General features: G+C 47.5%; 2 protein-coding genes and 2 pseudogenes across 4 annotated transcripts; all 4 read left to right on the top strand.

The window, feature by feature from the left end:
- Positions 1-26040: 26040 nt before the first annotated feature.
- LOC136549031 (probable mixed-linked glucan synthase 9) lies at positions 26041-32953 on the top strand (annotated as a pseudogene).
- Positions 32954-34840: 1887 nt separating this feature from the next.
- Positions 34841-42101, top strand: LOC136550264 (universal stress protein PHOS34-like). Of its 3 annotated transcripts, XM_066541768.1 has the most exons (4): positions 34841-35804; positions 39124-39253; positions 39482-39530; positions 41877-42101. In XM_066541768.1, the coding sequence occupies exons 1-4, from the start codon at positions 35033-35035 to the stop codon at positions 41952-41954; spliced, it is 1029 nt and encodes a 342-aa protein (XP_066397865.1). In that variant the 5' UTR covers positions 34841-35032; the 3' UTR covers positions 41955-42101. The 3 variants fall into 3 exon arrangements, with proteins under 3 accessions (XP_066397865.1, XP_066397867.1, XP_066397868.1); XM_066541771.1 differs by lacking the exon at positions 39124-39253 and having other exon boundaries at positions 34865-35804; positions 41877-41964; XM_066541770.1 differs by lacking the exons at positions 39124-39253; positions 39482-39530 and having other exon boundaries at positions 34847-35804.
- Positions 42102-48669: 6568 nt separating this feature from the next.
- Positions 48670-54222, top strand: LOC136550263 (G-type lectin S-receptor-like serine/threonine-protein kinase B120; annotated as a pseudogene).
- Positions 54223-63108: 8886 nt separating this feature from the next.
- Positions 63109-66372, top strand: LOC136552497 (flap endonuclease 1-B-like; the record flags this gene model as incomplete). The annotated part of the gene is made up of 9 exons (XM_066544072.1): positions 63109-63176; positions 63263-63322; positions 63406-63459; positions 63539-63587; positions 63683-63730; positions 64083-64148; positions 65793-65843; positions 65914-66033; positions 66103-66372. Coding segments are annotated over 9 exons (585 nt in total), but the record flags the coding sequence as incomplete, so codon positions are not given.
- Positions 66373-71554: the final 5182 nt, after the last annotated feature.

Here is a 71554-nt window from a genome sequence, read left to right as displayed (position 1 = left end):
GATGATTGATCTATTCTGATATATTGTTTTCCTCCTCCACCATGTCTTTACGTAGGTCGGTAGCCGATGCGTCGTCCTCTAGCTGTGGCATAGAGCGACCAAGATGGTCCCACGCACCGTTGAGGAACGATGCTTGAGAGCCCTCCGCGGTCGAGGGCGCCATGGCTGGTGCTGATGACGAGATCGTCTGGCTGCTCACCGGCAATGACAATCTCATCACGGTAGGCCTGGCACCTGAGGACGACGACGACACCTAAGAGGACGCTGCTGCCTTGTTCGGTCTGGACGGCGACGGTGGTGAAGGGGCGACGGTGACTGGGACCCCGGTCTGCTCCAACGGCTCAACTCCATCCGTTACTGGTACTGGTACCTCTTCTGGACCTGGTGTTGGTAAGCGTAAATTTGTTGTGAGGGCTAATTTTGATGAGATCTATGAGACTGTGAATGATAGAAAAATTTACACTAAAGCTACCTGTAAAATGTGTAAGCATACTTTGTCTGCTAGATCTAATGCTGGCACTAGACACTTCCTCTGCCTTTGCCCCCACTTTATTTTCATATGCTTCTACTGCTAATGAGAAATTATGAGGATGATTTTAATTTACTTCTCTGATGACGTGACCACAAACTAACCTATCCAATCCTATCTATAATGGCTAGAGATATTATGTCTGTTTCTGTTTCTACTGTCTCTTTGTAATCATGTTTTAGCTTGACAGGAAGGATAATTGAAGAGTGGCGACGACGCCTATTGCCTGAAACTATGGAGATGCTGGCCTGCATAAAGGATTGGGAGTTGGAAGAAAGCAGATTACAACATGCTGTTGACAACCAAGAGCTGAAGGACTCCTTCAAGAATCTGTACCTCGATGATGATGCAGATGGGGCTGCTGGTTCATCTGGGGCTGGGACTGGTTCATCTGGGGCTGGTACATCTAGGGCTGCTAGTAATTAATCTATTATCTCTATTTTGTATCTGTAATTTGTGACTGTGACAGTGTGACTTGGGACCTTTGAACAATGATGGAAGACTTATTAAGAGCTGTGTTACACTCTTTTTCTCTTTCTAGGGTTTCTCACAAGGATGAGTTTTATTTAGAAAGGTTTTTAATGAGGCAGCATTGCACAAATAGCTCAATTATTTTAATTCCCTTGTCTCCTTTGGTGGCTTTTGTTAGAAACTTAGAATTGAGAATCTGTGACTGTGATCAGGTTATTACTTGTGAATATGAAATACTGAAATGTGAATGAATTGTGATTGTGAAAATGGAGAAGTGTTGGATGAGAGAAGCAGTTTGAGGTGCTTTAATGGCACCGGGCCATAGGCTGGCACGGCCCGCAAATTTGGCCATGCTTATCAGGCCAGCACGGCCCAGATTTCGGCCCGTAGGACCGTGCTTGGGCCGAAGGCTAGGCACGATACCCGAAGGGGCACGGCACGGGAGGCACGCGCGTGTCGTGCTGGCCCATTGGCCAACTATACCCTAAGGCAGTTGCAGCCATGGCGCCGAGGTGACGTCACCGTCAATGTCGTAGCAGTGCAGGTGTGGTGCAGTGATGGCGGTCGAAGGCGATGGCGCTTCCCATCGCTCACATCACCCCTTTATATCGGACTAGGGTTAGAAACTTCGGGGTGGGACTGACAGCTACCAGTGAACCTCATGTCCTGTGCCCTAGCCCCCACCATCCTTTTATGGCGCTGCATGATGGGGGCCCATCAGCCAGTAGAAAGGCTGAGCGCCCCCGATCAGGGCATGGATTAAGGGATCAATTGGCCGTTGGGTCAATTGGTGGAGATCAACCTAACATTCTCCCCCTTATCTCACCTTATGACTTAAACTTAACTTTCTTTTTTTTCATTCCATCACACATCAGTGCATAGAGCATGCCTCATCGTCATGGTCAGTTGCTATTAGATTTAACAGCTATAATGCACCTCTCTGTTTGGAAACAGATACTCAACTAGGCCCTTAGTATCTAAAAATCATAGGCTTTCTTGTAAACCCATGTCGTTCGTGTATTCTCTGAACGCACTGAGTGCTTAGCCTTTGGTAAGCGGATCCGCAAGTACTTGCTTGATACTTATATGCTCAATGCTTTCAAAATAATTCTGGATTTTCTCCTTTACAACATATAACTTAGTGTCAATGTGTTTGACAGCACACTTGACCTGTTGTCTTAGGAGTTAACTTACTTTAAATGGTTATTGCTATTGTCTACCATTATTAAATCCGGGTGCAAATTCCCTTAACACATTTTGCTTGTTCCTTAAGCATCATGTCAAGCTATACTATGGTATGCATCACTAGTGACACCACAACTGTTTCTTTGGAGTTTTTTCACAATAATACTTCAACTGCGAGTGTTAGCAACTACTGTGGATTTCACTACACATCTCGCCATGACTTAACATTTGTACCCTCAACTATTTGAGAGTACTTATTCTTTCTTAGTCAGCATGAGGCCTATGATACTTTGCAAAATTGCAAGACATTCTCAACTCTATTCTAGTGATCTATATCTAAACGGGACTTCTGCCAAAATATTCTGGATACATAAACTATGTCAGGGTAAGTTCTTACTTGTACTTGTGCACACATCAAGCTTCCAACAGCTGAAGCATATGGAACCATATTCATTTGATCGATCTCATATCGGTTTCTAAAACACTTAAAGTTCTTAAATCTATTACCCTTGACTATAGGAGCATGCGTAGGTTTACTCGCATGCATACTTTATTTCTCTAGAATCTTTTCTAAGTATGTCTTTGCGATTGTCCTAGTACCCTATTTTCTTCTATCTTAGTGAATTTTGATTCCTAGAACCAATGACGCTTCACCAAGATCATTCACATTGAAACTTGAGGACAAAACTTCTTCTTCTCTAATGACAGATTAACATCACTACTAGTGAGTAGAATGTCATTGTCGGTGTTTTGGACCGGCGGGCCCTCAACCGACTAGTGAAAGTGTACTGCGTGCCCCTAATCCCAGATGGTGATGCAAAGAGACACAAGATTTATACTAGTTCGGGCAATAGGTGCCCTACGTCCAGTCTGAGAGAGCAATCTTGTATTCCTTGCACCAAAGTGCTTGTAGTAGGGGTTTACAAGCTGGGCGAGAGAGGGAGCTTGTCCTAGGTCTCTGCGTGGAGCGGCGTGGGTTGCTTGAGATGTTGGTCTCTTGCCATGAGGGAGCGGGCGTATTAAAGAGTGTTGAGCGTCGCTGGAGCGTGTGTGTGTGTGTGAGTCTACGTGAGTCTATCTGTGCGTCTCTCTGCGCCTCTCCTAGAAATGGCCTTGGTCACTCCCTTTTATAGTTGAAGGGGGGACAGGGGCGATACATGTGTTCTCTATGTGGCGTTTTGTGAGAGGAGGCGGTATGCCAAGCCCTGTAGCTCGTCACTGTGGCGGCATGGTCGACGGAGCGGTCTTGTTCTCGATGCACTGGAGCAACGCGCCGGTCATGCCTGATCCTATGCGACGTGGGAGCTCCTGTGATGACTTGACACAGGGCATGGCGCGGACTGTGGACGACGTGCTAGTCATTGTATGTCGACAGCGTAGAGAGCCGAGGCCCCGTCGGTGCAGAGGCTGAACCATTGTGGGGGGCTCGGCGGGCGCGAGTCCTGAGGCTATAGGGGTGCGGAGGTGGGTAGCCGAGGCTCAAGGGGAGCAGTTGGTCTTTTATGCTGATTTCAAGGCTACAGGGACCCGGACATGACTCTCCACGCCACACTATCCTCGGAACAGGTGGGGTTAGGTAGCATAGTGTCGTATGGGTGTCAGTCGTGGGCATAGTGCTGAGCACAGCGACCGTTAACCCCTACCCCGTCCTGTCCTGGATGGTATGGCGTTGATGCGACTCTCATCTCATCGGTCACTCCGCTGTGCCAAGCCGTCGTTCGGTTGACATTACGGGAGTGGTTGGTCGCGTTAGTTGGACGTGACATCCCGGTCGAGGCGACGGTGACGGGGTAGCTGCCGAGCTGGCCTCGAGCGAGGCGGAGAATCGGTACCTCATCCGAGGCCTTACGTGCGGGGTCTCGAGCGAGGCGGAGAATCGGTACCTCATTCGAGGCCTTACGGGCGGGGCCTCGAGCGAGGCGAAGAATTGGTACCTCGTCTGAGGCCTTACGGGCGGGGCCTCGAGCGAGGCGGAGAATTGGTACCTCGTCCGAGGCCTTACGGGTGGGGCCTCGAGCGAGGCAGAGAATCAGTACCTCGTCCGAGGCCTTACAAGCAGGGCCTCGGGTGAGGCGGGATACTATCCGAGGTGGGTCGGACGATCCAACTGAGCCTCGGATAAGGTGGGGGTTTGTCGGTGGTTGTCTCTTGGCTTCGATTTTTATAAGGTCTAAGTGATTTTTTCGGTTCTTGCTTAGGGGACCCCTTTTTATGATACCCGACAGTAGCCCCCGAGCCTCGGGGGGAGCGTGAGCGCTCTCCCTAAGGTTTTGACGAGACTTGGCTCGCATCAGCTCCTGGTGAGATAGTGTTTCGTACTCGAGGCTTCGGTGGGTGCACACGAGCGCACCCGCCGGGTGTAGCCCCCGAGGCCCTGGAGGAGTGGGTTTACTCCTCTAGGGGCTTTTTCCCTATTGAGCGGGGGGGGGGGGTTTGTAGCGTTTGCTGAACCCATGAGTGCAAGTTCGGGTCGCTGGGTTTTGGTGTGTATGCAGGAAGAGACCTCGAGCCTCTGCTCGGTGCAAGAGGACGATCAGGACTTTCCCTGTCTTTTTTGTGCGGCCCTCACGCATCTTTTTTGTTTAGAAGGAGGGGTGGAGTATGCCAGGCTACCCTTGGTGGGCGCGAGCAGTGACACCTCCGGTGAGCTGTTATTGGGTAAGTCCAAGTGGAGGCCCGTGCCCCATTCGATAGGGGTCGGCTAGTAGTCCAGAGACACACTCCAAAAGTACCAGAGGGCTTCTCTAGTGGGTCCCAGGGCCGTTTGATTGGCCTCAGGGGCTCGGTGCCTCCCTACGGTGTGATCCCATTCAGAGACTTTCCTGCCGGTCTCAGACACGACTTAGGGCATCCCAAGCAGTCGCTTGCTTGGGCCTCGGCCATGTACGGGCTCACCCATAGTCATCCTTGACTCTGTTTTGTCCTAGGGCGGCTGTTGAGACCTTTGGGGGCCCAGCCTTCGATCCCCTGGGTAGTAATGGGTTCAGTGCCTTTTATCACGTTTGCCGAGCCCCCGAATGCGAGTTTGGGTTGCTGGGCCATGGCTTGTTTGCAGGAAGAGCCCTCAAGCCTCTAGGAGGAGCAAGAGGGCGATCAGGAGTTCCTCTATCTTTTTGGTGCGGCCCTCGCACATCCTTTTCGTTCGAAAGGAGGGGTTGTTTGCAGAGCCCCCGAGTGCGAGTTTGGGTCGCTGGGTCTCGGCTTGGTTACAGGAAGTGCCCCCGAGCCTCTGCGTGGAGCAAGAGGGTGATCAAGAGTTTCTCTATCTTTTTTGTGCGGCCCTCATGCATCCTTTTCGTTCAGAAGGAGGGGTTGTTTTACCGAGCCCCCGAGTGCAAGTTTAGGTCATTGGGTCTCGGCTTGCTTGCAGGAAGTGCCCCCGAGCCTCTGCGCGGAGCAAGAGGGCGATCAAGAGTTTTCCTGTCTTTTTGGTGTGGCCCTCACGCATCCTTTTTATTTGGAAGGAGGGGTTATTTGCCAAGCCCCCGAGTGCGAGTTTGGGTCGCTGGGTCTCGGCTTGGTTGCAGGAAGTGCCCTTGAGCCTCTGCGCGGAGCAAGAGGGCGATCAAGAGTTTCCCTATCTTTTTTGTGCGGCCCTCGCGCATCCTTTTTGTTCGAAAGGAGGGGTAGAGTATGCCAGGCTACCCTCGGTGGGTGTGAGCAGTGACATCTCTGGTGAGCTATTATCGGGTAAGTCCAAGTGGAGGCCCATGCCCCATTCGATAGGGGTCGGCTGGTGGTCTAGAGACACACTCCAAAAATACCAGAGGGCTTCTCTAGTGGGTCCCAGTGCCGTTCTATTGGCCCTGGGGGCTCGGTGCCTCCCTACGGTGGGATCTCATTCAGAGACCTCTCTACCGATCTCGGACATGACTTAGGGCATCCCAAGCAGTCGCTTGCTTGGGCCTCGGCCATGTATGGGCTCACCCATAGTCATCCCTGACTCTGTTTGTCATGGGGCGGCTGTCGAGACCCTCGGGGGCCTAACCTTCGAACCCCTGGACCGTAACGGGCTCGGTGCCTAGTTCCTTAGTCTGAAAGGAATCAGGTGGGGATATTCTCCTCCCATCGGCTGACAACGGTGGGTGCGCCTTTTGAGGTGGTTTCTTGGGGAGACAGAATGACACCTACCGTTGCTCTGGTCGGACGCGACGCGATGTCTATGGATGGGATGTTACTGTGCGTGTGCGGTTAATAAGGAGAAGGTGGACGCGTGGGCGGTTTAATCGGATCTGGATTAACTACGCTAGATCTGAGGATAACTTCCCCAGTTTCATCGCCCGTCCATTTTGCCCCCTTCCCTCATAAATACGTGACGAGCCTCGCCCCTCCCCTCCTTACCTTGTCTGCATACGTTCGACCTTTCTGCCCTCGAGCGGTTGCTAAGAACAGAGAGCGCCGGGGAGGAGAAGGGAGAAGGGGGAGGAAGAGAGCGAGCGAGAGAGAGGGATAGTGAGAGCTCGCCTTACCGCTGTAGCCGCGTTCTTCACCACATCCATGGCTAGCGGCGCTATTGTCATCCAAGCGGATCCTTGGGGTCCATCCGACGTGTCTGTAGCGACACTGCAGTCGCTCGTCGACGATGGCCTCCTCCGCCCGATTACTGACCCCACTAGACCAGAGTGGATTGCTCCGGGGGCCGAGCCGGAGCTGAGGCCACGTGATGGCTACATCGTGAGCTTCGTGGCCTTTCATGAGCGCGGTCTCGGCCTGCCGGCGGACCGGTTCATGTGGGCGCTCCCGCACTACTATGGCATGGAGCTCCACAACTTCAACCCCAACTCCATCGCGTAGGTGGCCATCTTCGTCGCCATCTATGAGGGGTACCTAGGCATTGCCCCCCACTGGGAGCTGTGGCTCCACCTCTTTCGGGCGGGGCTCACCACTAAGCCGGCGGGCACGACGGGCATGTAGAAGGCGATGAGGGCTGGTGGCTGCACTCTCCAAGTGTGCCAAGACCGGTAGCTCCTCTACATCCCGGCCCAGCTCGTATCGTCCAACCGTCGCTGGTACAACAGTTGGTTCTACCTCTACAATGACGACGGCGGACTTCCCCCCTATACCGGGCGGGTCATGGTGAGCTAGCCGAAGAAGTGGAGGTACGGTGTCCCGACGGTTGATCAGCCCAAGCTACGGATGCTTCTAGAGGCGCTGGAGAGGCTGTGCAGCAGCGGCCTTGCGGTGGCTGTGGTCGTGGCGGCCTTCCATCGCCAGAGGGTGCTACTGCTGATGGCTTGGTGGCAACGCCTATTTGAGATGACACCGAACGAGCCGATCGATGGCGTACGGATGTTCACCGTCGCCCTCACCGATGAGGAGATTCTATGTCAGGTGAGAGAGACGGTGGAGGGCAGCTGAGGAGCAGTGGTCTGTCCCCATTCCCGATGCGCCCATCGCGGGGGTACCTCTCTTTGGTAAGTCACGCGCCGTTGTGGCCCCCGTGGCCTCCTTGCTCCTTCCATTTTCCTGTTCCCTTATTTGCGTTCAACGTTCCTATAGGGGATGAGGGATGTGCGAGCCTCCCCGTCACCCGTTCCTGAGGACACAGAGCGGCGGGCGGTGAACAGGGCGCATGCCGAGGTGCAAAAGAAGCAGAAGGATGCCGAGGAGGCAAGGCACAAGAGGAAGAACCTTGAGCGCGACTAGCTAGAAAAACGCCGCCAGCAGTAGAGGCACGATGGTCTCCCGGTGGAGCTGTCTCCGTCACCATCATTGTCGGATTCCTCGAGCGATGACGACGAGAGTGAGGTGAGGTGGGGTACCCTGGACCATCTCCCTGACATCAAGGGGACGGCGCCCGGGGCATCAGCGAGCAGCCCAGCGTTTCCAGGAGGAGGAGAGGACGCCTCGGGGCCAGCGACCGCCCGCACTGGGGCCGAGGCTAACACGCTCGAGGCACGGGCATTAGGGAAGCACGCTGTCAGCCCGATAGGCTCGATGGTAGAGGTGGAGCAGGTGGTGGCGGGGGCGACACAACCACCTCCGTAGAGGGTCGAGGGGGCGCCGGAGTCCAACGAGGGCCGGTCGGCACCAGTGGACACGGGGGCCGTGCCACCGCCGCCGCCACCGCCGTTGTAGAGGATGAGGGACGCAGTACAGAAGCGGTTGTGTCCCCGTTCAAGGTGAGTGTTTTATCAGTGGAGTTGCAGCATCTTCCACTCGTTCTTTGGTCATATGCTAACCCCGTGAGTGCTTTGTCTTCAGCCGGAAGCGTTAGGCAGAAGCGCCTGCCTTGGCGCCATGTAAGGCGCTCAAGGTGAGCACTAGCTCCCCCGCCCAATGGGTGGTGGAGGCACAAGCCACCATAGAGCGTGGCACAGCGTCGGCGAGGGCCGACCCAAAGGAGCCAGTCACCCAAGGAGAGGCTACCGAGGCAGCCATGAAGCAAGCAGGGGAGGAGGAACCTACGCCCCGCGAGGCCGAGGCCCGCGCGTCAGATGAAGCCAAGGTGCCCCCAGTCGCTGAGGCCACTGAGGGCGAGGCCGAGGCCCCTAGGACCTCTGAGGCCGAAGCGATGGAGGCCGGGGCTCCCAGGACCACCAAGGCTGAGGTGGTGGAGGCTAGCGCGGGCATGGCGAAGCCAGCGGCCTAGGATATGGAGACAGAGGTGGGGCAAGCTTCAGTACCGCCCCTGGTCCAAGGCCCACCGTCGTCGCAGGGAAGCGCCCGGGAGGGGGAGGTCCATTCGATCTCCTCCGATGATACTTCTCAAGGAAAGGAGGTGGCAGACACCGAGGCGGCCAACACCGCGGAGCAGCCAGCTCTGACCTCTGGCGATTGGAGCTCGGCCCTCATCCGGGTACAACCCGAGCCCCATGGGTGGGATAGCCCGCGTGTCTTGTGGCGGAGCCAGGACGACCTTGAGGGGGAGCCTCTGTTCGCCCTCGAGGATGCGGCCGAGGAGAGGCGTTGGGACTCCTTTGAGCAATTCCGCCGTCTGGCAGAGTAGTCACTACGGACAGCGCTGTCCGTCATGGCTGACGATCTATCTGGCGTTGCCCAGGTGCGCGCTTTCTTTTTTCGTGCTATGTCGTCTTTTCCTGAGTTTTCTCGCAGTGCTTGATGTTTGTTCTGCCTATCCAGGAGCTCGAGGCCCGGTCCCTTAGGAAGTCATTGTTCCTCCGGTGGGAGAGGGGCATCTAGGACCAGCTCCGATAGGAGAAGGACTTGCTCGCTAATGCCAACGAGCTTCTGTCAGCGCGGAGCGCGGAGGTGGAGGACCTCTGCCTTTGCTATGCTGACATGAAGGCCGAGGTGGCCACAGCTTGGGAGCAAGCCGCCCCTTTGGTGGCACGGATCAAGGATCTAGAGGAGGAGTTGACCCGGGTGGCCGACGAGCGGGACACCTTCAGGTCTCGGGCCGAACAAGTAGAGGTCTCTGCCAAGGCCGTTGCCGGGCACCTAGGGGCGGAGCAGGGCGCGCACCTGCTGACGAAAGGCAATTTGGCAGAGGCCCTCAAGGTGGCTGAGGCCTCCTAGGTCGAGGCCTTAGCCTGGAAGGAAAAGGCCGAGGGTGAGTCCTGTTGAGCCGTGCCCCTTGTTTTATTTGTTTTTCTTACGTTCGACCCCTAACTCCCTGATGTGATGCAGAGCTAGAGAAGGAGGCTTCTAGGGTGGCCGAGGCCTCTCGGGTCGAGGTCCAAAGCTAGAAAGAGAAAGCCGAGGGTGAGTCCCATAGGCCTTCACCCCTGTTCGGCTTATTTCCTTTTGTGCTTAACCCCATCCCGCTTGTCTTGGCGCAGGGTTGGAGAAGGAGGTCTCCTGAGTAGCTGAGGCCTCCATTGAGGTGCAGGCGGTGCTTGAGGACAAGATCCGAGAGCACAACGCGCTGCAGAGCGCCGCTCGTACCGCCTACGAGGCCCTGGAGGTCGGGGGGTCGAGTCAGGCAGCTCCCTCAGGAGCCGCTTGATCGCGTTGAGCGGCCGAGTCCATGAGCGGCTCTAGGGGGCGCTGCATATGGGCATCAAGCATGCCCTGGCCGTCGTCTCCTCGCACTACGCCGGTGTCGACCTCGAGGCCGTCAGCGATGGTTACGTCATGGCTGAGGATGACGAGGAGGCCGACGAGGAGGTCATGAAGCTGATGGCCAAGCTATTCGAAGAGGAGGTGGTTCCTCCTGCGCCGACCGCCGACGCTGGCAACCCTGAGTTCTGACCTGGGCCAAAGGGGCCATGTAAATAGATTAGGATTACTATTGTACCGTAACGCTTGTGGCCGTCGAGGCCTTTTTTAAAGTACTTATGTGTTTACGCTTTTTAATCATTTTTTATTGTATTTTCGAGCCTCTGCCCTCTGTCTGGTCTCTGAACATATCACTTGCAAAAAACTTCCTCGGAGCCTAAGCTACCCCTCAGGCAAAAGGTGGTGAGGGAGTTGCCATAGCCCGGAGGCATAGGCCGTCTCGCGGCTTGGCCGGCCTTTTGGCCCTGAGACGGACTTTCGGTCCTTAGGCTTTTTACAATCGATTTGTCAGAGAGCGTGAGAGAGTTTGGCGTAGAATTTTTTTCAAAAACAACTAAAAATGGTGCCTAGGACTTAGGGGGGTCCCCCCTTCTAGCCCCCGAGGGAGGCTCGGTTCTATAGAGATAGAGCTGAGTCTTGTTCGAGCCCCATGGTGGGCACCTCTACAGAGGCAGAGCCGAGTCTCCCTTGTAACGTTATCGTAACGCTGATCCCCCATTGATAGGTTCGGGGGGTTTCTTGAAATATTAGAATAACTAAAGAATGCTTCTTTATTGTATTTCGAGAAACAATGTATACAATGCTTGGAAATTTAAGGGTAGAAGCGACGTAGCTATTCTATGTTCCAAGCGTTGGTGAGGATTTCGCCCTTCTCATTGGCTAGCTTGTAGGTCCCGGGCTTTAGCACTTGGGCGACGATGTACGGCCCTTCCCATGGTGGGGTCAGCTTGTGGTGGCCCTTATTGCTCTACCTCAGTCTCAGCACTAGGTCGCCCACCTTCAGGTCTCGGCTTCGAATGCGCCGAGCTTGATAGCGTCGTAGGGCTTGCTGGTACTTGGCCGAGTGTAGCAGCGCAACGTCTTGGGCTTCCTCCAGTTGGTCGAGGGCGTCCTCATGGGCAGTGCGGTTGCTTTGCTCATTGTATGCCTATAGCCTTGGGGAACCATACTCCAAGTCAGTGGGGAGGACGGCCTTGGCTCCATAGACTAGGAAGAACGGTGTGAACCCTATGGCTCGGCTCGGGGTGTTCCTCAGGCTCCAGATGACCGATAGGAGTTCGGCAAGCCATTTCTTGCCAAATTTCTTCAACTGGTTCTGTATTCTAGGCTCGAGGCCTTGTAGGATCATGCCATTGGCATGTTCTACTTGGCCGTTTGTCCTTGGGTGTCCTATGGCCGACCAGGCCACATGGATGTGGTGGTCGTCGTAGAACGTCAGGAACTTGTGACCGGTGAATTGTGTCCCATTGTCAGTGATGATGGTGTTTGGAACCCCGAACCTGTGGATGATATCAGTGAAGAACAGTACCGCTTGCTCGGATTTGATTCGATTGATTGGATGAGCCTCGATCCACTTGGAGAACTTATCGATCACTACTAGCAAATGGGTATAGCCCCCGGGGGCCTTCTACAGAGGCCCAACCATGTCGAGCCCCTACACGACGAATGGCCATGTAATGGGGATGCTTTGGAGGGCTTAGGCCGAGAGGTGCGTCTGCCGCGCGTAGTACTATCATCCCTCGTAGGAGCGTACTAGCTTGGTGGCGTCAGCAACTGCCGTTGGCCAGTAGAACCCTTGACGGAAGGCATTTCTGACGAGCGTCCGAGGCGCTACATGGTGCCCGCAGGCTCCCGCGTGCAAGTCCCAAAGTAGGGCTTGGCCTGCCTCGGTGGTGACGCATCGTTGGAGGACGCCAGATGGGCTTCACCTGTACAACTCGTCGTTGCTGAGGACGTAAGTTTTGGCTTGTCGCGCAAGTCATTGGGCTTTGGTCCTGTCTATAGGAAGCTCTCCTCGAACAAGGTAATCAAGGAATGGGACTCACCAGTCCATGCCTTGGTTGGCCTTGGGAGGCTCCGTGTTGATTTCCATGACCTCGGGCTCGGTCGAAGGGGTCTCGGTGATAGAGGGGGCCTCGGGCCCTACAGTGGGCTAGAACGGTGGGCCCTCTTCCGCTGCCGAGGCGTAGTCGATGGAAGGCTTGTGGATGTCTCTAGCGAAGATGTTCGGGGGGACCGGGGCCCATGCCAATGCCATCTTTGCCAGCTCATCCACGGCCTCATTGAATTTTTGCGCAATGTGATTGAGTTCGAGATCGTCGAACTTGTCTTCTAGGCGACGCACCAACTTGCAGTACGCCTCCATTTTGGGGTCATGGCAGTTTGACTCCTTCATCACTTGATCGACAATGAGCTATGAATTGCCTCGTATGTCGAGACACCGTACTTCAAGTTCGATGGCGATCTACAAGCCATTGACGAGGGCTTCGTACTCGGCTGCGTTGTTGGACGCGGCAAAGTAGAGCCAAATCATGTAGCGCATGTGTACTCCAAGGGGTGAGATGAAGAGCAGACCCGCGCCTGCCCCGGTCTTCATCAGAGACTCGTCAAAGTACATGGTCCAGCATTCCGCTTGGACTTGAGCTGGTGGCAGTTGGGTGTCGGTCCACTCAGCCACAAAATCGGCCAAGACCTGGGATTTAATTGCTTTTCAAGGTGCAAAAGACAGGGCTTCCCCCATGAGTTCCACAGCCCACTTGGCTATTCTACCCGAGGCCTCTCGGTTCTGGATTATCTCTCCCAGGGGGAAAGACGACACCACGTTCACCGGGTGGGACTCGAAGTAGTGACGCAGCTTGCGTCGAGCCAAGACTATGGCGTAGATCAACTTCTGAATGTGGGGGTAGCGTGTCTTAGTCTTGGAGAGCACCTCGCTGATGAAGTAAATAGGTCGTTGGACGAGTAAGGCATGCCCTTGGTCGGTGGCACCTGGACAGGAGGATTGGAGAGTAGTGCCTTGGGCTTGGTGAGGGCTTCTTCAGCCTCGGGAGTGCAGGAAAAGCATTCAGATTTTCTCAAGAGGCGGTACAGAGGCAAGCCTTTTTCACCAAGGCGTGAGATGAAGTGGCTTAGGGCTACAAGGCATCCCATAACCCTCTGCACTCCCTTGAGGTCTTGGATTGGTCCCATGTTGGTCACGGTCGAGACCTTCTCTGGGTTGGCCTCGATACCGCGCTCCGAGACTATGAATCCCAAGAGCATGCCTCGGGGGACCCCGAAGACACACTTCTCGGGGTTGGGCTTGATGCCCTTCTCTCTGAGGCATTTGAAGGCTATCTCTAGGTCATCGACGAGATCACTGGCCTTTTTGGACTTGACCACGATGTCGTCCACGTAGGCCTCGATAGTTCGCCCGATGTGCTCACCAAAGACCTGGGTCATGCACCGCTGGTATGTGGCCCCTGTGTTTCTGAGGCCGAATGGCATAGTCACATAGCAGTACATGCCGAATGGGGTGATAAAAGAAGTCACGAGCTGGTCGGATTCTTTCATCTTGATTTGATGGTAACCGGAATACGCATCAAGGAAAGATAGGGTTTCGCATCCCGTAGTGGAGTCAATGATTTGGTCAATTCGAGTTAATGGGAAAGGGACTTTTGGACATGCTTTATTCAAACCAGTGTAGTCTACACACATCCTCCACTTCCCATTTTTCTTCTTACCTAATACAGGATTAGCTAACCACTCCAGATGGGACACTTCCTTGATGAATCCGACCGCCAAAAGCTTCTGCACCTCCTCACCGATGGCCCTATGCTTTTCCTTGTCGAATCGGCATAGGCACTGCTTCACCGGTCTAGAGCCGGCCTAGATGTCCAAGGCATGCTCGGTGACCTCCCTCGGTATGCCCGGCATGTCCGAGGGACTCCACGCGAATACATCGGCATTCGCGTGGAGAAAGTCGACGAGCACGGCTTCCTATTTGATGTTGAGGGTGGCACTGATCCTCAGCGCCCGGTCGTCGGAGCCGATGGGGTCGACAGGGATGAGCTTGACGGCCTCCGCGGGCTCGAAAGTCCCGGCACGACGCTTGGAGTCAGGTGCCTCGCTACCAAGTTGGTCGAGGTTGACGATGAGGGTCTTGGCCTCCACGAGAGCCTCAGCGTACTCGATGCATTCGACGTCGCAATCGTATGCATGCTCGTACGTGGACTCAACAGCGATGACGCCGTTGGGGCTAGGCATCTTGAGCTTGAGGTAGGCATAGTTGGAGATCGCCATGAACTTGGCGTAGCACGAGCGCCCTAGGATGGCGTGATAGGTCCCCTTGAACCCAACCACCTCGAAGGTGAGGAACTCCTTGCGGTAGTTGGAGGGAGTGCTGAAGCAGACGGGCAAGTTGATGCGCCCGAGGGGTCACGTGCGTTTCCTCGGCATGATACCGTGGAAGGGCGCGGCATCGCCTCGGAGCTATGACTGGTCGATCCCTAGGAGTTCTAGGGTGTTGGCGTAGAGGATGTTGAGACTACTGCCTCCCTCCATCAACACCTTGGTGAGCCGGGTGTTGCCGATGATCGGGTCGACGACGAGTGGGTACTTTCCGGGGTTTGGGACGTAATCGAGGTGGTCATCCCGATCGAAGGTGATCGCCTCCTGAGACCAGTTGAGGTACCGGGGAGTGGCCACCTTAACCGAGAAGACCTCCCGGCGCTCCCTCTTTCGCTGACGTGCCATGAGGCACGCTGAAGGCCCGCCAAAGATCATGAAGGCATTGAACACCTTGGGGAACCCGTCGTCCTTGTTGTTGTCCCTATCGCCGGTGTCCCTCTTCTTGGCCTCATCGTTGGGGAGCCCGAGCTTGGCGTAGTAACGCCGAAGCATGGTGCACTCTTCAAGGGTGTGCTTCACCGGGCCCTGGTGGTAAGGGCAGGGCTTCTTAAGCATGTCGTCGAAGAGCCCGAGGCCTCTGGCAGGGCCTCGGGGATTCTTGCGTTCTGCAGCTGTGACTAGACCAGCCTCAAGGACCTCCTACTTTCCCTGACGACCCTTTTTCTTTTTTTTGGGGAGGTGGGAGGCCGAGGCCCCAGGGGCCTCGTCCCTCCGCTTTCCCTTGGTGTCGTTGTCGGGGAAGATGGCCCCGACAGCCTCTTCGCCCGAGGCGAAAATGGTGGCGATATCGAGGAGTGCGGTCGCCATGGTCGGTATGTTCCAGCCTAACTCCCAGACCAGGTCTCGGCAGGAGGTGCCGGAGAGGAATGCCTGGACAATTTCTGAGTCGTCGACACGGGGCAACTCAGTGCATTGCTTGGAGAAGCATCGGATGAAGTCTCGGAGAGACTCGTCCGGCATCTGGAGACAACTCTTGAGGTCCCAGGAGTTCCCGGGGTGCACGTATGAAATTCCCGACGAAGACTTTTACCAAGTCGCACCAGTCGTGGATCTGCAAGGGAGGAAGGTGTTCGAGCCAGGCTCGCGCCGAGTCTGACAGGAACAAGGGGAGGTTGCGGATGATGAGCAGGTCATCGTCCGTGCCGCCTAGCTGACAAGCCAGGCGATAATCGGCGAGCCACAGTTTGGGGTTGGTCTCGCCGCTGTACTTTGCGAGGTTGGCCGGCTACCAAAACCAGGCCGGGAAGTGAGCGCCGCGGATGGCCTTGCTAAAGACTTGAGGGCCAGGTGGCCCAGGAGAAGGACTACGATCATCCCCACTGTCGTAGCGACCGCCTCGGTGTGGGTGGTAGCCTCAGGCAGGCCCCTCATTGTCGTGGCGCCGTCGCCTGCTGACCACATCGTGGTCGCCTTGTGCCTCGCATCGGTCGCCAAGGCGATCGTGCACCGAGGGGGCCTTGTTGGCCATCGGTGCCCGAGCAGGCTTGGGACGAACCGAGGCCTCTCTATCCTACCAAGGCGATGCCGCGGGCAGTTCTGAGGCGCCCCGCGCCGTCGAGAGGCAGAGCTTTCGGCCTGTTGTCCAAGGTGGGCTGGGCGATCCAGCTGAGCCTCGGATAAGGTGGGGGTTTGCCGGTGGTTGTCTCTTGGCTTCGATTTTTACAAGGTCTATGCGATTTTTTCGGTTCTTACTTAGGGGACCCCTTTTTATGATACCCGACAGTCATCTATTCACAGGACGTGGAAAATGAATTTTCCATTCTTGATCTTCGCATAACGCTATTGTCCTTCTCATTTTCTTTAAAACCCAAACCTTTTTATTATTTCATCAACTTCAAATATTACTGACTAGAGACTTACACTTAATCCGTAATGGATTTTTACAGGCAAAAAATATGTTTCTGCATCAATTCTACATCATCGTTGGGCAAAAAATAGAATTAATGCATAAAACTCATAAATTAACTTGAAATCCATATAACTACTCTTCAAAATTAAATTCTCTCGTTGGTTCGAATTTAATTAGAAGATAATCAACTTTATTGCAGCGGAAGCATGTTAATAAAATACATTCTATTAGTTTAGGAGCATTTCTTGGTCCTTATCTACTCTCTGAAAAATTAACCATGTTGGTGTGAAATTTATTAGAGATTTAAACCTCAAACTTGAGCTCATTATAATATTGTCATCATCAACGTTGGTCAGAAAATAACAATACAATCATCTGACTTAAACAAATTGGACTACTCCTCTAATTTAAATTTTCCCATTGGTTCTAATTTAATTAGAGGATAAACATAATCATAATTTAATAAATATAACTGCTCCTCAAATTAAATTCTCCCATTGGTTCGAATTTAATTAGAAGATAATCAACATTAAACTTTGCAGCGAAAACTTAAAAAAAGTTGTTTATCTACTTTTTAGAAGCATCTCATTGTACTCATCTACTCTCTGAACAATTTATCACATTGGTTCAAAATTGAATAGAGATAAAAAACTAATCAAAATTCGCTTATGAAAATAAATAAAACAAAAGTCTGGGAAAAACCGGCCCGCGGCCCATCTCTCCAGCGCGCGCACGTGAGACATGGCCCAACCCAGCGGATCGTGGCCCAGCAGCGCCTGCGCACGCACGGGCGGTGCCTCCCCTGCGCCCAGACGCAACCTGAGCCTGGTCTGGGATTTTGCTTCCCCGCCTGGGCCTAAAGTAGCCCGTGCGATCTGAGCCATCCATCTCGATCCGACGGACGCCCGTCGTTCTCGCGCGAAATAAAACCGGCGACCGGCGCACCTAACCCTAACCCTAATCATTTCTTTCTTTTCTGTCTCTCTCTCTACGCCGAGACTCTAGGCGCGTGGCCTACGACGGCGGCGGCCGGCGGCCACCGCGTTTCTCACCAGCTAGTCACCACCGCGAGGCCTCTCGCCGACGTGGCTCCCTTCCTTCTCCCTTTCTCAGCGTAGCTAAGTGGCAGCAGTGACCGAAGGAAGCCCGTGGTGGAGGAATGGTGGCACACGCCGCGCGAGCCCAACGGGTGAGTGCGCCGCCGTCGAGCGGCCCTAGCGGCGACGTCCTAGCTCGGTCGTTCTTCATGGTGCGGTGGCCCTTTCCCGAAGTGCTCTGGTGAATGGAGGCCGGCGATGTAAGCCGCCTCCCTAGCCCTTTCCCTTTCCCCTTGATTCTCTCTGTTTGGATCTTCTTTTCTCTTCTTCCCAGAGCAAGTCCGATCTAGGGTTAGGGTTCGGGTTACTTCACTATTCTTCTTCCTCGACGGGTTAGGGTTCGATTGAACCCTCTGCATCTCTGTTTCTTCCCCTGATTAGGGTTAGGGTTTCAATCTGAATTGGATCGAACCCTCTGCTTCTCTATCTGTTCGGTTTCTTTTCAATTTTCTACCCCACACTTGATTTGCACACTAGCAACCATGGCTCTAATACCATTGACAGAACTGATAGAATTTCTTGGCATAGATCAGTGGGTAATACTTAGCTTAGATAGGAGACTTGGTGATGTACCTCGCCGTAGGGCAGTTTAGGCCATGGCGCCACGGTGACATCGTCGTCGGTGTCGTAGCAGTGCGGTCACGGTGCAGTGACGACGGTCGAAGGCGATGGCGCTTCCCATCACTCACAGCGCTCCTTTAGATTAGACTAGGGTTAGAAACTTTAGGGTGGGACTGGCGGCTACCGGTGAACCTCGTGTCCTATGCCCCAGCTCCCACCATCCTTTTATGGCGCTGCGCTACGGGAGCCCATCAGCCAGTAGAAAGGTTGAGCGCCCCCTATCTGGACGCGCGTCAAGGACCCAATTAACCGTTAGGGCAATTGGTGGAGATCAACACTAGAATCCACTCCCTCGGTGCAATGGCTAGAGAAGATCATTCTTTGTTCTCCGTTGATAAAATTTCGGCTGCCATCCACTAAAGTCCATGGTAGCCGTTATGTTTAGTTCAGCAGAACAATCAACTGGAGTTCAGTTTTCACTATATACAAGAAATGGCTGCTGTCGATGGCCTTCTTTTTTATTTACCACCTGTGAGTTGCGGTATATACTGTACCACACAACTACTTTGCCACCGGCGGGGACATGGCTTGTGGGCGCGCGCATCTTGCAAGTTGCGAGTAGGCCACAGGTCCGGTCAGCCGCCGTGCGTGTGAATATATACGCTTGCAGCGGAACAGAGCAGATGCCTACGGTGTCGTCGGCTCGTCGCCGGCGACAAATGGGAGGGACGGGAGTTATTTACAGACGCCGCGCAATACGTGTGCCACGCCGACGACGCCGATCGAGCGCACGGACCTAATTTTTTATAATTTGGTTTTTTTTTTAAGAAAATTTACGTTTTACCTCCTGGAAGAGGTAAGCTCATCTTTAGACCCTGGGGTCGGCGCCAGAACTCATGGCGCCAAGGTAACACGTCTCAGTGCCATAGATCTTGGCTTCGAGGTGTCTGGCCGTGCACAGCAGGGCATCATAGGTGGCGTTGACGTGGCCGGTACCTCGGCGCCAGAATACATGGCTCTGAACTCAGCACCACAGATCTTAGCGCCGACCTCGGAGCCATCAGATGATGTGCTGCGACGGAGGTGATGAGACGTGCAAGTGGTAGCAGGCCCACACACCATACACCGCTCTCCACTCCTGCCCTCTGACACGGACGGCAGGTGCCTGCCTGTCTGCCACCATGCGCGCGCTCGGTGCCTGCTGCTTTTGCCCCTGCAGGTGGAGAGCTGTAGCGTCAAATCATCTAGCCCCTACTCGTCACAATTTATCTCGCGCTTTAGATTTTCGTACCGCAAAATTAACAAAATACGTGCAATATTTGTATCTCCAAATAAATTTATTAAAAAAATAGATTCAAAGATTTTTCCAATGATACCAATTATGTACCATAAATATTAATATTTTTTAATATATATTTTGTCAAAGTTATTTCTCGGTAAGCGAAAACGATATATATTTTGAGACGGATGGAGTACCTGTTCATGGATATTCATTCCGCATCTAGCCCCTACTCATGTACGTATATGTATATTCATTTCTTTAGTAAGAGCAGGTTACATTTCATTGAACCATATTTTACTACTTCAGCTTAGGTGTAAGTTCTGTATTTAACTAGTGTAAATTTTTGATATTTTTGAATTTGTTCCAATTTGCTTGTTATAGAACTAATATGTTTTTTTCTATATTTTTTTAATTTTTATGTTTTATTTGATATTTTTGAATTTCTTACAATTTGCCATTCATAGAACTAATATGTTAAATTTGTATGTTTTATTTGTTTTCTATCTGGATTTCTTTCAATTTGCATTCCATAGAATTAAATCTGATATGTGATAATTTGTAGTTGTATGTTCTCTTTAATTTGGTTTGTTAGATGCTGAGTGTGTGGCTATGGAAATCTAGTGTGACTTGGTCTTAACACTCGAATTTTGCATGGTTCTTGGAACAGAGTGTTTTAGAGGACTGTGTCACTAGGGTGTCAGGAGAGTAAAATACTGGAGTTGAGAGTAGATAGACCCTTCGAATAAAACTACAGCGTGGTCTTTTTTAAAGCTCAACCAAACGTCAAATCAAATCATTTCAGATAATTAAATTAAAGTACGGTTGTTTGTTTTCTGGAGCTGGTGTGTGTCACGAAATAAGTTGCTTGAGATTGACGCGGTGCATCAATCATCTTATCTTATCTAAAGAGAAGAACAAAGACCCAATTAATGATTGCCCGGGCCTAGATATGGCCTGCGCATATGGCATGTTTGGTAGACGGCCATGCCTATTCATTCATCCGACTAGATGTTGCTGAGGTTCCCAGAACCCAGCCGAGATAGATTATGAGAGTAGCAATGGAAACAGCCTAGCCCAGCTTATGTATAGGTTTAATTTTGTGGGCAGCCTGTGATAACCCACGTAATTAAGCATAGTAATCCATTAACCCGTGCTCTCTCGTGGGCTAGAATATTAAAGGACACATATCAATAAAAATTACATTTTTTCTCTTATAATAAATCTACTGAATTATTGATCTATATGTATTTTCTTTTCCATATCCATATTTTCATTCCTTTGCATAGTGCCTCCTTGCTCATCTCCAGCGCTTCCATATATTTTATGGTACATAATTGATATCGTTGGAAAAATTTTTGAATCTAGTTTTTTAATAAATTTATATAGAGATATAAATATTACACGTATTTTGTTAAATTTGTGGCACGAAAACCTAAAGCGCGAGATAATTTGGGACGAGTAGGGGCTAGATGATTTGATGCTACAACTCTCCACCTGCAGGGGCAAAAGCAGCATCCACTGAGCGCGAGCATGGTGGCAGACTGGCAGGCACCTGCCGTCCATGTCAGAGGGGAGGAGAGGAGAGCGGTGTGTGGTGTGTGGGCCTGCTACCGCTTGCACGTCTCATCACCTCCGTCGCAGCACATCATCTAACGGCTCCGAAGTCGACGCCAAGATCTGTGGCGCCGAGCTTAGAGCCATGTATTCTGACGTCGAGGTACCGGCCACGTCAACGCCACCTAGGATGCCCTGCTGTGCACGGTCAGGTACCTCGGCGTCAAGATCTGTGGCGCTGAGACCTGTTACCTCGGCGCCATGAGTCCTTGCACTGACCCCCAGGGTCCAAAGATAAATTTATGTCTTCCAGGAGATCAAATGTAAATTTTATTAAAAAAGCCAAATTATAAAAAATTGGGGCGCACGGACTCGGGCGCGTCTGAACGAACCCAACAGGAGACCGTACATCGTCGTCACTGTGCCTGCGCGCGTACAAAAGTGGCATCGTGGACTCGTGGTCGCGGGGCAGTACGAGGAGATTTTTTTAATTTTAACATTTTTTTAAACTATTTTTAAATCTAACACTGTTTAATTTTTTTCAAATCTAATATTTTTGGCCGGATCTATTTTTCTCGCGCGGTGAAACGCCTGTACCGCACCATGCATAGTGGCGCGACGAGAGAGATGATATGACGATGACCGAAGCGCTCACCGGTAACATGGCAGCATCTGTCACGTCACTGATCTTCGTGCGGCCGGCAAGCCGCTGTTTATTTTCAAAAAGAAGTGGCAGGACAGACAGTGCCAGCGGCCTGTCAGCCACAGTGACAATCTGGGAAGTGGCGTGTCAAGAGCAGGCGTTGAGATGAGATAGACGGAGGCAGGCAAACAGACATCCAAAATGCGAAGTGTGATATAAAAAAGAGGAGACAGGTAGAGCTCCCCGATCGAGGAACACTGAGGCTGTGTTTAGTTTGCGAAATTTGGAAATTTGGTTACTGTAACATTTTTGTTTTTATTTGACAATTAGTGTTTAATTATAGATTAATTAGGCTCAAAACGTTCGTCTCGTGATTTCCAACCAAACTGTGTAATTAGTTTTTTTTCGTCTATATATCGTAAGATTCGATGTGATAGCTACTGTAGCACTTTTGAGAAATTTTTTAAGAACTAAACACAGCCTGACATGCTTTGGTCGTCAGTACGGAGTATGTGTGTGCCAGAGAGAGAGGAATTGAACAAAAGCACCATGCCACTTTCTACATTCTTTGATGGCAATTTTTAGTTTTGTCTAAGGTTGACATGTATCCATAGCAAGCAAGCATGCATGGTAGTATCTCATTTATTTTGTGCTTTTCTTTTCGATCATGAGCCTCATAGCCGCCCAAGCATTCTTGCGGGCATTTTCTTTGTCAATTGTCAGGTGAGGGCAATCATCCTTGTTCGTTTGAGTTTGTTTAACTGATAAGTCATGGCTGAAAGTACTGTTATTTAGTTTGGTGTAAGAAAAAAATATTATTCGTTGGCTGATAAGGCATGGCTTATAAGCCAAATACGACCAAGCGAACAGGCTGATGTGTGCTACTGCCTCCAGTACTAGTGGGTGTTTGGTTTCTCCTTCTAAATTTTAGTCGTTGTCCCATCGGATGTTTGACACATGCATGGAGTATTAAATATAGACTAATTACGAAACTAATTGTACAGTTTGCGACTAATTTACAAGATGAATCTTTTAAGCCTAAGTAGTCCATGATTTTACAACGTGTTGTTACAGTAAACATGTGCTAATGACGGAGTAATTAGGCTTAAAAATTCATCTCGTGGAGTACTGACGGATTATGTAATTTATTTTTTTATTAGTATCCAAACACCCCATACGACACCCTCATTTGATACCTTCTAAGTTTTAGTCACTGGATCCAAACACCCTCATAGACTAACATAGTGGTATGTATGTCATATCACTTTGTGTATGGCAGTACTCCTCCCTAAATGTTAGTCTTCACGATTTACGTGTCGATAACTTTGACTCGATTTATAGAAAATACGTGTAACATTTCTATCTCTAAATAAATTTATTAAAAAACTAGATTTAAATATCTATCCAATGATACTAATTATGTACCATAAATATTAATATTTTTAATATATATTTAGTCAAAGTTGTTTCTCGAGAAGCGAAAACAACAGCTATTTAGGGACGGAGGGAGTATACACTTGCAATGAGCAGTATGTAGTAGTAGTAGCAGGAAAAAACAAACAAAAAAAGAACCAAATCCGTCACAAGAACACTTGGTACTAGTCTTTATTTGGCATCTCCAATCCTGTAAAGATTGAAATGGCTTAGGTGAGATGTAGATTCAGGCTTTGTTAGTGTTTGTCTGTCCTTGCAGATGATGCATACATAGCTAGTAGTACTTGAGTACACGCACAACATACATACCTCCTACTTCAAGTAATCTCCATAATAATAATACATAAACTAACTGTACACTATAAGATGCCATTAGCCATTGTTTTCAGTCAATACCCAGAACATGGAAGGAAGGCTCAAAGTGATAGCTTCTCCCATGCAAGCAAGCAACTAGCAAGTGTAACAACAAAATGAACGAATGGGCCAGGATGGATCTTGAGAGAGGGAGAGGTCAATCAGTCTGTTCGCTTGTTAGTTTCAGTCAGGACCTATTAGTTAATCAACAGCGTTTTTCTCTCATAACAAATCAGTACCAGCCAACCTAAATTAGTCCAGAACAGACTGAATGTGCCAAGCTAAAAGCTCACATTGTCTCTCACTCTGCTTGCCTTGCCATGGCAATGGCATGATCACAGGGGCTCATGTCACTATTCATAGCAATTGCATGGTAAAAATCACACAAAAACAAATGGATTGGAGTGGCGCATGGCATGGAGCATGGTGCATCATCAGTCATGGGCCCTGGTTTTGTAGTGCAAGCAAAGCGTGTCAGTGTTCAGCTCTACACGTGGCACAGGCGTTTCGCCGCACGCTGAAAATTAGCCACGATCAAAAACGTTAAATTTAAAAAAATAAATAAATAATATTAGATTTAAAAATAGTTTTAAAATTTAAAAAAAATCTACCAGGACGATGGTTCGTGTCTCGGCCTGTGTGAATAACGTGTGCGTGCCACCTGCCACGGTCAGGCCTCACGTCACACGTCGTTGTCTGATGGAACAACCGTACCAGCTTTGGTACTCCACCACACATTGGCACACAGCGTTGCACGTTCACTGTCTAGTGCATGCACGCTGATCAGCCAAGCAACCCTGTCTGTCCCTGCTGGTAGATGTCGTGGAGAACGCGGGTGCTGTGCATCGTTCGTTCCTCATCTGCAAACCGGTGATTCTCCTTCCAAAAACACCATTCGGGGACCAAAGTGTGTATAGCCAGAAATGCTAAAGTTTTAGTTTAAAAAAATGCTAAAGTTTTCAGAGATGAAGACGTTATTGCCCTGTTCGTTTGGACTTATTTGGCTGATAAATCATGGCTGAAAGTACCGTTGGCTAATTTGATGTGAGAAAAAAATATTGTTCGTTGGTTGAAAAAGTACGATTTATAAGTGAAACAAGCCCAAACGAACAGAGCTAGCCCCAAAGGACACTGTCTGATGCTACGTCAAAAAATTATAATACACTGGGAGTATATATCCGGCACCCCACTACAAGTTGATCATCGATTATTTAATTATATTACACTCTTTCTTTATTTCTTAGGGTTTGTTAGGATCCACTAACTGCTATTAGCTGGATTTTGTCTAGCCAATGAGATATAGTTATTAGCTAGATATACAGCTAACAATTAGCTACTTTATTAGTTGTGCCCGTTTAAATCTAATATAGATAATTGTTATAGAAGCTAACTATAGCTACCTTTATAAAAAAATGTAATTCTAGGTGCATTCTTGGTTAAAGTGACTAAAGTTTAACTAAATATAAAGGTAAAATATTGATGTTGTTTATGATATCAAATAAATATATTATAAAAATATTTTTCACGACTACAGAGTACTCTATGATAAAGATTAATTTTTTTTAATAAATTTGGTCAAACTTGGCATATTTGAACATAGATATTATTCAAAAATTGCATTCTTTTTGGGACGTAGGGAGTAGCTTCATGGATCCAAACATGTCCTTACCTTCATCACCTTATGCAAACTTGCAAAAAGTAACCGAATTTTTGAACTCCTAGTTAACAAAAAGATGTTTAATTATTCTCGACTTATTTGGTAGTTGAATGTTTTTTTTTATTTATGGTTAGTCAAAATCAAGATACATGTGCCAAGTTAAAGTATATTGAGTTTGACTAACTATAAATAAAAATATCAATATTTATAATATCAAATAATTATCATTACGTCTATCGTGAGATAAATTTTTATACTATATTTATTTGGTGCCAACAATATTAAAATTTGGTCAAATTTAATTTAAACATGTTAATCAAGAATACAGAGTTAGTAGTACTTTCACATGTTGCAGGCAATACAGATTCCATGTAATGTAATGTATGTAACGCCCTACGTCGCAGGAGCAGCCAACAGAAACGAGATCGCTGCCAAGGTTGGGATCATTTGGCAGCAGAGCTGGCAGTCTAGCACTAGCGCTACCCGGTCTCGGAACAACCGAAGGACCACCCCCGCACCAAGGGAATCCGAATCGGAATCCTCTGAGCGAGCTACTAGATCCCTAGGGACGACTTGCCGTGTAACACGCGCCCAGGACCAGGATTCGTCGGAATCAACTGCAAACTCGGCGCCAAACCCACGGCAAGTCACGTGTTTCCCTCTGCGGCTCCGCGTACAAGAGCGAGGCTAATAATATAGCCGGCTTACTGGTTGTAAGGTTTTTTGCAGTCTTCTCTCAGCCCACTCATACAGTAGTTAGCTTTTTATAGTTAATACATGACCCACTTATCCCTTTCACAGACTTTCTTGGTTCTTGTGCCCAAACCGGCTGTAAGATTACAGTCCGCTTCTCCTTTCTCTCCTCCCCTCTCTCCTCCACCTCAGCATTTAGTCGGCTTACAGCCTGCTATTATACTAGCTCTAAAATGAGTGAGTGCCTCGTACTACTTGCTCGAAGCGCTAGCTCCTCCACGCAGCTCCAGCTACTGCGAGGTAGAGCTCAGGGTTGGGACTTAGGTAGCTTAGCTAGCGCGCTGGTAGCAGCAGCAGTACTCCACCAGGTCATGGAAGGCATGCTCTCGCCGGCAGCTGGAAATGGCGGTCTCGCCGACCCGCTGCTGGCCAACGGCGCCGGCACGGGGCGGGCCGGCGCCAGCAGCAAGGACAAGAAGAAGTACTGGGTGCCCGTCGACGACGACGAGGAGGTGGTGGCGGATGAGGAACACGGCGGCAAGGGCTGCCGCCGGCCGCTGCTGTACCGGACGTTCAAGGTTAAAGGCATCCTCCTGCTAACTTATAGGTACGTTATGGGCCTAATATTATGGGTAGTTTATTTGGTAATAAAGCTGTCAGGAGCTTCGTCAGATTCATTCACACTTGCAATATCGATGTTCTGGTTAATTTCAAAGGCAACGTGCATTTTACCATGTCGCTAGAGCTGTTGTGGAATGTGGATTGGTCCCTGCATGTGGTTAAGATGCCTACCTCCTGTCGTAACTAGACGACGTTCGACGTGTAGCTTTTGCCTGCACCTAGTATACATGCCAGCCTCCGGTCGGAATAAACGACATCTATTTCTGACCTCACTAAATGCATGAACTGAAGTACTAGTGATTCGATCAGAACTAACTATTGGTGGTGCCAACTTACATCCATAGCATGCACAAAGCTGCATGGGTGGTATTGTGGACTAATCCGTAGCCAGATGTATCAAAAACATTGGACGGCAGTGCCCGCAGTGATCCAAAGGCCTTACAAAACAGCACGACTAATATTATAGCATCTGTATCTGTATTATCTAATAATAAAGCATTAGCGCATGTGGGACATCGACAAAGTGCGTACGTGTGGAGCAAATCATGGTAAGCTAAAACTTAGACTTTGCCAAAATCATGGTAAGCCAAGGCCTTGTTTAGATTGTAAATTTTTGCAATCTGGACACTGTAGCACATTTCGTTTGTATTTGACAAACTTTATCCGATCATGGACTAACTAGGCTCAAAAGATTCGTCTCGTGATTTACAACCAAACTGTGCAATTAGTTATTTTTTTACCTACATTTAATGCTCCATGCATGCGTCCAAAAATTGATGTAATGGAGAGAGAGTGAAAAAACTTGGAATTTGGAGGTGATCTAAACAAGGCCCAAAGTGCATACGCGTGGGACATCTGCATCTGTATAATAATAAAACTGCATTGATGTTATTGTTTGGTTGACTTTCAATTCTTAACCAACCAAAAGCATAGTAAGCTAAAATTTAGACTTGCCAAAATCAAGATCTACCAAAGTTAAAGCAAAAAACATAAGTGTGTAATTGGTTGAGCGGAAGGGCTCGCGCCCGGACATCCGGACAAAAAGGCACGTCCATACGCAGCTCCCGAGCCTCCTCCGTCACGCGCGCGAACACAACTCCCACGCCTCCTCCGTCACGTGCGCTTGCAGGAAAAAGGCACTCCGCCAACGGCTCGCTAGCCCAGCATGCACGGGGACCACCCAAGCCGGCTTCGTTTCACGCGCCCACATGCACGCAGTAACACTAGCAGGTGGCGTAGCCACGTGTCTGCATGCACGCAGCGGCAGCACCACCAGCAGCAGGCGGCACGGTGACCCACGGCGGTGCCCTAGCAGCAGCAGGCGGCTGTGACTGACCACTGTCCGCTAGCCGCCAACGCCATTGCAACATGTGCTCCCTCGAGATTTACTTTTTGCAACATTCAAATAAAACACTTGCAACATACGTCTGAAACAGATGAAACATGCATGTATATCCATAGCAACATATGCAACATCCAGATCAACTTTTGCAATATTCAAATAAAACACTTGCAATATAAGTCTGAAACATCTAAAACACTTGAGACATATGTGTATAACCATAGCAACATACGCAACATCTAGATAAAACACTTGAAACATACGTCTAAAACACATGAAATACTTGAAACATAGGCTGACAACATGCGTATATTGTCATTAAAACATCACATATCTACATTTTGCAACATCTATACAAAACACTTGAAACATAAGTTTAAAACTCCTGAAACACTTCAACACGACGTTCCCTACGCCACAACCTACCTAGTGAGAAACCGCGGTAGCCAGCAAGCTCGAGTCAAGGGGATGTTGCTCGCGCGCGCTCGAGCGCGTCGGCGTGGCCCGTCGCTCCTCCGGCGATTCTCCTGCGCCCGCTCGCGGCCCAGGCTAGCACCCATTAGCTAGCCCGTCGTTTCTCAGGCTGTTGTTACTCTAGTGCAGCTGCTCGCTTGGTTGTAGTCATCCAGCATCATCCGCTCACTAGGGATGGGGGCGCGGCAGGGTGGAATCAGCCCGGCTAGCGTGAGATGCAAGTGCAGCGGCAGCCTCGGGAGTCGTTACTGCCTGCTGGTGGTGGACGAGGCATGTCGGTCACCGGAGCCGAACGGAGAAGAGAGGCTAGCAACAGTAGGCGGAGATCAGCCCAGTCGACGCCAATTTAAGTTATGTGGCGGTGGCGGAGTCGTTGCTTGGGACTTGGGAATGCCTTTTTTTGACTCGGGCATGTGCATTGTGAGGCGGAGTGGGGATTTTTTAGAGAGATGGAGGGCCGGTCAGCTGCGTAGGCCTTGGGAGCCGCGCTTAGACGGACGGGCATCTGTGTCCGAGCATTACCGTTGGTTGAGTGCCATAAGAGTATCTCCAACAGCCTTTCTAAATCCCACTCTCTAAATCATTATTTGAAGAGACATTTGTATAAAAATCGCTTCTATATCTTTGCACTCTCCAACAATTTTTCTATATCACATGCGTACTCTAGAGAGCCATTCTCGTCTTCTATTTTTGGCTAGCGAAAAATCTAGAAAAGAAGATGGCTATATTTGGATGACCATTTAGAAAAGTTGTTGGAGTGTAGTTTTTCACCAAAATATCTATTCCTATCATTTAGGAAGGATATGGAGAGTCTCTCGGAGGTGTTCTACCAACGGTAGAAAAATGTCATAACGGTAGAAAGCATTTTTCTCTCTCTTATGCAATTTAAGAAGTTCCTAGAAACTGGCCAAAACTAATGTGTTAATTCTTTGGGAATGAACCAATTGATCATTAATATTTTTGGCTTGCCATAATTTTTGTTGGACAAAAATTGGAAGCCAACCAAGTAGGCTCTAAATGAGTATCTGCCTCCAATAAAAATACATATTATATTATTGTTGGGCAGTTGTGTTTAACGATTCCATTTAAGATATAAATTATCTAAAATGCTTAATCTTTGAACCTGGCTTAAATAAATACTTTATCTCGCACACTTTCAGGTCGTATATTTATCCCGAAGGACTCCTGGTCAACGTTGATTTTTTAGGGAACGTTGGTTCACTAGTACCGTGAGTTTAAGCATTTTGTGGACCACGCCGACAAAAAGGCCCCATTTCTTTCGGACCTGAAAAATCAGTCTCGGACTCGCGGGGTAACTTTGTTGGGCCTGCGAAATCTGGCCCAATTTGAGTTGAGGCGTCCACCATTCTGTAGTGTATGTAAAATAAAAATGATTTTTATTGTTCTGGACCAAGCTTAGCCGGATCGATTTCCACAGGACTTCCAAGTTCAAAATCTGCGCCACAACCGGCTTTAAAAACTAGCGTTGAGAGTCATACCTGTTTTGCTAAAGCCTAAAAGTAGGGATGAAAATTAGTTGGCGGAGCGGATAATGCCTTTCTCATTCATAATCTATTTTTCTTTGTCGGATTCGGATAGGAGCAGATAATACTCGAATGCCAATGAAAAAATGGATTTTTTTTCGGATGTCAGAACTAGTACAGAAAACGGATCAGATATGAATTTTATACTTCTAGAAATAATTTGTAAAGAGTCAGTAACAAGTAGTAGACAAAATCATATATTGCATTTCCATGTTGTGGCTATCACACCAACACAATTATAACACTTAACAAGTTATCTTCGCTCACAGATGATAAGTATTCGCCAATAGTAATAACAGCAAGTAAGATCTTAATTCAAAATTTATAATGGCAAACAACGACATCACAAACCAAGAGTTCTCAACCAACAAACTTTTGTTACATCCAGAATTCCCCTAGGTTTTAGTCTAGTTAGAGAAATTATTAAATATCCTATTCTAAACATAGGATAATCCATATAGAATTTGTGGATGATCCATGTCCTCCGGATTTTGGTGATTCCATATCTTACTTCGCATCCGCACACAATCAGTTCGGGTGATCCATATATCCTCATGGATATTAATTTTTTTCTCTGTATCCTTAAAATTCAGATTTAGATCGGAGCGGAGCGGAGAACCATCCGCACCACTTTCACCCCTACCAAAGAGTATAGGAGATTTTCATCTAAAAAAAAGTATAGGAGGTTTTGCCACTATATCTCGGTACTTTAATCAACGAGAGTTGTTCAGTTTTATCTGACCCTTAGAAATTGACCAAAAACAACAAAAATTTAAATACACTTTCATCTTCTAATATTCTTTATTTTTTCCCATTCCCGTTAAACAGGTTGCTGGCCTTGGCCAGATTGGTTGTCGTCGTCCAGTTTTTCATCTGGCGTTTGAGGCACCGGGACTCGGACAGCATGGTCCTCTGGTGGGTCACGGTGGTCGGCGACTTCTGGTTCGCCGTCAGCTGGCTGCTGAACCAGGCCTCCAAGCTCAACCCCATCCGGCGCGTCCCCAACCTCGCGCTCCTCAACCAACACTTTGATCCTCCCACTCCCAGCGGCGGTGGCAGCTCCAGCCAGCTCCCGGGCGTCGACGTGTTCATCAACACCGTGGACCCCGTGGACGAGCCCGTGCTGTGCACCATGAACTCCGTCCTGTCCATCCTCGCCACGGACTACCCAGTGGACAGGCACGCGACGTACTTCTCCGACGACGGCGGGTCGCTCGTCCACTACGAGGCGCTGCTCGAGACCGCGAGGTTCGCCGCGCTCTGGACGCCGTTCTGCCGGAAGCACCGCGTCGAGCCGAGGGCACCCGAGAGCTACTTCGCGGCGAAGGCGGACGCGCCCTACGCTGGGGACGCGCCGGGCGAGTTCGTCGGCGACCGTCGGCGCATTCGCCAGGAGTACGAGGAGTTCAAGGCTCGGGTGCATGCGCTGTTCACCGTCATTCCCCAGAGGCCGGCGGAGGCGAACCACCGTGACGACGCGAAACGAGGTGGTGCCCAAGCGACGTACATGGCCGATGGGACGCATTGGCCTGGCACTTGGATTGAGCCGGCTGAAAACCACAAGAAAGGACAGCACGCCGCCATTGTTCAGGTAGCACATGGTAGTTTGCAGATGAGAATGAGGATCAAACTGCCATATTGGATTTGAGTACTTGGGAAATATTAGTAGTAACGAATTGTATGTGCTGCTCTGACACAGGTTATTTTGAACCATCCCGGCGACGAGCCTCAGCATGGCACGCCGGCGAGCTCATTTAGCCACCTCGACTTTAGCGCCGTCGACGTGCGCCTCCCGATGCTAGTGTACATCGCGCGGGAAAAGCGCCCGGGGTACGACCACCAGAAGAAGGCCGGCGCCATGAACGTGCAGCTGCGCGTCTCGGCGCTGCTCTCCAACGCGCCCTTCATCATCAACTTCGACTGCGACCACTACATCAACAACTCGGGTGCGTTCCGCGCCGCCTTGTGCTTCAAGCTCGACCGCCGCCACGGCGACGACACCGCCTTCGTGCAGTTCCCGCAGCGCTTCGACGACGTCGACCCCACGGACCGGTACTGCAACCACAACCGCGTCTTCTTCGAAGGGGCCTTCCTACGTCGGCACCGGCTGCATGTTCCGGCGCGTCGCGCTCTACGGCGCGGACCCACCCCGGTGGCAGCCCGACGGCGCCTCCAAGCTCGTGGACAGCGCCCGCAGGCAGTTCGGCAACTCCATGCCGTTCATCAACTCTGTGACACTGGCCGCGCACCAGGAACGGACCCTCACGCCGCCGGCGTCGCTCGACGAGGAGCGGCTCGTGGCGGAGCTGGCCGACGTAGCGACCTGCGCGTACGAGGACGGGACGGAGTGGGGCAACGGCGTCGGGTGGGTGTACAACATCGCGACGGAGGACGTGGTGACCGGCTTCCGGCTGCACCGGAAGGGGTGGCGGTCCATGTACTGCGCCATGGAGCCTGACGCGTTCCGCGGCACGGCGCCGATCAACCTCACGGAGCGCCTCCACCAGATCCTGCGCTGGTCGGGGGGCTCCCTGGACATGTTCTTCTCCCGCAACAGCCCGCTCCTAGCCGGCCGGCGGCTCTACCCGATGCAGCGCGTCGCCTACGCCAACATGACCGCCTACCCGATCTCGGCGGCCTTCATCTTCGTCTACGACCTCCTCCCGTTGATGTGGTTCTCCGGCCACGGCGAGTTCTACATACAAAAACCGTTCCAGACCTACGCGCTCTACCTGTTCGTCGGCATCGCCATGATGGAGGTGAGCGGCATGGTGGAGATCAAGTGGGCGGGGCTCACGCTGCTGGACTGGTGCCGCAACGAGCAGTTCTACATGATCGGCGCGACGGGCGTGTACCCGGCGGCGGTGCTGCACAGCCTGCTCAGGCTCGTCGGCCTCAAGGTCTTGCCGTTCAAGCTGACGTCAAAGCCGGTGTCCGCGAGCGGCGGCGCCGCCGCGAGGGAGAGGTTCGCGGAGTTGTACCAAGTGCAGTGGGCGGCCGCTGCTGATGCCGACCGTGGTGGTGATCGCCGTGAACGTTGCTGCCATCGGCGTGGCGGTTGGCAGGGCGGTCGCCTTCGGGTGGTCGTTGGCGCAGTTCGCCGGCGCGGCGAGCGGGCTGCTGTTCAACGTGTGGGTCCTGCTGCTGCTGTACCCGTTCGCGCTCGGGATAATGGGGCGTTGGAGCAAGAGGCCCTACCTGCTCTTCGTCCTGCTCGTGGCCGTGCTCATTATCATCGCGTCCGCCTACGTCGCGGTCCTGGCGGTAGTTGCTCCAGGTTCTGTGGCGGCGCTCTGGCTGGGAGGATGGTGAGACATCGGCGCCATATAACTGTATTTGTAAAGATACCGTATAACTGTATTTGTAGCTTTCGATAGCTGAGACATTCCTGTCTACTCGTGGAATCGGCCCATTACACACAAATAAAGGATGTGAATTTTTTTTGGTGGTTACGGCGCGTTTTTATTAAGAGAAACGCAAATTCAATTATGTGTTTGGTCACACAACTGCGCTACCCGACGACACGCGCACAACACGGGAGTCAGCCCCTCTCTTCTTCTCTATCTCCAGCAGGCTTAGAAAGGAGGTCGAGGGAGGGAGGCAGGCTAGGCGGGAGAGAGACGGCGGCGAGGCGGAGGCGGTGGCGGTGGTGACAGCCGCTGGAGCAGGGGGCGGAGGAGGCGGGCGAGTCAGGTTGGGGCAAGGGAAGAAGTAGGTCGTCGCGAGCGGTAGAGTCTCGTTCGGAGCTCCGCGATGAAGCGGTGGGACGTCCAAACCTACACACTAGTGGTGGATGCGCGAGGTAGAAGGGTAGCGGAGGAGGGGTGCCCGTGTAGCGGAAGGAAGAGGCGGGGGCAGTGCCGGCGAGGAGGAAGACGGGTGGTGTGGCTACCGAATCACACCACCCGTCACGCAATATCTTGGTTCTAAGAGAAATGGATGGGAAAAACAGGTTTACTTCTACTCTGAGCTGTTACCGGAGTCCAATTTTCTTCTCTTGGAACTTAAAAAAAGATTTGAATGCAACTGATCCATGAAAATAATAGTGAGACACAAGGCTGTAGCTGGATCCGGCTGTTCTGTTTCCACATTGTCTGGTGCAGCTCTCGCTCCGTTGGCTGTGTGCCTTATCTATGGTTCCCTTCTATTGTTGTTCTCGTTCAATCTTTTTCCGTGCAATAATCTACCAGATTATCATGTTAGTTTACTAGTCCATTTCAGGTTAATTAAGGCCCAAGGCAAACAGGATAAACTAATAAAATCGATAGCCATAGGTGATACTGATACGTCGTCAGTCAGAGGTAGCTAGACGATTCCGCTACCAGAATGTTCCTTGCAACTGAAACTAAGAGCAAGGCTCTGGCTGTATCGAATTCTTATGGCCTACTTCTTAGCTGACTCAGTAGTTATATCTTCATAATTAATACATGATTCACCTGTCGCTCACAGCTCGCTTATCCTTTCTCTCTTTCCCTCTCTTCTCTACCTCAATATTCAGCCTACTTACGGCCCATTACTCTACTTGCTCTGAGTGCAGCCCGATGAAGTCCGAATGAGATTGAGACCCTAGGCTGGACTGGAGCGAGCGATTCATTCCCAAATCGTGGTCCTCCTGCAACGTAATGATTGGTTGGGCCTATCTTAGCAGGAATAACAGCCTTGCGCTTTGCAACTGATCGATCACGTGGAGCGTAGAGGAGGAAACTGTATGCTGCAGCTGCAGGATAGGCTAACAATTTCTCTTGATGCCCCCTGTTTAGCACAAATGACAGACCAAGCAAGCGTCGTAAAAAGATCCTTGCGCTCCAGAAGGCGAGAGATCGCGGCAGCGAAAGCAGCAGTTGTTCTATCCCTGTTCATAGACCCAGAGAATTTGCTAGGAAGGGCTCAACGGGAGGGATCAACAAAACAGCGGCATTTTCTTCTCTATTTTTACTTCTTTTTTGATCAGTTCATGAGTGTACTCAAGCTAAGGTACAGGTACTTATCCGTAGTATAGGAAATGTCGAAACAGGGACAGCAAGCAAGCTGGGCAAGTTGGTCGGTCCAAAGCCGTTGGATCTGGGCGGCGTTGTCCTTGATCCTTATCCATCCTCCACGTGCACGTCGTGCGTGCAGCCGACCAGCCTCAAGGCAACTAGCAAGCAAGGCTCCTCGTGACCTGCCCTCGTCCAGAATCAGATCGTGACAAGTCTATCATCCACCCCCGGCCACCACCCCCAGCGCCTCGCTCGACTCCAACTCCAACTCCAACTCCAACCATTCCATTCCTTCCAGGTACCTTCTCCCCTTCCTCTCCCTCCCTAGTCCCCCTAGTCGGCAGTCCCCCCGACCCCGACCCCGCTAAGCAAACTCCGAAGTCCCAAACCGATCGCCGCAGGAGATCCCGCGATGCAGGCCCCGCCGGCGCCGCCCTCCTCCGTCGACCTGCCGCTGGCGGCGCCGCCGCCGCCGGTGAAGGCGCCGACGCCGCGGCCCCCGGCGACGGGCGTCTTCTTCTCCGCCGCCGCGCCCCTGGGCACCTCGCACCGCCGCATCGCCATCGCTGTCGACCTCTCCGACGAGTCCGCCTACGCCGTGCGCTGGGCCGTCGCCAACTACCTCCGCCCCGGGGACGCCGTCATCCTGCTCCACGTGCGCCCCACCTCCGTGCTCTACGGCGCCGACTGGGGCGCCGTCGACGTCTCCCTCTCCAACCCTAGCAACGTCGCCGAGGACGACGACGACGACTCCGAGGCCGCCGCCGCCGCCGCCGCGAGCAGGATGGACGACGACTACGACGCCTTCACGGCCTCCAAGGCCGACGACTTCGTCAGGCCGCTCAAGGACGCGGGAATCCCCTACAAGATTCACATCGTCAGGGACCACGACATGAAGGAGCGCCTCTGCCTCGAGGTCGAGCGCCTCGAGCTCAGCGCCGTTATCATGGGGAGCAAGGGCTTCGGCGCCGCGCGGAGGACCAGCAAGGGCAGGCTCGGCAGCGTCAGCGACTACTGCGTGCACCACTGTGTCTGCCCCGTTGTCGTGGTGCGTTTCCCTGATGACGGCTCCGCCGAGGCTGGGGAGGCCGGCGGTTTGTCTGCCACGGTTGGTGCTGAGGATGTGCTGCACCCCGTGCCGGAGGAGGAGGCCGAGTACCATGACGCCACTGAGGAGCACAAGGGTAACTGAATTTCTACTCCTATATTTGCTTGTTGTGCATGTCATAGGGGGCCTGCCTTCATTATTATCCATACGAAATGCACCAAAATTTAACTCGCAATAACGATAGGATAGGACAATGTGCGCAACAAATTTACTATCGATTAATTGGCAATGGCTAACTCTGGGTTATTCTGCTTCCAACTAAGTAATCATTCTTTCTTTTATCCATGACGGGAAGCCCGGAGTTTATTGCCTCACACTACACTCACAGCAACCAAGTGTTCAGAGTTTTTTTAACCATGAAAACTGAAACTTCCAAAAAATGCATCACCACATCTGAACACCCAGGGTTCAGCCTGCCGCATGCGCTGCACTCAGAACCATTGTCTCCAGAACCAAGCAACCACAAACATGGTAAAACCTTAAGTTTTAGCTACTACTGGTTACATGCCAAAATGGACACCGCTTGCAGCACATGTGCTGTACGAGATCTTACTAAGATCTACTTGCAACTCTTGCAACTAAGCAGTCATTCTAACTTGAATAGAAATACTTAGCATGGATTGCAGGTATACGTTTCCTTCATATGAACAGTATTTGGTTCAGGTTATCTTTTAGGGTGTCCGCTTCACATGGTATTACAATATACTTTGTGGAACTTGATTGTTTGGTGGAGCAACCTGTTGTATGAAAACTAGTTTTAGCGACCATAGGCCTTTTTTAGTAAAGAAGATTGCCCATGTAGGGTTGCAGTAACTATGTTTCAATTCTATGCCTGTTCTCCTTGCTTCAGTTTTTCCTACTGAAGATCTAGAATTTAGGCTGCAAGTATTCTACTATTCTACATGCTCTGTCAATAGTCCATTTGGTTCTATTAAGTTTTGAGATTGTGAAAGCAACTAATTCTGAATCCTTATTTTCACTCTTTACCATCAACTGATTAGTACTTTATGTTTGTTCTTTGCCTATTAGAACATTTGGCTGGGAGCACCTGAATTAAATTTTTAATTGTAGATTTACCCTTGTTTTCCCATAAAAGAAAGAGCCAAAGAGGTATTGATATGTGGTTATGCCACAACTTATCAATGCTAATTAAGGTGGGGATTTACTTGAACATGTAGTGAATAGATGGGGGCTTTTGACAATTTGACTTCACCACTGGGGTCTGCACATTGGTCTGCTTGTGAAGCTACAGTGCACTACCCCCACTTGCTTGAAGAGGCTCAGGTATAGATGGCAAAAGTCGGGCCAGCACGACCCTATTGCTAATCGTGCCTGGCGAGCCCAGGGCCTCATGTCGTCGCCACCAAGAGGAAGGGGCTGTAGCAGTACTGCAAGCGGCTGCCGAGGGGGCAAGGAAGAGGTTCCTGCCAAACTGCTGCTGGCCTGTTGCTGATGCCGAGAGAAAGAGAAGGGAGGAGGCGAGAGACAAACAAATTGAGGAAAAACAACCCAGAATGCCAACCAGAAGGCTGTTGGGCGACGCAGGCGACACAAGCTAATCAGCAAATGCAAGATTAAACAAACCAAAACAAGATACCAATGATTGACTCACTCTAGATTTAGGATGACATTTCACAAAAACAAAAGCAAAATCAAGCTGTCGTTCTGAACCCCACCAAGGCGAGACAAAAGCTGAGCCCCAGCCGGAGCAGGCAGGGTTGATCGTGCCGTGACCTGGAGCGTTGTAACAGAGCAGATCTGGGGACGAGGGTGAGGGCCAAAGTGCACTGTGGAGAGGGACAGCACAGCGAGAGGGGGAAGGAGAAAGGGAATCTGGGACGAGGAGACAGCGGGAGGCCTGGCAGTGTGACGGGCAACGACAGGCCAAGGTTATATGGTCATGCTTGTGCCGCCCGACAGGCCAAGGTAAGCTTCCCAGGCACGGGGACGATTAGCATCGGGTCATGCCGTGTGCCTGGGCCGGGCGAAAATAGCGGGCCACAGGCTGGCCATGGCCTCTTGTTTTTGGACAGCTATAGTCTCAGGGGGTTCTTTATTGCATAGGAATCAGTGGCTTTTGGCAGCTTAGGTGGGTGCGCCACAAGAGCTGCAGTCTATTACAGGAGCATGCTTGTGAAGCAGCAGTGGTTCTGCCCCCAACTGCCTGTATGCTTGGATTGATTCAATCGATGGTTGGAAGTGTTGGTTGATTCAATCTAGTTCCAATTAGACAAGTTCGGCTAGAAATTCATTTTCCTCTCATCTCATATGATTTTACGTATGGGATTTTTAAAATGGACGGAAACAGCAGGGGAATCCCCTCCTTTGCATGGGTTTCCTCTTGTGTTCAACTGTTTCTTGATGTTAACTGTTTCCCAATGTTTGACGATTGGATGGATACTGGACTTTAATTGATTGTTTGGACCTTTCTGCAGTCTAATTGGATTGAATTAGATACGGACATCTCATATTGGGTGTGCCTTGGTCTCCTCTGATTTGGATATGGATCTTGATCCATCCATCCCCTACTTAAAAGTAGATGATAATATTAGTTACCTGAACTGTTATGCCGCCCCCTTTGGCATTTCTATTCATTTATGCAAACTTTAAGATATGCTCTTCACTTGACTGGTTAAAATTTATAGAATTAGTGATGTCATGTCACAAGTTTTTTTTAATAAAATAAAGGTTTCGGAAGGCACTAAGGCGCTTTTTAGGTTGTGACCCTCTGCGCCTTGAGCTTAGGTGCGCCTAGGCATGTGCCACGTACATATATACACTTAAAGAAATGGAAAAACAGGGGACCAGTGGGCCTAGCATTGGACAGAAAGGCCTGTCAAAGCAGCCCAAGGCCCAAGTCCGAATGACCACTCCTTATTCTTGGGCTCCCACTTTATCCAATTGCTGGTAGGTGCTCTCCCCTGCTTGGTCGCCCCAGCCCCGATCCAGCCATGCTCGCCACCACCCGACATCCCTGTCTCCCTGCCTGGGTGGATCTGCATGTGGCGGCCACTGGGGACGTCGTGTCCGCTGGCCTTTGGCAGTGGTACCCCCCCCCCCCCCCCCCCCCCTGCCCAGATTGGATTATTAAATAACAAGTAGCTGCCATTAGCTAGTTGAAGATGCTGAGATAACTCGGCCTTATCTGTTATGCCTTCAATGGAAAAATATATTAAGCATCACAAATGTTACCTGCTGTACCATAGTTCCATATTTGCGAAATAGCTTGATGGCAATCGTTATTCCTATTAAAAAATTCAATTAGTTTATGCATCACAACTTTGGTCAATGAAAGGGTTAGCTTACACTTAGATTCTTTTAGCTGAATTTTCATTATCTGTATGCTATTAATCCATAACAAGCTGTGGGCTAATGTTTTCTCATAACTTAAAAAGGGCGTACCCAGTGCAGAGAGCTCCCGATCTGTGCGGGGTCTGGGGAAGGGTGTGAGTGGCAAGCCTTACCCTCGCCTGTGCAATGCGAGGAGACCGCTGACTTGAGCCCGGGACCTTCCGGTCACAGGCGGTAAGACTCTACCGCTTGCACCAGGCCCGCCCTTCAATGTTTTCTTATAACTTATTGCCTGAAAAACTGAAAACTGTTCTCAAAAGTTTTAATGGTTTGGACTAACTGCATCCTTCTCATTGAATTTTATGATGGCTTTTAATGAAAAAAAAACAGTTTGCATGTATCATATCAAGGGTCCTTTGTGATTGATTAGGCTAATATCTAGAATTGGTGCAATTTCTGCAGATACTTGACCTCGTTGATGCATTGTGAAGTGAAGTCCTCTTGGATTCAGGTTAGCGTATAGAACTAAAATGTCCCATTTGCGTTGTATTGTTGTTGTATGATAGGCATCAGCTATTTAACCTTTTCTCAATAGTATTTCCTCTACCTGTTCTAAGGCATCAATGCTGCACATTTCTGTTGTATATGTTGCACATCATATATGGTAACTAGATGATACCCCGCGCGTTGCTGCGGGAGTTTTCTAACATTTTTCCATGGAAATTATAGGTAGAATAGCCCCTGCAAGATTTTGTGTTAGAAAATGAAGTTATAATATGGATATACAATGCTGCTAAACTGGTAGAGAAGGTTAATAGTCTAAAGGATGTTTGAGCACATAAATTAATTGGAAAATGTCATCAATGCATAAATCATGGTTGTATTTATACCTCAAAACTACTAATTAGTAATTTACATCAAGATGTTAAACAAAGTTGTTTTGTGCTGCCACAACAACAATATGAATGAAAAATCAGAAATAAAATTATTAGGAGCGCACGGGGATATATGTGCATTGTCCGCCTTCACATATGCGCTTATGAACTATGATGTCATGGTATCCATTGTGCCCATCAGAGACCTTTAGAGTTGCTGCTTTCCAAGGTTAAAAATCTGCTAAAATATTCTGAAACCATAAATCCTGTTTTCTGGAGAAACAATTACAATACATAAAACTGCAGAGATTCAAGTCAATAAATAAATTTGCCCTGCTTCACGTTGCTACAAATGGATAGACCTACAACAGAACCAAAGTGGACAGAACTCACGCTGCAGAGATGTTGCTTGAGAAGCGCATGAACTGATGAGGCATTGAGGCATAGAAACCTGCTGACTCTGCACGTCGGCAGGTATGCATGGCTGCCCAAACCAACCTACTGATGCAGATAGAACCGGCACTTGCCTGCATGCCATTGTTCATAGTCCATGACCCACGCACGATTGGATCAGCCTCGTAGAGGTAGAGAGCCTCTGTTCATGAATCTAGGCACCAGCGACTTCTCTGGCTGTAGTAGGACCTCAGCTTCCGTACTGTATGTAGCCGCGGTCCGGCCAGGCACCAGCACGACCACACCCTGGTGCCCAGCCGCCATGGCACTTCCGCACAATCACCTTCAAGCAGCCACACCAAGCACAGATGCAATCACCAATTTCAGGTCGAGGATGTCCACCTGTGCACAGGTCACAACCACAATGCGACAAATCCCACACAGCCTGCACGTGGCCAACGCTAATATAACCGCCCCCTCCGGTCCTGTTTGTTCGCATATGCTGCCGGCAGCTGCACCGCCATTCCCACCCTGACCATCGCATGACTGCAGCCTGCACTAATGTGGAACCGCTTTTCACGATCGCCGTGCGTGGGCCATGGCCATAAACTTCGACGACGACGCATCCCCGTCTCGTCCGATGGGGCAGCACTATCGCCGCCTTGATGTGCCCACCGCTGGAGACGAATGGGGAGGGGAGACGGCTCGGGCCACCCAAATTGCGATTGCAACCAACAGATGCCTGGAGGAAGTCAATATAAATACTATCATCAGTCGACCATTCATTTGCCTAGCAGTTTCCTGATGCCTGCATCAATTGCTTGGAGTGGGAGCCTGTTGGTGTCTCTTGATCTACTCCAGTGATACTGTATTTGGTGGGAGTTCAGTAACCGACTCGGCAGAGGAGGATCCTAGCAGACTTGGATGACGTGGCTGCAGGAAATTACAGGAAAATGCGCTAGTGGGGTTCTTCTATTTAGGTATAGTAGATTTGTTAGAATTTATTTTCACTGTGATGTAGCATCTTTGTGGCATGCAGTTCTATGGGTAGAGGTGTATGGAAAGTTATGCATACTAAATGATGTGTTTACTTTAATTTGTAAAGTTTGAGTTTTTTTTATTATAGTTTTGACATGAAAGATAGGAGAATTTTTATTAGAGCAGAAACATGAATATATCATTCAGGTCTACAAAGCAGAAACCTGTTTTCTTTATTACAGCAAATGTTAGATCCAGATAAGTTTTTAGATTGAGTGAACATCCCGTCCCGATGGCCCTATCCTTTAATATTATTATTTGATACTCCTAGAAAACCTTAGTTCCCTCTGATTTGATCATTTTCCTCCCATATGATCAGAGGTCCAGTGTAATGTGCTTCTATGTGTCCTAACCTGTCACTGTTTCCATGGACAGTTTGCTGGAACATTTGGACCTGCACTATTGAAGCAGGGCTTTAGTTTTAACAAAACTGTATCATCTGGCTTGACAACCACCAAAAGTTCTCATTTACCATGCACCTGTTAATCTGTTATACTAATTTTCTTCAGTTTTGTTTATATTTCTCTAATTCTTATCCTTTCCTTCCACAGCATGTAAAGGTTCTAGCATTCGACTGTTGCCTGGGTGCTAGCTGGGATTTCTACCTGAGTGCATGTGATGTTTCCTGAACTTCCTATACTTTCGCTTTGTTTGTATCTTCCGTTACCTTTGTTCATGTAGCTTCGTCTGACTTCCACTTCCTGGTGAATATCTGTATGAACATTTGTAGTTACTTTGCATTGCACTGTGTTCTAATGAAAGTTACAGGTTAACCACTTCTATGGAACCTGGCTTGTGTGGATTGTAGTGGATACATGTGCATCCAAACAAGGCGGTGCAAATTTCCATCCTTTTTTATTTGCTTTACTTTAGTTTAAAGTAACTCTAGTAGATTTCGTGAGCCGTCCGATGTGCTCATGCCGACATCCAGTCCCGAGGAAAGTTCCACTGTTTTTCCAGCGAACTTCAGAGAGCTACCTTTTTCTGTACGAGAGGCTGGCATGGTGTGCTATGTTCCCGGATCCTTTTACCGCCGTGGTTGGTTGGATTTATCTTCCAAGGACCTGGAAGCCAAGCTATGGAATCTTCTCTTATTCAGATTACTTTTCTGGTACATGGTATGGAAATGAGTGGCAGTAGCCATCTAAATGTGCTGGGATTGGTTCTGTGCTTTCCTCGTCGCAATGATTTTGCCACACTATGGTATTGGGGTTTTCTAATCTTGAAATTTTGGCTGGTTTGGACCTTTTGGTTCGTGAAGTGGTGACTCCGAACTCTTTGGAACATCTTCGTGAAGTCCTGTTGCACTTTTCGTGTTGTCCCCTGTATTATAGAGGAGGATCCTACTGAATCGGTGAATCACATGCATGATCAGCATGGTTCACCACAACATGGAGCATTGAGCAATTCAAGGTGTATATAATACTAATTTTGCACACAAGCATGTTTTGGATCAGGGAATGCTATGATGCCCAGCTGCTGTGAATGGCACGCTGTAGACTTCTGTTCATGAATTTGCTTTGTTTGGAGTCGTGTGAATATTTAGGTGAACAACTCAGAGTTACCCTACTCTACCTTCCGTGTTGAGACACCTCTCTGTTATATGTGTTCATTCATGCATCTGAGCTGCTCATTTTCCAGCTCAAATTGCCACGAGCCTTTTGCGACAATGTGTTTGGTTTGGTCTCTAGCCACGCATCACCCCTTTTCTGGGACGAATTTTCCATCTCAGCTACCTGCCGTGTATTGACTAATTTAATCTTCAGGCTCACGTAGCCACTTGCCAGCGTGTGACCTTTTAAGAGCTGTACTAGTATTTGGGACGCATCTTGTGCTTCACTCCATGTGCTCGCGTCGCGGCAGATGCATTAGAATTTCCAATTTCCGCTGTCACTAAATCATTACCAAGTCTCAATCTGTGTCGTCGTTTTCAATTCTTGGATGGATTACGGACTGAATATGGACTCTCTTTTGTCTGGCTGTCCCAAGCGACAATTATAAAGGTGGTCGCGGTGCTCGTGTTCTCCACCTTTTGTTTGAGTTGATTTTGACGCTACAGGGTTGGTCATTTGGTAGGATGATCTCTGAGGCAAGCAGAAAGCGCTCTCTCTCTCTCTCTCGTCATCTAATAATCCCAAGTGACCAAGTGATGTACCGTACCAAAAGGCACGATCATTGAGTTGAGTGACCTTTCCAAGTGAGCAGAGGTGTATAGGCACGCACCCCACTGCACTGTGATCATCATCTCTTGGAACATGAATGTACTCCTGTGTTGGTACAGCTCAAAATATGTGTGTCGTACTGTCGTCCATTCGCTAGGGCGCCGCGGGAAAATTTAAAATGCAATAAGGTGGCCAGCTCTTCGGAGAGAAGCAGCCAAGAGTATTTTACATTAAATAAAAGACATGCTCCTGGACGGAATTAATAAGGGGCCTTAAAATATATGTTTCCGTGCGTGACCCTCCATCAGTGCCATGTTACTAGCAAGCAAATGAAGGTTTTTTTCAGGTGTGCAAATTCATGGAGAATGGCACAGCACTACAATACGTAGATGGCTGCGCTTGGCGAAGGACATGTACACATCAAGGCTTTATTTAAATTCAGGGCGTAAAGTTTTAGGTTATCACATCGGGTGTTATATGAGGGTGTCGCATGGTGTGTTCGGATACTAATACAAAAACAAATTACAGAATCTATCAATAATCCACGAGACGAATTTATTAAGCCTAATTAATCTATCATTAACGCATGCGTTAGTGTAGCACCTTCACATCATGCGTAGGCATGCATATCATCGAGGACGATACTGTTTGCACCGACACATATGTACTACTATATAATATAATATATACCCCTTCTGTCTCGGCACTCTCCTCTGACGCCGGACGATCACATACAGTGGCGCTCAACTTCACCTGTGGTACTATTGGATACTGGTTAGAGTCGACCTAGACCTAACCACATGTTTCTGAGGTCTGAGAAATATGTGGATTTCATTTTTTTTGTGAAAAGTTGTAAAATTTATCTTCTTGTTTAGTATGTGTCATGAGGATTAGCATGCATGGAGGCTTTAAAAAGAATATCTAATAGACAAACCATATACACGTATAGCATAAAATGTATCAGAATACTTGTATTTTAAAATTATTTTTTCTAGAATGCAGTATTTAAGAGTAAAAAGGATATACCTGTTGTTATCAAATAAAGTACGCCTTATTATAAAAAATCTAAGATTTTTTTTGAAAAATGGAAGACAACTTCCTGCCTCTACGTGTCCGCACAGAGCATTTACCTACATAATCTCAGTGCCATTGCTATCAAATCTAAGAGTAGGGAGGGCCGGAGGGTATCTTTTGTTTCAAAAACGGAAATATGGCCCTTCCGTACAATCCAACGCTTTGCCTACCAGGGGTCCTCTGCTGTCTGCTGGGAATCTGGATAAGCTTGGATGCAGCCGAGCCAGAGGGATCTGCTATAAAGGTCCGTTCGGCTTACCTCATATTCGGTTTATTTTGTTTTTTTTTCAGCCGAAACAATATTTTTCTCTCACAATAATTTAACCAGATATTGTTTTTCAGTCAGTTTCAGTAAAAATTTTGCCAGTCAAACGGGGCCAAACCAGCTACAGAGGCAGTCATGTGATCATTTTGTTGGACACGTGTCAATCATCTGTGGTTGACTGGTTGGTATGCACCGGTGGAGGCTGTATCCACTTCTTTTGCATCATGATATGCATACATCACTGATTCTTAGCCGAATCTGAGGCCGTGAGGGGTGAATGGAAACTACAACATGAAAGGCCACGCGAGTACACATCATCCGGTAATATGTACATATATTTTATTAGCATAAACCATCACCATCGTCAACCATTCTTTGACAAAGAAATTCATGGCACCACCTCAAACGCTTGGCCAGTCCATGCGCAAGCCCTCTCTCGTCCTCGTATAGGAACCTCCAAAATTGCAGCCTGTGAGAAAAGCGCTGCTTAAGGCCCTGTTCGCTTTGAGCTTATCAGCCGTTTCAGCGAAATAACAATGTTTTGCTCTCACAATAAATTAGTATCAGTACCCGCCGTTTTTCCAGCCAGCCGAACATGCCATAAATGATGTTACTGTTTGTGTTGCCACATACAGTACCGTCGGAGGGAAGCCAAATAGCACAAGATAAGCTGATAAGGTACGGTGGGAAGGCCCAACCAAAATTCTTTTCTTTTTATTTATTTTTGTTTATTGTGTGCCCTTAGATCATTGAGCTAACCATCCATTGCATGGCCGGCTTATTCCTTTTGGTTTGATAATGGACAAAGTAACCTTGACAATGCGCCTGATTGAGTTGGAAAACCGATACCCAAAAAATAGATGCTGAACATTTCCATTTTTGGTTGCAACGAGGAATAATGCAGGCTCCCTTTTCACTGTTCCTGTTGTTGGGGCCATTTCCTCCGAGAGCTGCTCTCTCTCTCAAAATCACACGAATCTCGAAGCATCCCATAAAATTAATTAAATATAATTTCCTTTTATATTATCCATCTATATCCCGCATGGATCTGGCCCTTCCAAGCCCAGACCATGTCCAGCCCAAATTCTATCCATTTGTTTTCGTCCTCCAGTCCTGATCCTCTTTGTTCGGAGTTCTTTCCCGGCGCGTCTCAGAGTGGACCATCCACGGTGGTGAGCTCCGCGCACGATCTCTCCAGCCCAAGTTGATTTGTTCGGTGCCGCTCCGTTTTGTGTGAGGAGATGGGCATCCGTTCCTAGCTGCTGCCCCTGGAGGAGATCGGCAACGGGCAAGGGCGAGTGAAAAAAAAAAACAAATATAGACACAGATACTGGAGTGTCAACGATGGAGCATTGATTTGCAGAGAACAAGAACATCTTGCGATAGTCCTTTATGAGTTTCTTTCAGACTAGATCATCAAAGAACAGTGACCGAATGCATGACTCGATTCAGCTCGAACCAATCAAGTCGCATGCCGCACTGACGTGCTACATTCTGATTAAGCTGCAGTCCGCTAGGTCCACCTCGTCACCGACACCAGGTGATGCGACGGAGGCCATGGATTTAGAGGGTGCTGCCTAGCTCGGCGGCGGTGTCCGGCTGTCCAGCGTCCACTACGCAGCCATCGTGGTGTCCCTCCTTGCCTACCTCCTCCACACGGGCAGTACCGCAGTAGACAGTGGCAGACACCCATCTTCTCACACAAAACGGAAGATGGAGATCAGATCGACTTGGGCTGGAGGTACCGTGCGTGGAGGTTCGCCGCCGTGAAGACCTCGTCACTACATACGATACTAAGGAAATCTCGAGGAGAGAAACAAATGGACTGGATATGCGCTACGTACGGTCTGGGCTTGGAAGGGCCGGGTCCATACCGGACCTAGATGGACATATAATTAGAAAATAATTATTTAATTATTTGGATAGACTGCTTTAAGATGCGTGCAACCCATTATTTCTTTCTTATTTCTTCGTCTCTCTCGCATTGAGTGGAGGTTGGAGCAGAATGCATGTCACATCCAGCGCAGCAGTACACGAGGATGCAAATTAAACCTGATCTCATCCGACGCATGGGAGATTCATAGCTTTCGCAGACAGACGGTCCTCCGTATCAAGAACGAGACTTCTAAAACAATTCACACAAAAAAAAAAGAACGAGACTTCTAAAACTCTAGTAAGTGGAAGTTTACAAGACCTTTTCTGCATATGGAGAGCCATTCAACCTTCCAACTTCCAAGTCAGCAGTTGCATAGGCGCACACACCGTGATCATTTTTTTTTGAGGGAACCACACCGTGATCATTCCTGGGAACATGAGTTCGTGTGACAGCTAGGACTCTGTTTTATTTGTCATCGAGGCAAGCAGGAGGCCAACAAGTCCAAGCCTAACGTCACGGTTCCTGTACGGCATGGCCGGGCCAGCAAGCCCCAACTCCACGTTTCCTGTCCATGAGTGTTGAGCGAGTACTCCAAACTCCACCATGAAATACACGTTATGAAAACTTGATGGCTTCACGTGTGCAACTTCTTGCACATTATATCTCTGCAACTACTTTAGATGTTAACCCTTGGGCCTTGGCGAAAGACCCACCACACACACACATCCATAGACATCGTGCATTAAAGATATAACCATCATCAGAATTAAAGACTGTGAGGATGCTAGTATGCCGAATAATTTGCAAACCTGAAGGAACAGAGGACAATAGGACATTGGCTCCATCTGGAATTTGGTCCATCTCCTTGGCGTCACCTTTCGTTTTCGTCGCCATTAAAGGCATCGATGCTCGATCACAATCGCCAGTCCGGAAATCGGTCCATCCGTCAACGTCTATTCATTCGAGCCACATTCTGTTCCAACGGCTGCACAGAATAAAACCACGCGCCGGGGACGGGGACGGGCCCATCATCCGGCCGCCGCGCCGATCGAGCTCACCGGAGCCGGAGCACCGGCCGTTGGCCGCCCTTTCCGCTCTGGCCGCTCGGGGCTTAGGGCGCGTTTAGTTCCGAAAATTTTTGGCTTTTGGCTACTGTAGCACTTTCGTTTGTATTTGACAAAAATTATCCAATTATGGACTATTTAGGTTTAAAAGATTCGTCTCACGATTTCTCGGCCAACTGTGTAGTTAGTTTTTTTTTCGTCTACATTTAGTACTCCATGCATGTGCCGCAAGATTCGATGTGACGAGGAATCTTGAAAATTTTTTGTTTTTGGGTTGGAACTAAACGGGGCCTTATTTAAATCCAGAGCTAAAGTACAGGGTAGCGTATTGGAGTGTCCGGACAGTCAGGGACGAAGCCAACGGTGGGGCTACCGTCCTGAGCACGTAGAGTTCCTCCAAGTCCTCTCTTAAAATTTTATACATATATATATATATATATATATATATTATATATATATATATATATAAGGTAGGAGGAACTAAGGTTAAGAGAAGATAAAAAAACCTCTATTCTTTTATTTAGCCTCTCCTAAATTTTTTTCAGGCTTCATCACTGCGGACAATAATAATAAAATAAATTATAGTCACGAGATGAATTTATTAAACCTAATTAGTCTATCATTAGCATATATTTACGATAGCTCTACTATAATATTATATTGTTAAATTATAAACTAATTAGATTTAAAAAATTTATCTCACAAATTATTCGTAATTTATATAATTAATTATTTTTTAAGTCTATATTTAATACTCTATTATCACGGTCCCCGTGACTAGCTGCCACGCCACAGTCTTGAGCAAAACCGAAAGCAAAGCCACATGCTTAACCACGCTAATTAATTCACTCTCGCTCCCATCTCTCTGCATTAAAGGCACAGTCTTTCTCCCTCCACAGAGTGGAGTGGTTGGTGCTCTCCACAGTCTCAGGGGTGGCCGTGGTCTTGTCCTCTGCCAATAGGGCCGGGGCGGGGCACACCGCACACCGGGAAAGAGAGATGGTGGGGATGAAGCCAGGGGGAGGAGTGTTGCGTTTCTCCTCCATGGCCCCCTCTCCTCGGCTCCTCTTCCTGCTCCTCGCCCCGCTATGCTGTGTGGTGGCGGCGCAGACGACGGACACGCTGCGGCAGGGGCAGTCGCTGTCCGGGGCGGCGACGCTGGTGTCCTCGCCGGAGGGGGTGTTCGAGGCGGGCTTTCTTCGCGCCGGACCCCCAGCAGCCCGCCCGCCAGTACCTCGGCATCTGGTACCACGGCATCTCGCCGCGGACCGTCGTCTGGGTCGCCAACCGCGTCGCGCCGGCCACCTCGGCCCTGCCGTCGCTCGCGCTCACCGCCACCGGCGAGCTCCGCGTCCTCGACGGCACGACGCCCAACGGCACTGCCGCCGCGCCGCTGCTCTGGTCCTCCAACACCTCCTCGCGCGCGGCCCCGCGGGGCGGCTACTCGGCGGTGCTCCAGGACACCGGCAGCCTCGAGGTGCGCAGCGAGGATGATGCGGTGCTCTGGGACAGCTTCTCGCACCCGACGGACACCATCCTGTCCGGGATGCGCATCACCTTGCAGACACCCGGGAGGGGCCCCAAGGAGCGGATGCTCTTCACGTCCTGGGCCAGCGAGACGGACCCTTCGCCGGGGCGATACGCGCTCGGCCTCGACCCGAACAACTCCGCTCAGGCCTACATCTGGAAAGATGGCAATGTTACCTACTGGAGGTCCGCTTCTTGCTTATCTCCTTGCTTCCCTGCTTACAAAGAAAAGCATCTTTCTTTTTTTACTGGCTATTTGGGCTCTTAGGAGATACTTGAACTTTTGGTAGTATCATCGTATGTTTTTTTCCCCTGATAGAATAGGTTTTAAGGATTGGTATGCTAGTCCAAGCTTGATTTGGGCAACAACATTTACTAGTCCTTTGTAGCAAGTACTGTACTAATTGCTGGTTGTTGGTTTATTTCACCATCTGACTCTAGAAATTCTGAATTTGGGAGGGTATATCTTTCCTTGTGATTCATACGAGCAACCCAAGACCTTTCTTCAGGGAAAAAATGTGTTCAAATTCAGTAGTGCTCATTATGATTGGTTGGTGGTTGGTTGGACTTTTGCTGCTCAAGTGCTGATCCCCTGCTATGCACCAAGGCACCTTCAGCAATTGCCTCCGGGCGGCCATTCCTAGTTGGTAATGGGAAACTTTGAGGGTCTCCCTTTCATGGGTGATCACCTTCAGCTTGAAACTGTTGTTTTTACATGGTAGAGGGCCATTTGGATGATTCTCTGAAAGAACAGAGTTATCTTGGTAACTACTAGTATCCCTCTGTGAAGTCGGTAGTGCAAAATGTTTCCACAGTGCCTGCTTATGTGAACCCTGATACCTGTGTCTTGAATAGCCTAATGGATGTATAAGTGAATAATCAAATTAGATAGAATTCAATACTGGAAATTTAGCTGCACAACAGAAACAAGCTAGGATGGGAAATGAAGTGGGCTGCCATCTTCTGTTGTGGGGGTGGAGATGTGAGGGTATGTATGACTCTATCCATCAGGCTCTAAAATCATGTTGCCCACAATTTACAAGCACCCATGCTTTCAGCTTTAATTGTAAGTTTGTGATAGGAGGTGTACCGATGCATGAGTCTAGTATGCATGTTTGGGGGCCGTGTGTGAGTGTGTGTGCACGTGTATCTTCATTGTAATCAGTAATCACAGAACAAAAGAGAAGAGAAATGAAGTGGAATTTAGCCAGTGTTAATGGTAGCTTCTGGTAGCTGTGTAGCTACTCGAATAAAGGGTCTCAAAATAACAGGGGAGCCCGATTTGAAAATGTTGAATATGTATAAATATATCTTTGCAAGATATGTAATAACTTGATCTGAATTCTTTTACAGGTCAGGACAGTGGAATGGGGTGAATTTTATAGGCATTCCATGGAGGCCACTCTACATGAGTGGGTTCACACCGGCAAATGATCCATTGTTAGGAAAATATTACACATATACTGCAACAAACACCTCTCTACAGAGGTTTGTTGTTCTGCCAAATGGCACAGACATCTGCTACATGGTTAAAAAATCTTCACAAGAATGGGAGACTGTCTGGTACCAACCATCAAATGAGTGTGAATACTATGCTACATGTGGTCCAAATTCGTTATGCACTGCATTGCAAGATGGCAAGGCAAAATGCACCTGCCTAAAAGGTTTGTCCTCGACCAAAATTTTAGAGTGCTAATATCCTTTTTACAATGCAAGAAGTATGCCCTGCAGCCAAAATATCTTTTGCAGGTTCCAAGCTTTGATGGTGTGGGAGATTAGAATTCCATTCTGAGCATGGTAATTGTATACCAATCCTGCAAAAACTCATTGCTCCTGCAAATTTCCAACACCAAAACATTAGTTCTTTCTCTTCCTCCATTCACTGAGGTTCTTATGTGGTGTCCAATGTATTGCGATATTCCAACTGTTTTAAGAGTCATCCATTTAAAAGGACCTAAATGCTCGTGCTTGAGTTTTTGTTTCCTAATTGTTCACACCAATTTAAAATACAAATAAACTTAGTCAGGATCCCTAACACAGGAAGACATGGAGTGCCATGTATGTTTCTTTTGACATCTTAATTCTTTTCTATACATGCTGACAAAATAAACATTAGCTATAGCCTGACTTCGAAATTTCATTTATTTCAATAGGTTTTCATCCGAAGTTGCAGGAGCAGTGGGATGCAGGAAATTGGAGTCAAGGTTGCATCAGGAGCCCACCTCTGGGTTGTGAGGCCAACCAGTCTGGGGATGGATTTCTTTCAATGGGAAACATAAAGTGGCCTGATTTCTCATATTGGGTATCTACAGTGGCAGATGAGACTGGTTGCCGAAGTGTCTGCCTGAACAACTGCTCATGCGGTGCTTATGTATACACGGGTACAACAGGGTGCCTAGCCTGGGGTAACGAACTAATTGACATGCACTGAGTTGCAAACGGGGACATATACTCTAAACCTGAAGCTTCCTGCTTCTGAGTTACGTAAGTAATGACTGATTATCTAAAAAATGGGTCAATCAGTTCACATTTCTATGTTTATGCCCTGCAAAACATTATGTTTACGCCAGTTCCTGATGTCTCTTGATGAGCAGGAGTACATCACCCAATTTGGAAAATAGCCACGATAATATCAGCCATAGTGCTATTTGTTTTGGCTGCTTGTCTTCTTCTATGGTGGAAGCGTGGTAGAAATATTAAAGGTAAGATTCCACTGTACACATCATTCATGTACAAGTGTTCAACTGACTGTGTTTTGGCAATAGTTGTGATTATACTGGAATGAGAATAAACCTACCGTTTCATTTTCACCAACACTATTAGAAACATTAGTGATTTCAAAAAACAAGCTAGTGATTAAGGTTTGGAGTCAAGCCATCTTCTTCATGGTTTTAAGTAACCATAATGATTCCATGAATTTTGTTATGTGATTGCTGTGGGAAAACATTGCCAACATGAGGTATTTGAGGTATTCTCTAGCCAAGGTCACATAAATCACAAATTTTTACTTATAAGTTCATTGAAAGTTGAAACTATCTTCCACTGATTGAACGATAAAAGTTTTACTCATTTCTGTCACCATAATGATCGCTAAAAAAGGTGTGAATAGACAGTTCAAAGTGAATTCTTAGCACAGCAGTATTTATAATGTTAATTGCCATTCTGGAGCAGATGCAGTGCACAGAAGTTGGAGATCAAGGCATTCATCTACCCGATCTCAGCAGAATAGTGCTATGCTGGACATCTCACAGTCGATTCGTTTTGATGATGATGTGGAGGATGGAAAAAGTTATGAACTCAAAGTGTACTCCCTGGACCGCATAAAAGCTGCTACAAGTAATTTTAGTGACTCTAACAAGCTTGGAGAAGGAGGATTCGGTCCTGTCTATATGGTATGTTACCTTTCACTACTGTGAATGGCGTTTGATGTACACAGGCTTTTATGTTAATACTTGGCTTAATGATAACGAACTACTGCAGGGAACATTTCCTGGGGGAGAAGAAGTAGCTGTCAAGAGGCTTTGTAGGAATTCAGGTCAAGGCCTTGAAGAATTCAAGAATGAGGTCATACTAATTGCAAAGTTGCAGCACCGCAATCTTGTAAGACTACTGGGGTGCTGCATACAGAGAGAAGAGAAGATCTTGGTGTATGAGTACATGCCTAACAAAAGTCTAGATGCATTCCTCTTCAGTATGTGTCAACTCCACTTTCCACGCATCTCATTTCCCAACCCGAACTGACAAATATGCTGATTGAATTCTGATCACTGTGGTTGAACAGATCCTGAAAAGCAAGGGCTTCTAGACTGGAAGAAACGGTTTGATATAATTGAAGGCATTGCTAGAGGGCTGCTATATCTCCACCGGGATTCAAGGTTGCGAGTTGTTCACCGTGATCTAAAGGCCAGCAACATTCTCCTGGATGCGGACATGAACCCCAAGATATCAGATTTTGGAATGGCAAGGATGTTTGGAGGGGACCAAAACCAATTCAATACGAATCGCGTCGTCGGTACATTGTATGCACAATTCAATGGGCCATTTAGGAACCACACCACGCTGCCACTTGGTTATGATATGTTGAACTTTGTTTTGCAGTGGCTACATGTCTCCTGAATACGCAATGGAAGGCATTTTCTCAGTCAAGTCAGACGTCTACGGCTTTGGAGTCCTGATCTTGGAGATCATCACAGGAAAGAGGGCTGTGAGCTTCCACTGTCATGAGGACTCCTTGAATATCGCAGGATATGTAAGCACATTGCCTGTCCTATAACCATAGTTTGAGGGAACTCACCTGAACAAACAAGGATCGTACTCATACTGTGGCTGCTTGATGTTTACTCACAAACATTTTCAGGCATGGCGGCAATGGAACGAAGACAAGGCTGCGGAGCTGATCGATCCAGTGATAAGAGCATCGTGCTCGGTTCGACAAGTCCTGGGATGCATCCACATTGCACTGCTCTGCATGCAAGATCACGCCGATGAGCGACCTGACATCCCCACCGTCATCCTTATGTTGAGCAGCGACAGCTCGAGCCTTCCTAATCCGAGGCCGCCTACCCTGATGCTTCGAGGCCGTGAGATCGAATCCAGCAAGTCGAGCGAGAAGGACCGGAGCCACTCCATTGGCACTGTGTCAATGACACAGCTGCATGGAAGATAGAGTATAGCACGAAAAATATACTGAAGTTGTGATATATCTCTCTCTCTTCTCCCTTTGTGATGTTGATAATTTGCCGTTTGCTGTAGATTAGTTTCCTTTTTTTTCCTTTTTGTGTCAGCGGCAGTGAATTTGTATGAAAATCACATTAGCGTCATTCATACGTAAAGTGGCAATTAATTTTGCAAAGGAGAGATATTTTTTACGTTGTTCTTCGTAACTTTATATGGGATTTGTCAACCCCACAGCATTCTAAGGCTGACCATCAGGAGATAAAATGCAAAACTTGGTATCATCTTAATTTGGTGACAAGTTTTTCTCTCCCTCCCCAGTCTGTTTCTGATAGCGAGCTGTGTGTTGTGAACTAGTAGTCTGGCATACCCTGTTGAAGCAAAGATGATGTATCCCATGACCGGAGTCCTGAGACCTAGCTATAGCAAGGGTCATTGACTCATGGCACGTGCATGTTGCTTGGTTTGGTTGCCTATGTTAGCTTGAATTTAGACTTGTGTAGTGCGGTTTTTTCCTATTTGGTTGTCCACTGATACACTTATGCAGGCTTTGCATAGTATTTATAGCAAGTCCAATGTAGCATTAACTCGTACGGCATATTTGTTTGTATTTGGCAATATACAGATTTAAACAAGTCGATCGACACAAAAATAAAAATATTTCCACCTCCCCAACCGCTGTTGGCTTCAAATTTTCAGCGCTGCAGCATAGAGGCTGTTACTGTATCTCTCTCATAGAACACTATTGAAACAGCAGCGTCCAGCTGCGCAGATAAGTGCCACCGAACAGCGCTGCAGCATAGAGGCTCTATTGCATGTGAGGTGATTACGTGCAATAGTGCAATAAAATATAAACAACCAAACACAATTTACTTGCCTATGCAAGACAAGCAGGGCTCTGTTATATGTTTATGTTGGCTTCAGTTACACTATGTAAGGTCTAATAAAGCAACCAATGACACTTGTAAATCATAATGCACTTGAAATGGGATATGGAAAACACAACAGTTCTTTTTTTCCGCTCGGAATAATATCGTTAATCTTGGGGTAGGAGTGGGTGGGGCGGTGAGGGTGAAAAGTTGCCGTTTGTTATTTTTTGCTTCTACTAAAAACTGCGGCCTCAACAAAAGCAAACAGGAATGTGTTCCTGAGTGATGCCCAGAAAATTCAGCTCGAGACGGATAGCCAAGGGCCTGTAATTGAGTTGCCCATATGTTGGCCAAGCAGGTTTTAGGTAGTACTAGGCTGGGTGTGTGGCATTCGGCCCCAGTCTGTGCAGTTAGCCTGGTGATCGATGAATGTAATCCAAACGTTTCTTGATGAATGAAAATCTGAGGCGCAAAAAAAAAAGAAAAAAAAAAGAGGAGAGATGATTCTAGCATTACTCCAACCATTGCAGCAAGTGAAGCCAGATTTTAGCGATGCTAGGAAAACGACGAGCACAGCCAGAATGAGCGCTGATACCAAGTGATGTCGATGGATAAAAATAATGTTTCCATCGTTTACCACCACAGCGGGTGTTTGGTCGCTCCTCTGAGCTCCCGTCGCTGTTACATCAAATGTTTGACTTATATATAGAGTATTAAATATAGATTAATTATAAAATTAAATACATAGATTGAAACTATTTTACGAGACGAATTTTTTAAACCTAGTTAGTCTATGATTTGATAATATGATGCTATGGTAACATGTGCTGGTGATGAATTAATTAGACTTAATAAATTCGTCTCACGAAATACTGATGTATTCTGTAATTTATTCTTTTATTAGTATCTAAACACCTCATGTAACATCTTACATGACACCACCTAAATTTTAATCCCTAAGTCCAAACATCCTAGGGTTGCACAGGAGTGGATGCGACCGAGATGTGTTGGTACTCATCCTCATTAACTTCCTTGGTGGGTCCCATCCCAACACTTACCTATATAACTTATTATTCTGACGTGGATAAGAAAAAAGTAGAAGATAATAGTCACTAGCAACGAACAAATAGCTGATCTATTTCACGTAGTCCAAGAATATAAGAGAGGAACATGTGGGTCCAATAGTACATAGAAAAATAAGAATATATAAAATAATATTTGCTTTTGTCTCTCACCTCCATGTAATCTGACTACGTAGCTAGCACCATTATGGACGTCATTAGGGCACCCGTAATGGTTAGAGCTAATTACCAGCTCTAAGTCAACCTCTTCAATAGTATTAACTTTTAGCACACAACTTTTAGTATGGATGGACCCACATGACACTCTCACATAACCTTAAAATATGTTTAAGAGCTTAGCTCTTGATTAAGGGCCTGTTCGGCTGGTATTAAAGCTGACTGATAAGCCGCCTGAAGCTGTTTTGTTATGAGAGAAAAATACCGTAGATTGATAAGCCGGCTGATTATTTCAAGCGAACAGACCCTAAGAGCTAACTTAGCCGGCTGAAACTGTTTTGTTGTGAGAGAAAAATACCGTAGATTGATAAGCCGGTTGATTATTTCAAACGAACAGACCTTAAGAGCTAACTTTTCTCTCTCTTTTATTAAAATATAAAAAAATATTTAGAGTAGCTTAAAAACTAATTATTGGAGCTGTCCTTAGTGCTGCCCAACATTGCGAGCCAGAAAGAGTGGCGCCAGAATTCACAGGTGGACACGGTGATTTTGGGCATCGCTGTGATACTGTAGAAGGCTGAGCCCTCCACGGTGGTGCAGTAGCGCTAAGGAAAAAAACGGTCTAACACTGTTTTTAATGGATGATATCTAAATTTAAAATGAGTCTTAAATGGTACTATATCAATCTTCAATAGAGTATTTATATGTGATATTTATTTTTGGTTATAAGAGAAACATCTTAAATATGAGTAAGAATTCTTTTTTGGATTCTATTGTTGGAGAAGATCAAAAAATAAATATTAAACTCTTTGTATGTAGTACTATCTAAATATAAAATAAGTCTTGTATGTTGGGTGATTCTCGTTGGACAGTGTAAGGTGTGGGCACGTGGCATCGCTCTTCACAGAATCACAGGGCACGTAGGCATAGAAGGCATCCCTTCGTGTAAGTAAGAGAACAAGGGCACGTTTGATTTACGTAGTACCTTCTAAAATTTCTGTCATATCGAATGTTTGATATATATATGAAATATTAAATATAGATTAATTATAAAACTAATTACACAACTTACGATTAATTTACGAGACGAATCTTTTAAGTTTAATTAGTTCATGATTTGACGACGTGGTGCTACAGTAACCATATGCTAATGACGGATTAATTAGGCTTAAAAAATCATCTCGTAAATTAGTCTCCATCTATGTAATTGGTTTTATAATTAATCTATATTTAATGCTCCTTAGTATCTAAACATTTAATGTGACATAAATTTTAGGAACGACTAAAAAACCAAACACCTCTAAATAAATGAAAAACAGAAGGACCATGCGTGCGCAGGTGAGATGTGACCCAACTGAGGTGAACGGGTGGGCGATGAAATATTATTTTATTTTCTGAGGATTGGCTATCACGTGTTCCGCTCTCTATTTTATTTATTGCATGATGTAGTGCGATGAGCAGTGCCAGAATCGTTTCGCTCTTCTGTTGGCGTCACTCGGAAGCGCACGCTGTGGACGGTGCATGGAAGGAAAGGTAGGAAATACTTCATCTAAATTTCACTTGTCATGGTCAAATTAGTAGAAGTGTAAAATTACACATGTGCCCCCCTATATCCTTGTCCTCATGTACAAAAGCTCAAAATCAATTGAACTATCCAGAGTATTCTTTGATTTTCTAGTTGCATGTGGTGCTTTTTTATCGGTGGATCCTATCTAGAAAGGTCATCTCTAACCCACGTTTATATTTATTTTGAGATAAGATTCAAACCACAAGTTTTTTTTTTTGACTCCCTCCAGCTCGTGAGGCACGACGCAGGGCGGAGCAGGCCACGAGCCATTGGCGATTGGAGGTGCCACTTGGCAGCTTCCAGCGCCTGTCAACGGACGGGACGGAATTGTCTCTGCGAGCAACAGTACTTTACTCGTGGCAGTTAGCAGGCAGGCTCACCAGATCATCAGTTTTATAGGGAGCGCAGCAGAACCTTCTTCTGGTCGTCGCTCGATCGCATGCCGCGGGCGGCCGGCCGCACAGCCACACAGGAACAGGACTCCCCAATTCGCGACATTCCTTCCACTTCCCGTGATTTTTCGCCCGTTCCGACCTTGGACCACCTCCCTCTGTCGCTGCTTTTCCACCGGTGTCCAGTCCGCCGCCCGAGGATCGCATCGCGTCGGCGCGTGGGCGTGGTCTGGTCGCGGCCAAGAAAATTAAAGGCCCGTTTAGTTGAAAAAAAAAATTTGCATAGTAACTGTCACATCGAATTTTACGGCACATACATGGAGTACTAAATATAGACGAAAAAAAACTAATTACACAGTTGGTCGAGAAATCATGAGATGAAACTTTTGAACCTAATTAGTCCATAATTAGACACTAATTACCAAATACAAACGAAATGCTACAGTGAGTAAAAATCCAAAAAAAAAAAATTTTGATCTAAACGCACCCTAAACAACGCTGCTTCGCTGACCGCGCTGAGATGCGCACGTGCCCCCGCTCACCCCGTCGTCGCTGCTTGACGCGCCCCGGGTGGCAACTCCGATCCGCCGGGCGCAGCTCGCAACCGAGCTAGCTGTCTTGTCTCTCGTCGTCGTCGCTCGCTCGAGGAGGAACGCATGGCAACAAACGCACGGTGCATCGGACAATAATGGAGTCGCGTCTCGGAATAGTCAGTCGGCCAGTCCCGCGTGTGGCTAGTGTACTTGGGGCGACTGTGTCGGCCGCTGTGGCTTGGAAGTGGATGCTTCGTGGGCTGGTGGCCGAGTCCAGACGTCCGGTGACGTCGCTAACAGTAATAAATACTTAACTATCTCATAAAGTTTCTGGGTTCTTATATCTAAACCGGCTATAAGGGCAATTCCAATGGCGCATTGATGATGGTTTCTATCCTCATTAAATGACTTGCCACGTAGACAAAATGCTGACATGGCAACGTAATTAATGAAGAAAGAGAGCAAAAATCATAGAAATTGTTTCTTCATGAAGAAACCAGGTCTACTCTTGACCCAATGCACCAAGAAACCATGAAATCGCCATTCGGGAGAAACCACCAGTTTCTAGGGAGCTCGTGTCGCACTCCCATTGAAGGGAAAGATAGAGTTGGGAGAGAGAAAGATAAAATAGTTATTACTCATAGAAACCATGTGTTGAAAGCAGTACTTTTTTTTACGATATCCTATGTTATAGAAACTACTAGTTTCTTTCATTGGGACTGCCCTAAACTTACAACCCATTTCTTTTCTCTTTTCTCCACCTCAATATTTAGCATGCTTGTAGCCCCTTATGGTACTTGCTCTACAATAGTGGTTAGGACTTGGGAGCAGCAACTGTATGTAGCTGCGTTTGCACATTGACCAGATGATCGACCGTGCAAAAGCATGTCAGTAGTATTATTAGAGTCCCCGTCTCAAAATAAGTGATGTTTTTTTACTTTACATCTTATTTAACTATTCGTCTTATTATTTTTTAGATTATAAAATAAATAAATTATTATTAAAGTATCTCTAATAATAAAATAAGTCATAATAAAGTTGATGATATTTAATAAAAATAATAATTAAATAACATGTATGGTCAAACATGACGTCTAAAAGTAAAAAACGTCATTTATTTTAGGACGTAGGGAGTATGTTCGGCAGCTCACCTGTATCCATTTTTAGGGCTTGTTTGGATTGGAGGAATTTCATAGAAATTTCAAAGGAATCCAATTCATATGTTTTGCTTACATCACATGGTGTTTGAAACATAGAAATGAAATTTTCCTTTCCTACGGAAAGGCTTGCTTTCCTTCATGGAATGGAGGAAATAAAACATTCACTCCAAGCTCTTGGAATTTTTTCCTACATGTAAATGGAGAGATGAGCAAGCCCTTGTTCACTAGAACGGAGGAATAAACATGTTCTTATATTCATGTGTTCCAAGCACCCATTTCTATAAAATTCTTATGTTTAGTCTTCTATTTTCTACCTACACTCGTTTTTTATTCGTGTGTTTTATTTTTTTTCCTCTATTTCTCGTTCCTCCATTAGCCCTTAGAGAAAGCTCAATAAGCTTATCTAATAGTCAAACTATGTCATATTTAGACTGTTCTTATGAACAAGTCATACAATAACTAAGGGGAGTGTTTGGATCCGGCTACTAAAATTTAGGAGATATGTCGGGAGGATGTTACATGGGGTGTTCGGATACTAATAAAAAAAAACAAATTACATAATCCGTCAGTACTCCACGAGACGAATTTTTTAAGCCTAATTAATTCATCATTAACGTATATTTACTGTAGCTAAAATATTATCAAATCATGGGACTAATTAGGCACAAAAGATACGTCTCGCAAATTAGTCGCAAACTATGTAATTAATTTTGTAATTAGTCTATATTTAATACTTCATGCATGTGTCCAAATATTCAATGAAACAAGCGACTAAAATTTAGGAAGGGACAACTAAACACCTCCTAACATACTTCACGAATTCCAAAAAATATATTTTAGTTTACGTGTGACCCACGATGACTCATCTTTGCATAGTCTCCCTTCGCCTCTCTTCACGTCCGCAGGCCAAAAGGCCGCCTGTGCCGCCTGCATTGATTCCAAGTGGGCCCCGGTGGTCTCGCAGCCCGTGAGCAGCCGGTCGACGGCAGCGTCGCCCAACACTTCTCTCTCGTGCTTTCTTTCTCTTTCACCTAGGACTTTATTGAAATGTCTTGGCTAGGCTTACTATACTGAGCTCAGCTCCAGCCTCCAGGGGCTTGTCGTCGCCTTTCGGCTTCCGTGAGCGTCCAGATCTGGGGCGACGCCCCCGGCGGCAGCCTCGACTCCCGACCGGTTTTTAACTAGTTTTATCGCTGTGCGCGGGGCCGCTTTTCCATTTGTGTCATTTGTGGCCCGCACAGCGGGCAGCGGGCAGCGCCGGCCCTCGTCAAGGGGCCGCGTCGGTGCACAAACACAGTGCTGCTTCGCTAAAGATGGCAACGGGACTCGATCCCCGATTCCCCGCGGGGAATTCTCCTATTAGGGGACGGGGATGGAGTTAAATATGCCCCCACGGGGATCTAAACGGGGAGAAAACGTCCCCCGTCGGGTTTGGCGGGGACGGGTCTGGGGGAGCATTCCCCGTCCCCGATACCCGCATCCCCGCCCCGTTTATATACAGGCTTTGCTCTCTTTCCTGCTGGCCCAACCAGCCCACGAAGGCCCAATGTCTTCTGAGTATATATAACAGCAATAACCCTAGTTCTACACCTTTGTGATGATTAATATCCTGCTTCTTGCTATTTAGCTATTTTTGGATTGTGATTCGTGGTGTACTCTAATATTGTGTCGATGAACTCATGTGAATGATGATGAATTAACCTGAATGGTAATGAACAAATAGGGGGACGGGGATCCCCGACGGGGATTTTTCCCCTCGCGGGGGCGGGGATGGGGGAGAAATCGTCCCCGTGAGCTTTGGCGGGGACGGTGACGGGGATTTTTTCTCCCCGCGGGGACGGGGATGGGGAGGCAACCTCCGACGGGGAATTTCCCGTTGCCATCTTTATGCTTCGCTGACATTCAAACGCCGAACCATATAAAAAAGAAAAAAAGGAATTCGTTGGTTCTCAATAGGTGAGACTTGGCAGCATCCGGCGACCGGCCGCCGTCAACGGTGCCGGTACCGAACGGACAGTCGCTGGAAGCAGCATAACCGGCGCATCCAGCGGCGGATCCACAGGGGGGGCTGGGGGGGCTCCAGCCCCCCCTAATTTCTTGATTTCAAGCCTAATCACTGTAGCAAAAGCTTAATTTCACCATTAAATCTTCATGCAAATAACATCTCCATTGTTTTAGCCCCCCCTTATCCCGCATCGTGCATCCGCCACTGGGCGCATCGCACGTTAATTAATCGACCCAGTATAAAAGCACAACAGCATCGTACCACTCGGTAATCGGTCGGTCAGTAGCTAAGCGAGTTAGTAGTATTTTAGAAAAAAAAACTTCTTTTTGGAGAGAAGGATTCTCACCACCTAATACCCACTACGTGAAAAACGGTTTATAGTAACGGAACAAAAAAAATTTAGAGGCGGCTGATGATGGAACTGCCCCTATAGTGACGTACTCGGGATCCACGAGACTAGCCGCCCCTACAAATGCCCCACGTACACCCATCCAAAATATCTACTGCCCTCCTCTCTCTCTCTCTCTGTCTCAACTCCCTCTCTCTCTCTCCCTCGCTCGTTGTGCCGATGGCCGCGGCTCCTCGCCCGCCCGCGCGGCGCGACAGCCCCCCTTCCCCCCGCGCCGCACCCTCCCTCTCTTCCGAGCCCCTCCGTCTCTCCCCCACGCCGCCCCTCCCTCTCCCCCACGCGGTGACGGGACCTCCCTCTCCAGCGGAGGCGCACGGTGTCGCACCCCCCTCTTCTCCGCGCGGCGGCACTCGGTGGCACACCCTAGGGTGGCGGGGCTTCTGGGGCGCGGCCTCTCGGCGGTCGCGCGGGGCTCGGTGCCCTCCTCCAGCGCCGGCAGTCGCGCGGGGGCCCGTCCCCCTCCTCCTGCGCCAGCGGCGCACGGGACCCTGTCCCCTCCCCCCAGCGGAGGCATGGTGGCGGAGCTCGGTGCCGTGGCTCGGTGGCGGCCTCCCGTCGAGCTCCAGCGGTGGCGGGACTTGGTGGCGCGGTCCCCTTCACCTTCTCTCCTCCGGCGCGCTGCTGGAGGCCGCATGAAGCACATGGTGGCGCCCACCACCAGATCCGGCGAGGATGAGCTCGATCCGGCGAGGACCAGCCCAGATCCGAGTGGCCACCACCAGATCCGGCGAGGAGAAGCCTGATCCGGCGAGGACGAGCCTGGATATGGCAAGCGGGTGCGGCGGCGAGGATGAGCTCGATGCGGGTCTCGGGGAGGCAATACTACGAGCGGCACAATTTTTGTTCTCTCAAAGTTTCATGCTATTAACATGTGCAGGCATTTGTATTATTGTATTTAACTGTTTATTGGGTCATAGTACTATAGTGTTTTTGTCTAGTTTTCATTTGATTCATATAAATGTGTTTAATTCCTGCAGATCGTGGTTGGAAGGAAAGGATCAGAGCTTCTGACCAATGATGCTGGTGAAATCACAAGGCAAGAAATATTGCTTGCCCCGCCTGTGGCCTGTGGTCTGATCATTATCCAGCTTATTTAACTTTCCATCTCTGTGAACTGTGTAGTCATCTGCAGGGTATGTTGAACCGGACAGTAAGAATGTTAGAAGCAGGGATAAAGCCCGTGTAAGCTTCTTGCATTCCTGTGGTCCTTGTCAACTATTTGCAGTTAGCTTACTTTTGCTGACTGTGCTGAGCTTTTATGCTAGATTTGTTTTTGATGGTGAGCCACCTGAAATGAAGAAAAAGGAGCTTGCAAAAAGGTATGCGTCAAATTATTTCTTTGCTCATATTCACTATTAAATCTCAATACACACATTTCTGATATTTGCTATTATTTAGGTCCTTGAAGAGGGATGATGCTACCCAAGATCTTAACAGAGCTATGGAGGTTGGTCCTCAATGTAGTTTTAGAGCTTTCTTACCGACCTTGTTTATCTTTTTCATTGTTTTTGATGGATTTCTGAAGTGCCAACTGCATTACAGATTGGGGATGAGGATGCAATTGAAAAATTTAGTAAAAGAACTGTCAAGGTAACGATCATACTCTTTCAAGAAATAAGCAATGAAAAGTGTCCTTGAATTTATATCAGATGAAGCAACCTTCTAGTCTTGCATGAAATATGTCATTTGGAGTCTCTTTAGCAAAACGGTTTAAGCCTTTTAAGCAAATTGAGGCCCCGTTCGCGTGACCTTGAACCCGGCTTGATCCACTTTTTTTTCATCTGGAACAATGTTTTTCTCTCACAAATTTCTTTAGAATTCCTCCAAACCATCAAAATTTCTCTAGAACCATACCATCCGAACGGAGAGTGTCAGTACTATGTTTTGTTAACTTGTGGAGTCATTCTGAGCATGTACTGTGATTTCTGCCTTCCCTTTCCAGGTTACAAGAAAACACAATGATGACTGCAAGAGGCTGTTAAGATTGATGGGCGTCCCTGTAGTTGAGGCATCATTATTGCTTTTGTCCATCTGTCAGTTAAGTTGTTTTTCTTTAGGAAAAAGTCTACTTAGCTCCCCCACATTTTATACATGGTCTACTTCACCCCCAACTATGAAACCGTCTGTTTTACCCCCTAAATTTTTCAAAACCGTCTATTTTAACACCCCCCGGGCGGTTTTTGACAGCGATTTTGCTACAGTAATGGTGGGTTTGATTTTTCTTTTTTTTATGGTACGCTAATTAATTGGAATAATTCATAGCTGCAGCTTCTATGGTCCAATTGTGGTGAAATTTTTATGGTACGCTAATTATTGTATGCTTGAACTATAATAAAAATTTTGTACTCATTGGACTATGTATAACTTAGTTATAGATAAATTCTAATTAATTACAGACAAAATTGGATTTTTTCAATTAATCTAAAGCTACAAAAAAAATTGTACTAAAGTATACCGTATTATATATTCACTGTGTAGATCTACTCATGTGGAGTCCAATAAAATTAGATTTTTCATTTTATGATTTTTCTATGATTTACTATGATTTTTCAAAAATTCACCGAAAATAAATGTAAAAAAAATCAAAACCACCGATACTGTAGCAAGTCCACCGTGTTGTAGCAGACCCGTTGTTACTGTAGCAAAACCACCGCTGAAAACCGTCTAGGGATAAAATAGACGGTTTTAGAAAGTTCAGGGGGATAAAACAGACGGTTTCATAGTTTGGGGGTGAAGTAGACAAGTATGAAAGGTGGGGGGTTAAGTAGACTTTTTCCTTTTTCTTTACTTTTCTATACAGATCAGCTACTGCCGTTTATTGATGTCTTCTTCCAGTGCCAAGGGGGGTCAGTAGAATATTGATAATCTTTTGAACTTAAAGAATGGTTTTGCACTAGGATGCTTTAAGCGTTTGGTTAACTACTATTTGTATGGCTTCTCAGACAGGTTTAAGCCATTCCCTCTGTCTTGTATATTAGCATTCCTGAGATTTTTAGCACAGATTAAGCATGCAGGGAAAAACTTCGATGCTCCTCTCTAAAGCGCTTGAGCCTTGGGAGACAATTTAGTGAGGGCTGTTTTGAGCTTGTGACCGAGGTGGAATATTAGGAATGCTTAAAATACATACATATCTCTAGACTCTACATATCTCTAATAGTATACAGTTTTTAAACACCACAGATACATGGCCTGAGGGACTACATTTCAAGTTGAACTCATGAGTCAGCCCTCTAGGTTGGCTGTTAAGATTGGGCTTTAACTAGTACAAATAGACCATTGCTACGCATTGCACACGTTGATATGTAAACTTTGGCAATCAATAGCTGCCCACACATGATATAGATATTATCATTACGGAGAAAAACACAATTTTTTGATCGGGTGCGGGTGTGATTCTTCTGTCTGAACCACATTCTGTACTCTGATTTGATGGCAGCAATGCAAGCATGGTACCTGGTCTTTGTGATCTCGTACTGTTATAGAATCGTAGGTAATAAGGTAAAAGACCACAAATCCTTTGAAAAGCTAGCCCAAGCCGTGGAACCGGCATGTAATTGGACCGCTTCTACCTTTTTATGGAATTACACATAGCTCTCGCGTGTGTTCGAGAAAAAATATAATAAGTAATTAAGTTTCCTGATCACTTCCACAGGCACCAGGGGAGGCTGAAGCACAGCGTGCAGCACTTTGTGAAAATCACCAGGTATACCAAGTTAATTCCTGTATCTTAGCATAATTTTATTTTTTATTTCATTCTGAGTTGTGAATGCCAGGTTTATGCTGTAGCTTCAGAGGACATGGACTCACTGACTTTTGGTGCCCGAAGGTTTCTTCGTCACTTAATTGACCTTGGTTATAAGAAATCTCCTGTGACAGAATTTGATGTGTCAAAGGTATCATCACATATTTTCTTTATCTTCTTTTATCCTTTAGTGTCTTAGCCATTCTTTATGATTTTCCAGGTTTTGGAAGAACTTGGACTCACGATGGATCAGTTCATTGTCTTAGCATCGTTGTTTATTAGCTGTTAACATCTTTAGCTGTCTAGACAGCAGGATAGTATTTTATGGCCGGAGCCGAGAGCCGGGACAGGACGGGCTCGCGGATAATACGGCAGTCATCCATCCACATGCATCCGCGTCAAGCTGACGTGCTTGCGACTACGGGTAACGACCAGGTCGGGCCTCCCTCGAGTTCAATTCAAGGACGAGCAGGATGCATGAAGCATTGGTGTGAAATTAAACACGCACAGGTCTTAATTAACTCATGCTGTGGGTGCTTTGCCGTGTTGGATATGGCCAACGTCACGTCCAATCTTTTGGCGGGTGGAATTGGGCGCATGGGTGGAATTGATTTCGGACTCTTTGAGCTTATTATACTGCTACTACACTATTGGTCCGGTGGTCCCTATCGTGGCGAGGTCTCCACATCCGGGTCAGGGCGGGGCGGGGCGGCGGGCTGGAAAGTGGAAAGTCTCGGGCTCTTTTCTGATCCCTGCGGGTAAAGAAATCGATCAGTCTGGCCTATTTTATTGGTACCGTACCACGTGTTCCGGATGGGGGCTCGGGTCCTGAATTCCTGATCACGGGAGCACACAGCTGTATCAGTCTATCCTTTCTCATCTCTTCAAGTTGCAATATCGTTCCCCGCTTGGCACACACACGGTGCATCGGTCAATAATGGAGTCGCGTCTCGGAATAGTCAGTCGGCCAGTCCCGCGTGTGGCTAGTGTACTTGGGGCGACTGAGGTCTTCACTTGCTCGCATACGATTGTAATTATAAATTGAAATAATATTTTTTCTCATACCAAATCAACCAGCAGTAAATAATCCATGATCGTTTATGGCCTGCCGAACAAGCTGGTGGTCGAGTCCAGACGTCCGGTGACATCGCTAACAGTAATAAATACTTAACTAGGAAGGAAGAAACCTAGAGTATCAATGCAAGTTCTATGTTTGCAAAGGACCTAAACATGAAACTTGATGTTTTTTCTTGTTCTTTCAAGTTTTGTTACTATACGTTTGTTAGAACAGCTAGAATCATGCACAATTAATGATTGATGCATTTCTGGGTCCAGTTCGCTTCTCTTATAATCCGTATTTTTCAGCTTGTTTTTTCAGCTGGAAGAGTGTTTTTCTCTCACAGCAAGCCAGTCAGAACAGTGTTTCGGTTTGTTTTTTCAGCGAAGCGAACGGGGTCTCTGGTGTATATCCACCCATTTAGATTGGAGTATTTTTAATTATATATAGTTATTTTAGTAGTGGGCAACATGTCAGTTGGAGCAAGAGACATATTTAGTGACTTTGTTAACCTTAGCTCTTAAGAGCTAACGGCTGCGTCTAATTCCCTAAAAGAAAATCACAAGGACCTTGTTATCGTTTGAAAGAGAAGACTATGGCCCTTTTCGTTTCTCTTACGAGCCGTACTATTTCAGCGAACGAATCGTATTTTCTCTTATAATAAATTAGCGAACAGTACTTTCAGTCATGAATTTTTAACAAAACAAACAGGACCTATATTTGACTGTACTTCAAGAACATATAGTGGGCTGAAACAATGACGGAGACTTTGTACGGCTGAAACAAGATGTCGGGCAAATGTATCGTAGGCAGGTGGACCAAACCACGCGGCATTGGCCACTCCAGACGCCAACCTCTACGTTCGGACCGGACGGCGTATACCAGCAACGTTAATAAAACTGCCAGCAGTATGAATTCCTTAGCCTACCTCTCAGTTTATCCATATAAAGCATGTTCGGTTGGCTGGTTCGTATCATTACTGGTTCATAAAAAGTACTACTGGCTGGTTTATGTGAGAGAAAAACACTGTTTCAGCTAAAAATTTACGATCATTTACGACAAGCCACAGCCAAACGAACAGACCGATAGTAGTTACATCTTCATTATTAATATATGGTCCACTTATCTATCTCACAAAGTTTCTTAATTTTTATGTCTAAATTGACTATAAACTTACAACGTTTCTTTTCTCTCTTCTTCACTTCAACATTTAACATGCTTGCAACCTCTTATCATACTTGCTCTACAATAGTGGTTAGGACTTGGGAGCAGCAACTGCATGTAGCTGCGTTTGCACATTGACCAGATGATCGACCGTGCAAAAGCGTGTCAGTAGTATTATTATAGTACCCCGTCTCAAAATAAGTGATTTTTTTTTTCTTTACATCTTATTTGACTATTCGTCTTATTAATTTTTTTAAATTATAAAATAAATAAATTATTATTAAAGTATCTCTAATAATAAAATAAGTCATAATAAAGTTGATGATATTTAATAAAAATAATAATTAAATAACACGTATGGTCAAACATGACGCCTAAAAGTAAAAAATGTCATTTATTTTATGACAGAGGGAGTATGTTCGGCAGCTCACCAGTACTCTATTTTTAGAGCTTGTTTGGATTGGAGGAATTTTATAGGAATTTCAAAGAAATCCAATTCATATGTTTTGCTTACATCACATGGTGTTTGGAATAGAGAAATGAAATTTCCTTTTCTATGGAAAGGCTTGCTTTCCTTCATGGAATGGAGAAAATAAAACACCCACTCCAAGCTTTTGGAATTTTTCCCTACATGTAAATGGAGAGATGAGCAAGCCCTTGTTCACTAGAACGGAAAAATAAACATGTTCTTATATTCATGTGTTCCAAGCACCCATTTTTATAAAATTCTTGTGTTTAATCATCTATTTTCTACCTACACTCGTTTTTTATTCCTGTGTTTTCTTCTTTTTCTCTATTTCTCATTCCTCCATTCAAAACAGGCCCTCTGAGCAAGCTCAATAAACTTGTCTAATAGTCAAACTATGTCATATTTAGACTATTCTTATGGACAAGTCATACAATAACTAACACACTTCACGAATTCCGAAAATATATTTTAGTTTAGGTGTGACCCACAATGAGTGCGTGTTTAGTTCGTGAATTTTGGAAATTTGGCTACTGTAGTATTTTTCGTTTTTATTTGGTAATTAGTGTTCAATTATGGACTAATTAGGCTCAAAATGTTCGTCTCGCAATTTTCCAACCAAACTGTGTAATTAGTTTTTTTCGTCTACATTTAATACTCCATACACGTATCTTAAGATTCGATACGATAGATACTGTAGCACTTTTTAGAAAACTTTTTAAAAATTAAAAAAGCACCGACTCATCTTTACATAGTCTCCCTTAGCCTCTCTTCACGTGCACAGGCCAAAAGGCCGCCTGTGCCGCCTGCATTGATTCCAAGTGGACCCCGGTGGTCTTGGAGCCCGTGAGCAGCCGGTCGACGGCAGCGTCGCCCAACACTTCTATCTTGTGCTTTCTTTCTCTTTCACCTAGGACTTTATTGAAATGTCTTGGCAAGGCTTACCCATCACATTGAATTTTGAGCGTGTTTAGTTTTAGGAAGTTGGAATTTTAGGTTACTGTAGCACTTTCGTTTTTATTTGGCAATCAGTGTTCAAACATGGACTAATTAGGCTCAAAACGTTCGTCTCGCAATTTCCCACCAAACTGTGCAATTAGTTTTTTTTCGTCTACATTTAATGCTCCATGCACGGGCCGCAAACATTCAATGTGATAGGTACTGTAGCATTTTTTGGGATTTTAGGATGGAACTGAACACGCGCTGAAATGTCTTGGCTAGGCTTACTATACTGAGCTCAGCTCCAGCCTCCAGGGGCGTGTCGTCCCCTTTCGGCTTCCGTGAGCGTCCAGCAGCCTGTTTGTTTGTTGGTTTCAGCTAGCCCAAACTAGCCAGCTAATAATATTTTTTTCTCACAATAAATCAGCACCAGCCAGCCCAAACAAGTCCATAAATCCACCGACGAACAAGCCGAAGATCTGGGGCGACGCCCCCCCCGGCGGCAGCCTCGACTCCCGACCGGTTTTTAACCAGTTTTATCGCTGTGCGCGGGGCCGCTTTTCCATTTGTGTCATTTGTGGCCCGCACAGCGGGCAGCGGGCAGCGCCGGCCCTCGTCAAGGGGCCGCGTCGGCGCACAAACACAGTGCTGCTTCGCTGACATTCAAACGCCGAACCATATAAAAAAGAAATAGGAATTCGTTGGTTCTCAATAGATGCGCTCGGTTTCGCAAAACATTGTGCGCGTCGGGTTCATTCGCCAGCGCGCGCGGTTCACCCATGACCATGATCTAACCCTGCACGTAATATTGCACGGCTTGCATGCATGATTGCTTCAAAATCCTGCTCCACGCGGACGCGGGTAGACCAATTTTGGAGGCCAAATGAGCCAGACACGTCAAGCCGTCACTTCACACAAGGAAAAAAAACGTACCACAAACCTTGGCTTTCATTTCTAAGTTCTCGTTACGATTGCTCGCCAGAATCTAATATCGATCCATGAAGAAAACAATATTAGATCTCGAATGGGACAACTGAGGTTCCGATGAACACACGCGTAATGACCCAACTATCTCCGTCTCGGCATGTAAGGAACGTTTTTTTTTTTTGCGCAAATGTAAGGAACGTTTAATTCGTCTCAAATATGCGCGCGGTGACCGCTTTGTTTTCTTTTCCTTTGTATATAAACAAAGATATTCAGATTTCTGTACTACTACCAGTACATTAATAGGTGTAAGTAGTAAGGTGCACAACGCATCAGACAGACTGCCCTAATGACAAAGTAATGCAGGTTTGACGGGACCAAGCCACGTGGCATCGGTGACTCCAGGTGAGACTTGGCAGCATCCGGCGACCGGCCGCCGTCAACGGTGCCGGTACCGAACGGACAGTCGCTGGAAGCAGCATAACCGGCGCATCGCACGTTAATTAATCGACCCAATATAAAAGCACAACAGCATCGTACCACCCGGTAATCGGTCGGTCAGTAGCTAAGCGAGTTTGTAGTATTTTAGAGAGAAAAAACTTCTTTTTGGAGAGAAGGATTCTCACCGCCTAATACCACTTCACAAGTATTCCTCTGTTCATTGTAAATCGATCGAGCGAGAAGCTTCCACTAGTCGTTGCAGTTGCAGGTTTTGATTCACTCGACTAACGATTAATTATATTAGGGCACATACAACGCGTCTATTAGCATCGTCTGTGTACGGTGATTCTTGCAAAAAAAGCCCCTCGCAAACTAAGAGACGATTTATTTAGATGAACTTGGACTAGTGATTAGTTCATATCAGATTCGATCCCTGGGCCAATAGGTACTACTATCTCAACATAATGTCGTTTATAGCCCTTAAGTTTGTGTGGACAGGTCAACTTCTCGTCAGATTTTTTTTCCTCGAACGCCACGACCCCTCCCCTCGAATTCCCCGCTCCCCTCGAATCTTCTCGAATCCATGGAGGCCGAATCCCCCGCTCCCCTTGAACCTTTTCTGAATCCATGGAGGCCAAAACCTTCTAGAGCGTCCCTCCCCTGCCGCCGCGAGCTCGATGC

The sequence above is a fragment of the Miscanthus floridulus genome, chromosome 4, assembly GCF_019320115.1.
Source record: "Miscanthus floridulus cultivar M001 chromosome 4, ASM1932011v1, whole genome shotgun sequence".
Lineage (NCBI taxonomy): Eukaryota > Viridiplantae > Streptophyta > Magnoliopsida > Poales > Poaceae > Miscanthus > Miscanthus floridulus.
This window is presented reverse-complemented; position numbering and strand designations above follow the sequence as displayed.

Excerpts from the sequence above, each read along its gene's own strand:
- LOC136550264 (XM_066541768.1), top strand. The coding sequence starts at position 35,033 with ATGCAGGCCCCGCCGGCGCCGCCCTCCTCCGTCGACCTGCCGCTGGCG. Across the intron at positions 35,805-39,123 it reads CGCCACTGAGGAGCACAAGG|GGCGTACCCAGTGCAGAGAG; the intron begins GTAACTGAATTT and ends TAACTTAAAAAG. Across the intron at positions 39,531-41,876 it reads TGAAGTCCTCTTGGATTCAG|CATGTAAAGGTTCTAGCATT; the intron begins GTTAGCGTATAG and ends TTCCTTCCACAG.